This window comes from Topomyia yanbarensis, chromosome 2, assembly GCF_030247195.1.
Source record: "Topomyia yanbarensis strain Yona2022 chromosome 2, ASM3024719v1, whole genome shotgun sequence".
In the NCBI taxonomy this organism is placed as follows: Eukaryota; Metazoa; Arthropoda; class Insecta; order Diptera; family Culicidae; genus Topomyia; species Topomyia yanbarensis.
Window position 1 is genome coordinate 301,750,091 of NC_080671.1, and position 72,089 is coordinate 301,822,179.

At 35.8% G+C, this 72,089-nt stretch overlaps 1 protein-coding gene across 1 annotated transcript; it reads right to left on the reverse strand.

Moving 5' to 3' along the window:
* Window positions 1–20,651: 20,651 nt before the first annotated feature.
* On the reverse strand, window positions 20,652–55,952 carry LOC131683390 (uncharacterized). The gene is made up of 3 exons (XM_058965324.1): window positions 55,128–55,952; window positions 29,867–30,049; window positions 20,652–21,423 (listed from the first exon to the last, which is right to left on the reverse strand). Exons 2-3 carry the CDS (start codon window positions 30,013–30,015, stop codon window positions 20,757–20,759), a joined length of 816 nt encoding a protein of 271 aa, XP_058821307.1. The 5' UTR covers window positions 30,016–30,049; window positions 55,128–55,952; the 3' UTR covers window positions 20,652–20,756.
* Between the last annotated feature and the right edge of the window lie 16,137 nt (window positions 55,953–72,089).

Here is a 72,089-nt window from a genome sequence, read left to right on the forward strand (position 1 = left end):
ATCTAAAACTTCTCATCCCAAAAATATGAATGGTGCCCTGTATCAGGGGATTATAATTTTCAGCTAAAAGATGAGACTTCTCAAGCTCTCAAATTCCGCTGAATTCACTATTGAACTAAACACAACTGGCAAATAAAAAAAGTGCTTGTGAATTGACAAACCACTAGGTCTTCTGTGAAACTAACTTAGACTTAAAATTCGTTAAAATATTAAACTTTTCGGGATAATTTCAAATCGGTTTTGCCAATTAAATAATATATCAGATTCTTTCTTTCAGTGTTGTTCGAATGTCTACAGCACCATCTAGGGGCAGAAATATTAACTAGTTCCATTGTAAAATCTATGTTTTCACGAAAAAAAACTTCAAAAAAAAAGTTGCTCTAGACCCCCCGACGGATTATTTTGATTTTGGTTTCAAATGAAAGGGGAAAGCCCATTCTTTCATATCCAGAAATTTCAGAGATGCTGATTTTTTTTGCATCAAGTTGTTAAAAAAAATACACCGTGACATACGTAATTGTCGAAGCAACACAGATGTCTATACTTCAGATCCATTCTACAAAGGTATGCAGGGTGGTCTGTTCAGCAAAGATACTCACATTGATGGCTGTGTTAAAGAAGTGCTCCAGTGAAAATAATCAGCTCTTCCGCAGAAATTGAACATTTATTTTTCAATAAAATTTCCAATTTTACGGTAATATACAATGAAATCGGTAAAACATCTTTATGTTTAGTGTTTTTGCATCAATTGATGACTTAAAACGATTTTATTTCACATAGCAGCGTGATGTGACATTTCTTATTTATATCGATTGAAAACATTAACAACATGTTGCTTCGTGATGTTTTCAATAACACATACTACATGGGGCAGTGGCAGGTCGCAGAGAAACGCTCAAATCAGCATGGAATGACATCAGTGCGAGAAATCTGAAACGCCAAACCAAATCAATGTTAATGCGAAAAATGGCCTATAAAATAGACAGGACAAACGAATCATTACTAATGCTTTGTTAGTAAAATATTTAGTTGTACACTCAATGCAATATGTAGGGAAAAACTAAAATTTCCTAAAAGGTTTGGTCTACGGGAAAGAATCTCTCGAGGGGTAATAGAGAACCATCGTTCTATACACACCATCCTGTTTCAACCGTTACAGAGTTATTGAACTTTTTCCAGAATTGACCTGTTTATCTTTAAAAACCTCTAACTGAGGATATTCTTGTATTTCAAATCGTTCAGTTTCTTTGGAACTGTGAAAAACTTCTCTGTTGAACAGCCCTTAAATCTTTTAGTTAATGGATTTAAGTAACCTTTTAGTTTGCATTTTTATGAGGTTTTTGTTAGTTTTTATTTCAAAATAATTTATAATGAACATAACAATTCTGATTATCCAAAAGTAGAGTTTCAAGATGATCCACAAGTTATTCTTCAATAGCATTTTTGTATCTCTTCTCATTTCTTTGAAATTCAATTGATAAAATTTTCCTGTGACCGACTTGAAGTGCGTACAAGACTCTAGCCCAAAATATACTTTATCTCCTTCTTCCCAATGTGTTTTTGGATAGCCATATTGGTAGGATTGATGTACCAATAGTCGTATGCATACTTAAGAAACACTTTTGTTAAAAATCGATATGTTGATACGTTAAACGACAGCTTTAAATCCCTATGTCATAGGCAAAATATATAGATTGTTTATTAACCAATTTATGTATTCAAAACACGTGTACCAATAGTGATGCAATTGCTAATTTCGGTTCCTTTTGTTGGAAATTCCATTGTCTTCTCATGGGACATACAACTATAGGAGAATCAATTTTTGTAATTTTATCGCATGATTTTAGTATGAAGAACCAATAACAAAATATTTAGTTATTGTTGGTACCCTAGTTAGGCATATAACCCACTACAGCAACTATTGTTAAACCTTAACTATAGGAGCACCCACCCTATACATGTAAATTAAATATAGATCTATTTAGAGATATTTGGAGAAAAAAATTGTTGGAATAGAAAACCTAAGTCATATTTTATTGCTTGCCTTACACATGCATTTTCAGAGTTCAGAGACTATGTATTTATTTTCATCTGACATCATAATCTGGCCCATACATTGTCTTGTTCGACGAAATGTCCCTTTTCCAGATGTCTGTTGTTCATGATATTTCATCTCGTGCCCTTGTTGTTCTTTTGATTTTTAAACACAACTCTGTCCTCCAAACCGTATTGAAACATCTAATTCCGAATTCTTTACAATGTCAAGTGTACTTTAAGTTCATTATCTAACTGCTCTACGAACGTAGGAACCGACAAGCCATGATACTTAACCGTCTACTATCCAAATTTTTGTTTCCCTCCAAAAAACTTAAATGATGAGAAAACCGAAAAACATATTGCCGGTTTACGAAACTTACGGGTTTTTCAGTTAAGCCTCAAAACATGTAACCCGCCAAAAGTCGGGGCTGGGCAGATGGGCCAACCAAAATATCTCTATATAAAAATGAAATGGTTTCCGTATGTTGTCACATAACTCAAGAACGACATGACGGATTTCATTGATTTTGTTTTGTTGGTTATTTTCTGTGGAAGGTTTGGCATAAAAAATACTGAAATTTTCTTAATCCACCAATCAGTGCAATTGTGCTCTTCTCATATATGTACCTTTTGCTGGATATCTCTATATATAAAAATGAAATGGTTTCCGTGTGTCGCTCAAGAACGACATGACGAGTGGGAATTTTCCGTGGGAAGTTCTTTGGCAGGAACACAAAATATTAAAATTTTCTTAATCCATCTACTTGCGCAATTGGAACTTTTTTAGTCTAAGATTGTTTGCATAGTTTGCCATTGGAGTCACGTATCAAAATGTCATTGGTATGTTATTGGGTTCTACACCCAAAACGTACCAGGTAGGAATCGCTTACATTAATGCAATAAATACGAACGAAAATTGCAAGCGTTCTGATTATGCGCAAAAATTGCAAGAAGCTTCCTTGCATGTAATGCAAAAACAGAAAAAAAGCGATATTTGCCTATGTATTTAGAAGTATGTGTATTGGTGACCAATATGCGTTAGATAAAAAAGACCGCTGGTACTGGAAAATAAGCCCCGCACGGGCTAATTACTAATCAATACTCTATCCATCCAACCAAGATATCAGATAGTTATAAATGGATTGACTTTCATAAACACTTAGATGATTTCACGATTAATGAAAAAAGTATAGAAAGCACCCAGATTTGAAACCATGCCCTTGCGTATCATAGCGCAGACCATTAGCACTGTTCCATTCTTGCACATGAGAACAGAGCGTTAAAACTCGTCCACGTCCGCAATTCGATGCTGTCTCGTGTGTAATGAATAATCCACATTACTGCGTTTGATGGTGTTGGTGAGGAATGCATAAAAAGCAGATGGTAACACATTGTCAATAGATTACTACCACATTCACGTGCCTATGCTGGGTATTATAGTATTATTTCAAATAAACTTGAAAGCAGTTTAAATTTTCACGTGAACTCACTCTTTGCTAGAGTAGTAGTATGTTTCTTTGTATGTTTGCTTTGGATTTGTTCACAAAGTTTAGCGGATAAGCAGAGTTTTGGTGTAGTTTAACATTTTGCTCTTAAAGATCAAACAATAGAATTCTCGACAAACAAATGATTACGGCTTAAAAGCCAACTGTCAAAATTCTCTTTGAAAGAAAATTCCGGACAAACCGTTTCTCGCCAATCACAGATGTTGAAAGTAAACAAAAGAGAAAAGTTTTCTCTTTCATTAACTGCTATGAACTGTGCTTAGCCAGTAACGGTTTGTCTGGTATTTCCACTCAAAGAGAATTTTGGCAGTTGGCTTTTAAGCCGCAATCATATGTTTGTCGAGAATTGTGCAGTTACGATAGAAAACTCCTTTAGACACAACACAGAAATTTATTCTGAATCTATATGTAAACACAATAGCACAATTCTCTTTCCCACAGATGACAAACATTCGGATGGGTGCATTCCTTGTTTAGCAGTCAAAACACACTGATGCTACTCATAACATTAACTCAAGCAGACTTTTCGTTAATTAAATGAAAGAAATAAACCGAAATAAAGTTATAAAAAGACAATCAGGCTAACACTTTTATATTCGTGTAATCGTAACTCATTAACCGTTCGCTCCGATCGCTCCAAAAACAGGATTTCGTTTGGTCTGGTCCGCGAGCGGCGCAGCAGTAAATGACTTAAATCTTGAACTAATCTATGTATTTCGAGGACCATGATTAATGAGACAGGTGCAAAAAGTGCAGACTGTGATTCTAGCTGGATGCGGACTAAGTGTGATCTGTTCAGGGGCAGTCCTGGGGGTACTGCTGAGAAATTAAAAATTAGTTTCAAACTCAAAATCATTCCAAACTCATTTTTTACTGATTTGTATTAAATGACGTTAGTGCGTATCACGTATTGTACAATTTTTATTTCAAAATCAAAGTTTGAGACGGCCCTTCTCGATTTTTTTCTGGTTCCACCCCTGTATCTATTGGAGTGTTTGAACTGAAGTTTATGTGATACAATTTCAGATCTGTCTGGACAGGTTTCTGCGATGATGCTACCTTTGTCTTACTTGCAAAATCGTTTGATTAAATGCACTAATCGTGTTTTTGGCTTTTTGCTGAAATTTTATAGGTGTAGTTATTACCATTGAATTAGCATAATTAAATCTGACATCATTAAATGCAACAAATTACAAAATTGAAACAACAAATTAGGTTGCAGTCGCATTGCCAAGAGCGCTGAAAATCAAAAAGGTGAAATCAACTGATTTACTACTAATCTAATAAGTGTGTTGGGGCCAATGGATAATTCTTTTTATCCCTCGATTAAAAAATGAAAATTCAGGATCGCAGTAGTAGTTGAACAATCCGGTTGTGACTTCGAATCATGATCGAACTAATTTCAGAATTTCCGGTTACTTGATCATGGTCTTCACGCGCGTCTGCCTCGATTGAATAAAGCCAGTGAGTGATAGGTCCAGGATTTCTATTGACCATCACTTCAACTGATCTCTCTTATGCAATTCGTGTTATATGTCCAGCTCATAATATTTTTTCTCATTTTTAGTTTCTGTCGGCCTATAACCGCCTTGATCATGTTACCGACGCCAGAGAGGCGACTTCACCATCTGAAGATATCGGCCCATCAACACATGGGTCTGGACCAAAGGCTTTACTTCTCTTCCGAAGGAAGACGTGACCAGAGAGATCTTTCATCTCAGACAATCTCAACGAACTCGACTGGGATTGAACTCAGAACCACTGTTCCGTATAGCTCATTAAAGTCAGCCATGTTTGAACCGCCTAACACCCTTATTGAATTTAAATTATATCTACATGGATATTAATATTCATGTAAATATTAGTCTAAATCATCGATGGTCATATAAATTCGTTTAACTATAATATGAGATTTTTTGGGTTACAAATTTGTTCGGTTTGATAAAGACAATTACACAGAGTTCTTCTCTAATTGCTTCGAATTGACCCTCTAATGCTCAAATTTTTGTTATGCTTGAACTTCTGGAGATACATGCTCTTAAAATAATATTGATAATTCTGGTAAGTAATGAATATTTCATTTAAATCTTAAAAAGTGTAAGCCGCCTGGAGCCGGTGTTGGGTAGTTGGTCGAATAAAAATCAAGAACTTTTTCCTTCTAACTAATTTGACATTAGCTCCATTAGAATGCCAAGCATTCAATCTATACTAGGGGAGTGCGGAGCCAGTTGGCGAATTTTTCACTTTTTACATTTCTTATAAAAGAAATGTATAGAATTCGCTCAAACTTTCAAGAATTTTTCCGAGGCCCGGAGGGCCGAGTCTTATATACCAATCGACTCAGCTCGACGATTTGGGACAATGTCTGTGTGTGTGTATGTGTGTATGTAACGGACAAACTCTCATTCGTGTTTCTCAGCAATGGCTGAACCGATCTTATCCAAACTAATTTTAAATGAAAGAACTAAAAAACAGTAAGAACGCTATTAATTTGTTTTTGATTCTGATGTTTAGTTTTCAAGATATGAATGTTTGAATGCGTAAAAATGGCGTTTTTTGCAGTTTTTTTGAATTATCTGCCGAAATTGACAATATAGATTAGCATTTATATGTTTTTAGACAGCTTCAACGAATACCTTTCGAACAAGCTATAGATTGTTGAAATCGGACTATTATCAAAAGAGATATTTATAATTGAATGCGGACGAAAGATTTTTATCATTTCCCATTGCCAGAAATATGACCAAAAACATGTAATCTATTATTAACGACAAAAACGGCTTATTTTAGGTCAATAGTATCTTCGGAGAATTTAATGGAGGCAATATGCCCTTTCTTTTGGTATTGTGCTTTTGCTGATTAATCCCCCTATGAGTGAGATATTTTCACAAATTTTCGTGGAAGTGATTATATCGAAATAATGCCTTCAGCAAATTTGTAGCTCTTACTTTTGCGAATAACTTTACTGAAGACTTCAAATACCTATTTTGAATACTTTAAAAGTTATGGCTTGTTGTTTGTGGATTACTCTCTGTCGCCTATTTATTGTTCAATATAGTAATAATCCATTGAAATAAGCCAAACATTATTTCGATAAAACGAATTTTGTATTTCATTTTTCTATCTACAACCGCTAGAAATAATCACCGAACACTTCCAAGTTATCTGGAAGAAACTTGATAACTTATCAGTGCAAAAATGTTCATTTGTATGAACCTTCTGACTACAATTTTTCGAACTTATGACCATCGGATCGATCTGAAACATATCGGAAAATGAAAAGCGAAATAAATAACTCCATGCAACGGCGTAGCCAAGAGAAGGTTTTGGGGTTTAACACCATGCAACACCTCCCCCCCACCCAAAAAAAAATTGGATGAAGTTGAAAATTTATTGATGCAGACTGATTTAATTCAATATTACAATAACAATTATCTGATCCGTAGATTGATAGCCTGTTGTTGTAAACATCATGAGGACTTTTGATAAATTGTCGGAATGGGGTCCTGATATGTAACTGATCTATTGGTCTTGATTTCACAGTTGTCTAATAGCATCAATATCAAATTCCTGCCTGAAAACATTCCAATAGAAAATTCCAGAGTTTTGTAATCAATCATAATCCTCAGATTTATTTTTAAATTGAGCTCGCTTTTGTAGAGATGTAATGTAATAAGGGTCTTTATTTAATAGGAAGCGAAGTTAAAATTGATTTAATGTCTATGAAACATAGAACTGCTCACCAAAAAAATGCATAACTTTCAACATTTGCTAAAAATGTTTTTGCCTTTCTCATTGACTCTAAAATTCATCAATCTAATCCCGACCCGGAGGGCCGAGTGTCATATGCCAATCGACTGAGTTCGTCGAGATCGGAAAATGTCTGTGTGTGTATGTGTGTATGTGGAAAAAAATGTGACCTCTGTTTCTCAGAGATGGCTGGACCGATTTGCACAAAGTTAGTCTCAAATGAAAGAAACAACCTTCCCATCGGCTGCTATTGATTTTTTTATTGATTGGACTTCCGGTTCCGGAGTTACGAGTTGAAGAGTGCAATCACACAGCAAATTCCCATATAAACTGAAATGAAAAATTTTCAAAATCAAATTTGTATTTTTGATGCCAAATGACTTTAAAATGCATGAAACATTGAGATGCTTGACAAAAATTGACTTTTTTGGACTTTGGTACATTTTTGCCTTTCTCATATAGAAAGGTTATGCAATCACTCGAAAAATCGTCAATCATACCGCCCGGAGGGAGTATGCAGTGAGGGGTTGCTACTTTAAAATTAAAACTTGTTTAAAATTTCTTAACAAGTTGAAAATTTTCGGCAGGACCTGGACCTCCCGGATCTTTCTCCATGATCCGCCGCTGGTTTCAAGCGATGTTTCAGTATCACATAGTATCTCAAGATCGTGGCTGTCGATCCATTGTATGTATGTGTAAATCATACTGAACATGTAATATTCATTTCCACCATTGTATTGAACATAACCAGCCATGGAATCGTAGTCTGGACAAATGAGACAAGCACAATTGCTCCACTAGGTGGATTAAAACAGGTTTTTATTTTGGGAATGCCTCGAGTTGAGACGAAAACGTAATATGATTAATAACGAGGATAACACTTTCCGAATGTAGAGAGAAATTTATGAAAAATGACGATTTCCATGCGACTCTAGCAGGTTCTAATCGATTTTGATAAGCATTTGATTTTTGTTTTATGTTTATGTTTTATTTAATTATATGTATAGGTCAAATGTTTAAAAACAGTAATTTAAGGTCAAGATAGCATCATTTTGAAACCGCCAATTTCGGAGGTTTAGTATCTTCGATGTGTTTTACAAACGTTAAACAGCGCATCATTTGATAAAATAATTTTGACATTATATCGTCCAAGAAGTATTTATGGTGAATTTTCTCAGGTTAATATTCATGACTACAATAAAGTCTCAACAAATTCGCTAAAGACACGAACTCTGTTACTATTTTCTGAAAAAATAATTCTGCATAATTTTAAAACTTCAAAAATTACGGTTTCGGAATTATGCCGTTTGGACAGTATGATCGATTTTCACCAAACCTTTCTGGCTACGCCGCACAGTGGCGGCTCTTCAAACAAAAGTCGGACAAAACCTCAAATGTTACCTAATTTGGCTAAAAATCACAATTTAAGCTAATTTTGAGGTGCTCAGCTTATTTTTGATGTCAAAAGTCGTAAAATATTAAATGCATTTTTCCATACAGTGTTGTTGCGACACCACTGGGGATGCTCTAAAGCAACATAAAATCAGTGCATAGAAGTTTGACAGTTAGCGTGTATGGATAGAAAACAAAAAAGATTAGTTACGGTAGAAAGGAAAAGTATAGCTTTTGGATAGTGATAGTTGGAAATATTTAAAGGAGATAATAAAATTAAACTGTGTGTGATTGCGACAGGGAGAACGAAACAGTTCAAGTTGTGAGAATACAAACCTGTAAGTACAGTGAGAAAAGCAGTGTGAGAAAATCGATTAACATACACCTTTGCCTCCCCTTAGCACGGCGACCTGAAATAGCGATTCGGCAGTTAAGGTATCTCACCCTAACTTGACCTAAAATACAACAATATAGCGGTAGATACGACAATTAGGAAGCGTGGAAAATAGGGAGAAACTACTTCTTGTAAGTGTAATTTTGCATAAGTGATCCAAAATACCGCTTATAATAAATGTTATTTACAGTTTGAGCGTTACCGTAAAACCAATCGGTTGCTACAAAAAATTTAGTTCCGTATCCGAACAAGTGTCATTGAACCTTTCTTATAACTATGATCCCGTTTTCATGATAGATTTTCCGTTACTGTTCACCAATGTCAACAATATCATAAAAATGAAGAACACTACTTAAAAACCATTGAATAACGTGTTGGCTTACTGTAGATTGTCTAACTATTTTACACAAAACACCATGCGTCTCCATATCAGCAACAAAGCATCAAAATCACCATAAACCTTTTTGCGCACCTAGGCGCAGAACGAGACCATGATTTTCGAAAAGTAGAGGTAATTTCACATAGAATGTATACTATGTGACCGTTCCAAATGATTCCGAAAATTGTACAGAATACATTAGTGAAAAAATTTTTGATCTGACCACCTTAAACGTATTTAAACTAAAAAGTCATAATTCCAAGCAAATTTACCAAATGTATTTTACTCACTAACCAAGTTCTTTCGTTTCTCTGCACAATGAAACTAGTTGTGTTAAAATCGGACCTAAATCAAAAGAGCAACATGCATTTGAAGTGAACAGAGTAATGGTGGTTTCGGAAATGAAAATCATTAAAAAATCCGGACTTTGGTACGTTCAAACTCGTGTTAAAAATCGTGTTCTTATCCAATGATCATAAAATTTTGAATATACATCATTCAATACATGAGAAATTTATGAAAAATATATTTTGGCCAGCCTCCGGCCACTGTGCGCCGCTGACTTCAAGTAAGTAGAAACAAAGTCGTTCTACACTCGTTCACAAGAAACTTCTTCGAATGCTGAATATCTATTATAATACATTGAAACCCCGATTTTATCAGCCAAATATGACATATGTTTGATGGGTTCCAGCAGACGAACAAGACTGAATTCGAGTAAATCCTTTCTTGAGCATATTTTCCTTATCATGAAGATGGAAATATGCAAAAATAAAAAGTTCATCATAATCAAAAATAGTTATCAGACTACATCAAGGGACGGGAAGAATATTTTAACAGCTTCAGTTTATTATAAAGAAAAAAAATTGCCCGATTTAGTCAATGTCACCATTTTGTCAGCCTAAAATACACCATGAGATTGATAAAAATGGGTCTTTTTTGTATGCATTATTCACTGTGTTTCACATTAATAGGTACATTTCATTTTCGGGGATTTTTTAATGCATCGAACTACAACAATTTTTAGGTAGCTTTCAAGGGGTTATTTTATAGACATCTTTCAAAATTTGGCGAACCTATTCTAATTCGTATACCAATTAATTGGTATACTTAAGGGTTTATATGTTGCAGATAGAGAAAATACTGAAATTTTCAGCTTTTTTCCTACACAATATTACGAAAGCTTATTAAACAATTTTTCCTAAGAAGTTTGTGAAAATTATAAACTATTTGAAATTTTTTAATAGTTTAATTTTTTATTTAACCGTGATTTTTTAATAAATAGTGACCATCGCTTCACAACGTAGTCTATTTTTCATGGCTTGCGGTGAGCACGATATCTCGAATTGCTGAACTGAAAATTATGGAATAGAAATTAATTTTTAGTATTCTTTACAGATTTAACTCGCCGCGCAGATGACTCTGAATTAGACCCGCTGGTGCCCTAAGACGATTTCGCTAGATTTTCAGAGCACTGTGCACCCAGTGCATTTAGGCAATTGACGGAAGGTTATCGAAAAGATTCGTGAAAATGAAAATTCCAGTAATGATGATGATTTTCCCAAACGTTTCGTTTTCGAGAGGTTTTTATTCGTTCTTTGACATTAGGATTGGCGATAATAATTCAAATCAAGGATTCAACTGGGAAGTCACCTTTAGAAAAAGTCGATGTCGAAGTAAAATTTGGAACTATGCACGCATGCACTTCAGAGATAGCGTGATATCAGGAGCTGCGATTTCATTAAATTATTCTTAGTTCTCAGTCGCGTTGGAAATTTGAGTAAAGTATAAATTTCAAATCGATTAAAAAAATTTTCGATATTTTTGGTTCAGTACAATATATAACCCCTTTAGGAAAATTCAGTTTTCCCACCACAATTTAGATATTTTATTAACAGAGCATTAACAATAATTCGTTGGTATGTCTATTTTATGGGCCATTTTTTCGCTTTCCCATTGATTTGGTTTGAGATTTCTAGCACTGATGTTGTCCTATGCTGATTTGAGCGATTCTCTGAGTCCTGCCACTATCCCATATAGTATGTGTTATCAAAAACATCGCGAAATAAATGTTCTCAAACGATATAATATCCGAAGAGAGTGATAAGAGTTATAAGAAATGTGGTCTGGTACAGGTTTTTTATTATCCTTTTAATTCAGGTAGACCGTGTAAAATAAAATACATTTTGACGTGATTGTTTTGACGAGTCTTGTTTTTTCTAATGGTTTTTGGAACGTGTTCAATGAGAAATAGACAGAATTGAACCGGAAACGGTGACAATTCACCTTTCATTGGATACACCAGCAAAAGATATGTCCTCAAGCAGGAATCGAACCTGCGATATCCCAGTCTCTAGATGGGTGCGTTAACCACTCCGCCATCGAGGAACTGTGTTGATGTCATCACAGATTCCCAACAGTATCGCGATCCCCGCCACAGTCCCAATACCTACAGTAGACCGTTCTACCACCCATGTCTCTCATAAGCGAATCGTAGCCGCCCCTTCTCAGGCTGAATTAACTCGTCAGTCTATTTTTAGCTCCTCAAAATGATAAAAATATTTGTGTTTTCAAGAAACTAGTTCACGCAAAATAAAACATGACAGTGAACTCAAACGTTTAATAGGGTTACTGTGGTCGTGTCCGCGTGGCCGCATCTCACTCCAGTGTAACCAACCGAGGTCGCCATTAGTACCGATTCATGAGTAGGTGTGCCGATATCTAGGGTCCAGATGGAGGAGTCAGCTTTCTCGCATGGGTAATAGGCACTCAGTGCAGACAGACAAAAAACTTTATCGTGCTGTATCCATTTTGTTGGCTATTTTCGGCAAATTTGAGACTAAGAGAAACGAAAGCAATGAAATTGAAAGACGGATAGGTATTCTAGAGCGAATCAGTTATAAACTTAGAACGGAAAACTAGAACTAGGCAGGCTCATATGGGCATGATCGAAAGGAAATGTGAAGAATTCTTTGCCTTCTGCAGAGTAGGAGTTGGGCGTTGCACCCAAGTCTACCGCATGGTCTATGGTAGAACATAACTCATCATCATGTTTTACCGCCGACGCTTTCGTTTCTCTTAGTCTCAAATTTTCCGAAAATAGTCAACAAAATCGATACAGTAGAACCTTGCGGCAATTAAAACATAGTAACAAAAAACTTTATCGTTTAAAAAAGCCGAGATTGAACGATACGCTATTTTCGTATATTCTCTTCGCACTATCTTGCTTTTTCATTCACGAATTCATACTTGGTTTTATCGCGTGGAATAACGTGATTCATGTTCATGATTTCTGGAACGTAGTCACGATTTTCGTAATTTCTATGAATGTTATCGCGATATTTTAGTCTTAAGCTTACTTTTGGATTTTTTTACACGGAGTTGTGTTGCCAATATGAAAGTGTATCCGATCAGCCGAATCTTTTAGTGTCGTTAACTATTTCACAAACATGAATTGTGGTTATGTAATGTATTGCAATGTACAGTAATTTATTGATTATTTTTATTAGTTTTGCCTTTTATCTATTAAGAAATACTCGATCTGGAGATTGTTTACCTAATTTCATTGATATATAATTGGGTCATTAAATGAGAGAAAAAAGTCGTTTTTTATTACTTACGTCGATAAAGCTGATTTTCGTGATTGCAACAATGTTTTTTTCCAACTCAGGAAACATGAAAATAATATTAAAATTTAAAATAAAGAAATATGTTGACAGTCTGGATTTGACGCTATACGAAGGATTTGACATATCAAATTTCACGACAAATGATGCCCTGTCAGAAAAAATTAAGGCATGTTTTCTCGGTTTTCCCGCAGGGTTATTTTTATTTGACATAACACCATCCATTGCATATAGTTTTTTCATTTGTCCTGATAGGCCAGATGTAAACAACCGCAGTTTTCCTATGTATGGTTGCTAAGTTTAAATAAGATTTATTTTAAAAACAAAAAAATCGTTTTTACGTATTACAAACGAAATAGCTATATATATACACACACACACACACACACATATATATATATATATATATATATATATATATATATATATATATATATATATATATATATATATATATATATATATATATATATATATATATATATATATATATATATATATATATATATATATATATATATATATATATATATATATATATATATATATATATATATATATATATATATATATATATATATATATATATATATATATATATATATATATATATATATATATATATATATATATATATATATATATATATATATATATATATATATATATATATATATATATATATATATATATATATATATATATATATATATATATATATATATATATATATATATATATATATATATAGCTTAATGACCCAATTGAAATAATGTAAATTTAAAGGAAAAATTATAGTTCATATTACGTTGCAAAATCAAATATTTTCTTTAGAGAACGTGGGTTTACGATCAGTAGGGCGCTGAGTGTATCGATTATTTTTCTTATAGTTGCGAATTGTAACCGATTAGTACCAAGAGATAATTTATTAATTAAAATATTCGATTAGTTTATAGTCATAGTAGAGAGCATGGTGTTGCACTAGGTTTTACAATTTTGCTATTGTCGGACAGCAAATAATAAATTAATTTTTTTTTGTGGCACAGTGTTATTTGTTTATTTATTTATGTATTTTTGATATAGCAATATTTGACGCAAGCAGTGCACTTCACTGCGCGTGGCACATCTCGTTCCATTCATATCTTTAAGACTGAAGACCACTCGGGGCTTCTGGGCACGACTGAGCTAAGGGGGCCCTATAATTGAACAGGTATCAGACGTTGTTTGTGGCTGAAGAGTGCCTTCGTCAATAATGAGGAATGATGGAGTAAGGCGGTGTCGTCGATTCATTCGACAATTTTCCTTACACTATGACAATCTAGGAAAAATATTTAGGAATATGCCACTAAAATTCAACTTATAAATAGATGACGACTACTTGATTTACAAAAGCTTATATTTATTCGTATAATGTTATTCTCAATTTCTTACTGTTCCTGATATGATGTAGCTGGATAAAGTCAATTGTCAGCTTTAAAAAAGCCACATTTTTTCAATCATTATTCAACTACATTTACAGATGACAATATTCAATATTGCAACCATTGAGATCAATCGATATTATATCGAATCTGAATGCGCGATTCGAGATTCATTCACTTTAGGTATTCGCATTTTTCGCTGCAAAAAAATAATCTTGAAATAGTGTCTCTTTATGCACGAATTGTTGATTGGGTAGATGGTTATTATATATTATGACAGAAAATTTGTGCTTTCTTTAATAGTTAACGGTTCGGAGAGGCGAAGATAGCAAACAAGTACATTATAAGTAATATTAATATTTTCATGTTAAAAAAATTGGTATCCTTAAGACGGCGCCGGTTCTTAAGTGGCAAGTCTAGGGTTTGGATGATGGAATGAAGAAAAAAACAGAAGAAAAAAAAATTAAATAATAACAATAATTAGCCTTTTCACTTTTCGAAAGTATAAATGTTCAATTCCTTCATTGTTACGTAAACAAATAAACATAGCCAAACATCGATATTACTCGAACCTATTAATGTGAGCAACACAATTAATTTCAATAATTCTCTACCACAACTATTAGCAGTTCATTCACAATCAGCCACAAGCAGAAATACAACCATCTACCAATGAAGCTCATCAAAGACGAAAACAAACTACTATATCACTTAGACTGCAAGATTATACAAAATGTAAACCCAAACATAAATGAATAAAAATTTAAATTAAAATAAATCATTTCAATACCAGTCATGTAATACAGTCGAAATAGGAAACACATAAAATGCACGCTGCCGTTAGGCACAAATCCTCAACTACCTACGGGATACGTTCCATTCGAGCCAGTATATCCTGATTCCCGATTCGGACGGCCTAAAATATTTTTAATAAGGCGGAGTGTCGTACAAAAATAACATAATGTGTTCTGTACCAGACCACTGCGGCATAGTGGAAAATGCCTAATCTGGCCGCAAAAGTATCGTGAGACCTCAAGAAGTCCAGAAGTCATTTTTAGAGGTTTTAGAGGTCCATTCATAATTCCTGATGTGATGAAGAAATGAAAATTTGCCACATGCGTGGATCGCTTGAAAAAAAAGGATTGTATACCGCATTTTGATATCTTCTTGAACTACTAAGTTTCCTTGTGCAAATTTTGCCACCGTGTTGATTGTCACTCCTGTTTGGCGCCTTTCGAACTTTGTATACGTGTTGTAGAAAACATTTCATTGCTTTTGCTCAAAATGAATTGAAATTTGAAACGAAATGCTGGATTGACGTTTGAATTGGTCCAATATCATCCAGGTCATGCAGTGCCTCGTTTCTTACCACTACCATCACTCCGCTTGGTTGTCTGATGCTCTTTAAACGTCACATGGGATAAGGTGCAATTTGCAAATCCGAGCAACTGAGTCATTGTTACCTATAAAGAGTTGAGGTATAGACAATTAAGTGCTACTATTTTTTGGAACATAACCTTCAGAATGATTCTATATTCATCCTAAGTTGGGGGCCCCTAAAACACGGGGCCCCTGGCCCTGGCCCAGCGTGCACATGTGTAAAGACGGTACTGTCTATACACAATATCTTCACCGTCAGTCGGTCATAACGAAAATGTGATTTTACTATGAATAATAATTAACAGATTTAATATTCAAAACATGTCTTTAAACATTGTGACCAGTCAATCGTACTGATTAAAATAATTCCTTAATGTAATTCTTTACTTTTTCAAAAAAATATTTATATACATCTCCATTTTGTAACCATACTATGAAAATGCGTTATTCTGAATTGAATCCATATGAAGTTAATTCTAATTCCTCCGTTTTACATTTAAGTACACCTTTATATGTGCATGTGCTGTTAATTGGTATGAAAAACAAAACAGAACCTTCGATCATGAAGTGAAGCAAGTGAATGAAAAGCGAAAAGCTTCCTAGCACATAATGGTATTATAACGAATAGGACGGTCAGCTCTTTCAAGCAAAGAATCGTCCGTCGATCGGTCAGGATTTTGTTTTTGAATTAGCCCACCTTCTCCCTTGCTTCTTCTATGTTATTGATACCAAAGTGAGAATGGTCTGACGGCAGATTTGAAACCGATCTCTGTTCCCTTGGCGCCAGTTGTCCTGCGAGCTACGGGGGTTCTTTTTGAAACAGTTAGAATATTTTTCGGCCGCAACCTATAGCCCGATGCAGATTGCATCATCTGGACGGTTTAACACAAAAATCACAGATTCATTCATAAATAGGTAATCGAAATTTAAAATTAGCAGATTTTATTCATTAGGAGCATTGGTCATTCGAGCCATCCTCGCCGAAAGAAAAAAGAAAGACCGAAAATCCGCGTGTGTTCGACTAATATTTTTTCACTATCGAGGTTGTTCTCCTATGGACCTATTTGTGGCTGCATTTCCTTTGTAATTAAGGGCTATAAAAAACGCCCAACTTTCAGAGTAGATTGGTATCATTCCCTCATACATCATGTATCGGGTGTATTATTAAAAGATTTCAACCTATTATAAAATCATGGTCACAAATATTCGAATTATAGTGCTACGCCTTCCAAACGATATTTTCAACTGTGTCATATTTCATAAATTGAATGAAACTTGATTTTTCGTCAAGCTGTTCGAACTGAAAATTTGAAAGAGCAGTAACCGATCTAAACTTAACAAATTGAGTTAACCCATGAAGTATCTGTTTTTTAAGCCAAACTGAAAAAGCTTAGTTGGTAAAGCAGACATATGCTGTTGACGTAGGTATACAGTATGAGAAATAACGACACTCTTGACACAGAGTTTATGTTGCCTATATTTTCATATCATGTTCCTCTTTTAAAAAGTCTTTATAAAGTGTTTCACATCAAAATTCACATTTGGTTTGAATCATGAAGATAACCGAAACAAAAAATTGGCTGATTCCGTTTGTTTGACTAATCTGAAAATAAAAGTATTTAGTGATGAATTATTCTGGAAGCCTGAATTATGTGAATATATTGAATATTTTAAATTAAGCGAATTAAGGGGCCGGGCACAGAGTAGTTGGTGAATCGATTTCCTTGTACGCAACTCAACTGGGTTCGATTCCCATCCTCGCACATAGGGTTTAGAGATTTTGCCAAAAGAGATTTTCTCTAACCCGAACCTCTATAATTAAAATAAAAAAAAACTTTTGAAAGCTATGTCTGATTTTTATGGTTTATTCTACTGTTTAAACTTTCAAACAAGCTATTAGATATAACTATAATTTTAGTTCAGGTCAGAACTTTTGATATCGTAAGAGTCTCTCACACAGTGGACGTTTGCGAGTATAAGCAACCGTGTTTAGTATTGTCGTATTCCAGCATTTCGAGGCGAAATGAAACGTGCTATACGATTAAATTATTTTTTTAACGCGAGCAAAATGCGACTGTTCTCGGCAAATGTCGATAACTGAATGACGCTCAATTGATTTGCGCTCAAAGTCTTTGAGTCTTCCGGTAAATCTTGCGTTAAACACTGCGTTCCGAATTTTACGTTTTTGCCTCATATAAAAAGGTTATGCAATCACTCTAAAAATCGTCAACTTAATCCCGGAGGGCCGAATGTCATATGCCATTCGACTCAGTTCGTCGAGATCGGAAAATGTCTGTGTATGTATGTATGTGCGTGTGTATGTGGAAAAAAATGTATCCTCTGTTTCTCAGAGATGGCTGGACCGATTTGCACAAACTTAGTCTCAAATGAAAGGTACAACCTTCCCATCGGTTGCTATTGAATTTTTTGTTGGTTGGACTTCTGGTTCCGGAATTACGGGTTGAAGAGTGCGACCACACAGCAAATTCCCATATAAACTGAAATGAAAAATTCTTCCGCCTTGAAACTATCTATTATGTATTTACGGTGTAATTCATTTGAAATGTTTCGCCTGGGAAGAAATGGCTGTCAAAGCAAAGTTTGGTTCAGTGGATATTTATCGTTTGTTCCAATACCAAGAGAAACTGGAGGTATTCCGCAGTAAGAAGCGTTTACTGGAACAAACATTCTATTTTAATTGTATACTGTTATTTGTTTCTGTTAGTGTGCCTATTTTCACATCTTTATCGTTTGTTCAGGTTTGTTCTAGTGGCTCGTTTACTACAAGTATCTACTAGTTCCTGTACAATAAGCGCTGCTGATGAAATGAGTAGTGCTCTGATCGACAATGGTTAGAGCACTTACCACAAATTAATCTTCAACATAAACATGCTGAAAACAAGTATCCATCTTGCTTCCATAGGTTTAGTTCAAGAACCGTACTTCCATAAAAAAAACGTCTATGTTGGAATACTACTTAACCCCTTCTTTGTAGCTTTCAACAAAAATGGTGTGGCAAATCCTTGTGCAATGTCTCGTGCATGTGGAATGTCGCATGCACTTGCAAGTTGTTAGGCGTATCTTATATACGACCTCACATTTGCGTTTTAGCGGTCAATATGACTGTTGATAACATAGATAGGAAATACATAAATGCTTCGGTATATTCGCCGCATAACAGATCATCGCCGTCTGATAATTCTAAAGGGGGTGTGGCAGAAAAGAGTTTCCATTCATAATCGGTGGTGTTACAGAATTGTATCACATAATTTGGGGCAGCTCAGATATCAAATTGAAAGTTTCTCAATTGGTGGTATACACATGAAAGTGCAAATGCAGTAAATCTACCATCATTTGCATGATTTGGCAGGGAATGGGTGTTAGATATAACTCTCTGCTCTGTTAGTATTACGCATGAGTTGGCAAACTGTCTCGTACCGACCGAGCTTAAAACGTCGTTATCGGACATTACGTACATAATCCTTGATTATTTAACCGTCTCGTTGGATATCGTTCCTTATCGTAATACCAAATTTGGGATATCTAAAAAGAGGTCTCGTGGATCAGGTTTTTTGGGTTGAAATTTCCAGCGACTTGTATGAGGTCGTAGATAAAACAAACTCACTCATAGTAGCATGCATAAGTTTTGCATGTCAATTTAATTAGAACTACTAAAGAAGATTACTCATTTGGTGAAAATGAGGTACTCAACTTTTTGCCACTTTCCAGCCCCTGAGTTTCTTTTCAGATAGTTCTGATTCTTAGGTATTTGGTCGTAGAATTATAACAATCGAATCGACCAAAAGGGCGCTGGAAAGTTCCGCTCCGTGTAAGTTTCCGGAAATAGGTGAGATAATTCCAGTGTTATTTCAAAAAGGATACGATCACTTCAAACATATTTCTAAGAATGTTCTTACTTGTAGTCTTGCTTCACGAGAAATAATTGAAAGAAGAGCATGTGGGGGAGTTGTAATAGCATGTCGTTCTGAATTCAAATCGCACCTCGTGCCTCTCCCAAACTGTGCCAGTATCCTACAAGTTTGAATTGCTCTCACGCTCTCAAATTCAATACCTCTTGCGTGCTTTTTGAGAAGGGACAATAAGTATACAGTCAAAATTCACGTTGAGAGGAAATTCTGGACAAACCATTATTCGCCGATTATGAATCATAGCAACAGACGTAAGAGAAAACTTTTCTCTTTTTATAATATGTTAACATCCATTCTCGGCGAGTTACGGGTTGTGCGGAATTTTATTTCAAAGTAAATTTTGACAGCATGCTTATTGGCCCTTCTCAAAAAACACGCGAGACTTTACGTATGCGTTCTCAGTTTTCCGCCCGGTCTCGAGGCTGATTGTGGTTTAATCGATCAACATTTGAATTGCTGGCGTCCAAAAGGGGCTAACTCTCATTTTGCATTCTTTAACAGGAAATGGAAAAAAAAACTTCCGCATTTCCAAATTAACATCGATTTTATTGCAAAAATACACGAATTCATTAGTAGTTAATTGATCCATGTTGTCTAGAAAAAATAAGATCGTTACATGAACTACCTTTGAATTCAAGATTACTTGTGCTCATGGGAGTTCGAAAGTCAAAATTTTGTTAACAATTGTTAGCCCTTAGTTATTGGTGTTTAGTAACCAGTATTGATTACTGAAAGACTACCCATACTACTGAAAGACTATCTTCCTTAAATAGTTGCATCTTGCATAAACGTATATACGAAAACATAAAAATAAACAGTGACTCCGTGGAGCCATGTGTTCGAAATAGTTCATTTATTTCAAACTGTATTACTGATTGTTACATGTGCCTTTTTACCATAACTAGCTGAATATCTCATCTGCTAACTTCTGACATCTTCTTGCTCAGAGACTGAAGCGTTCATCGTTGTTCCTTCCTCGGTTCATTGTAACATCAACTCGTATAATTTGCCTTGTATTGGGACTGGGTGTACGATAGCAAAGAGATCTATACCCAAGTGGTATCGGCATAGGCGGCGAATCTTCCCTTCGATCGTCCCGTTTATCAGGTAACTGTCCATAGTCATCCATTTCGTATGAATCCAAGTTCATAAGTGTCACGCGATCTGAAGGTTCACACGTTTTCTTGATTGTTTGAGGAGTAGTTGATGTTCCCAATAGCTTCATATGATGCCTATTGATCATTTCTAGGGATATGTTAGAGATATTATCCAGCAAAATATTGGCGAAACTGTCCTCTTCATTCTCCATTATCGGCCGAATATCACATTCCTGTGTTTCCCTAGGTTTGAGCGATGTGATTTTTTTATCCTGAATTTCAAATCCTTGGATGAAGATCTGGGGTATTGTTGTACTAGGACTCACCGACGTTTCGTCAGTAGCTGCATTAGATTGATAAAGACTAAAGTTTTTGGCCAGATGTTGGTGCTGCACGCAAAAGGGGGGCAATTTACGGGGGCTTTTGAGATTTTTCGGTGCTAAAGTTTTAGTCCCTGGAGGAATATTCAGATTGACAATCATCAGCGGTGTCTTATTAGTCTCGGTCGACTTTCTGAAAAGAAAGATAGAAAAAAAATCATAAATTATAACGCAAGAGCATGGTTGAACTAACATATATCAGAGGCTGCCAGTCGAGATCTCATATATAGCGTGTGAAAGTTGTTTCACGCTGTTTTGTGAATCAACACAAACTGCTAGCGCCTCGTAGATTAAAAATAATTTGGTTGTATCAACGTTTGTCTGCTTCTTCATAGGGTTGTTTTGTTTTTATACGATTCTTGTGAACGCCAATCTAAAAGTGACTCATAATGTCTGCACGTCTTCGCTTTGACCTACAACAAATGCAATGCGATGTGTTTCGGTGCTGGATTTATTTTTTGTAGCACTCTTTCTGGTTCCTGAAAGCTGAGGCTTCTCGCTCTCCGATGCTCGATTTCGTGATCGCCGCCAATAAGCAGCACACTCCGTTTAATGTCTTCTCATTAGTCGACCCTGGCGGCTGCTTCGGGGTTCTTAGAAAAAGAGCGGCGTGAATGCGGCTACAACCGCGTCAAAACCTATTTACATATTTTTTTTTAATTATGTGAATGCGCTATATTGGCTATCAAATATTAGCAATCAAACGAAGCCGCTCTCTGTTCAAAGATTGCCCGTAGCAATGCCGGGCTGTGATTTTGTTCCAAGCACAGAAATGATATATGTGCGGACAAATGAAACTAGATCCAGATAGATATAAGCTAAATCTCGGATCGGGCAAGATATCTTCGTTAAACGGGTGATATGTCTAGGGCACAAACTCCTTAATTTGCTCAATCGTATATTTTCGATAATCGATGACAACTAAATATGCGTTTTCATCCTTTTTACCTTTCTATGTGCAGTAATTACGGAGCAGCTTAGTTTTGTTAGAATCGGTGTCAGGCGCTATCATAAATTGACGACGGTCATAGGAGTGAACGAGCATTTTTAAATCTTTATTTTTTTTATTTTTTACATTTTAACGACATTCAATTAACTACTGGGTAGGGAAAGTTATGAAAATTTGAGCCGTAGTACTCAAGTGAGAGTAAGGATGTGAAGAAAATAGATCGTAAAACTAGAAGTCGCAGGGTCATTAGAACAGGCTTAATATCGTACGGGCTTAACTTTTGTCTTCTGCTAATGAGGGTCGAGCTTAGGCAGCATAACCGCGAATCACCCGAGTTCACTAGCATGTGTCGTGGTATAGACAGACAAGTCCATCTTTACCGTGACAACCGACTAAATACCTATTTTTTTAAATATCACAGGCGGTGTATACAACGTTACTAGTCTTGAATTCATTTTTCGTATAAGAATAGTATTTAACAAATCAAATGTATGAACACAAAATAATCCGCAATAAATGAAAAAGAATTTTAGGTAGAAATAGGGTGGTGATCTTTATTTCACCAATTCAAACATGCGAGAAGCGTCTGTTATTCTGTTCCATTAATAGACAATTGATGTACTCAGGTATTTAACGTACTCCAAACCAGTCTTGTATTTGAAAATTTTATCAACAAGTGAACCGAAGTGATGATACCGGTACCGCGTATAATGGGTTAAAATAGACACATGGTCCACCGAAGCAGTAAGGCTAGGTATGGAAAACATCACATAGTTGTCACATGTTACACAAACAGACACAGTTTGATTTAATTATATGAAATGAGAAGTATTACTTCATAATGCATTCTATCATTTTTGTTATATAAATAAGTAATGTTGCCACCCATTAAACTTTGCACAGCGTTAAAGCTTAACATAAGCTAGTTTTTTAAAGTACTTGCAACCGAAAATATCGATTCGCATTTTCTGTGAAGTGTTGAAAAATCAGTCGCAAAGTGATTTTTAAAATGTTTTTGTTTGATTTTTCTCCTGTTAAGTCAACGCAATACGTTGAGGAAAAACTGCATAAACTAGGTCATAGAGGTTTATTTTATTATTTCGTTTATTTGACACCGCTCATAGTGGTAGCTTAACGGAGCCGTGGATCTTTCATGTGTTTACAATATGTGCAAAATAAAAATAAAAGAGCAAATATTATTGATTACCCGTTGGATCTCGTGCGCGCAACTTTTTATTGCGACCTTTTTTCGCGACTCGCCTACTGCGTCATGGGGATCATTTAATTCTCTTCTATCGTTAAAGGTGTCTTGGTGCTCGCGATCAGATGTTTTTTCCTGCTTATTACCCTTACGGGTGACCAGTGTAAATCCGTCATCATTGTTTTTATCTTCTTCGCCGATATTGCTTACAGTGGTTTTTGAGGCGCTGGATGCTGCTTTTGCAGTTGTCAATATAGACTGAACAGCTGTAACAAATTTTGCAACCGTTTGTGGTTCGGGTATTGGTATTGAAAACTCTTTTTTGGGTTGGTTTTCTGTGGATTCGTTGGCAATCGATTGAGATGCATTCTCCTCTGTATCTTTCGCGCAAGGTTGTCCGTGGTGTGCTGTCTGATTACAATACTTGCACGTAGGAGTTTGCCCCTCATGGGTGCATAACGTAGTTTGATTTTAAGTTTTATAGTCAAGTGGGAGGGAATAGGTCTTTCAATCCGCATCCTCACCACAAGAACATCGTTAGGTGTACCGGGGAAGAAATTTCTCCACGTATCAGGTGTAACGGATTCTACTTCTCCGTATTGCGACATGTATTCTGCAACTAGATCAGGAGGGGTACGTGGTGATAGGTCATGTAGCTTTACATCTACATAGTCTTTTTCTATATACACGGGAATCTTAATTCCAACTTTATCACTTTCAGCCACGTGCTTCAAGTTGTTCTGCGAAACGAAACGTTCAGCTTTGGCTAACGTGTTGAATGATATGAGTAATACATTGCGAAGATGATGATACTGGAGATACATAACCTCCTTGAGCTTAAGCTGCATCTTCACCTTCAGCAGGTATTCCACTTCACTAAAACTCAATCTTATTGAACAGAATTTAAAGTCAACGACCGCTGTGTTGGGTCGGAGCAGAGTTTTTTCGTCAACTTTACTCATGTAGGCAAGAATAAATTCCTTTGTTCTCGAAACAATGCACACTAGATCGAGAGGTTGCTAGTTGTTGTTCACTTGGTTCGATTGTACGTCTGACTTGGGCAGAAGTAGAAAGTAGACTGAGGTCATAGAGGTATAGTTTATCATACAAAAAATATTTTTTGTAATCATTGAGTGGAAGAAACATGTGCATTGGCAAAGTGTCATCATTCCCAAATGTGGGCCACTTTTCGTACCCTGTTATGGACAACAAGCCTTAGATATGGCGTTTGTATCACTGAAATGGACATATTTGTTACATCACTGAAATGGTCATGTCGGCTTGTTACTTGCTTAAAAATTTTATAAAGTTTTTTTATACTGTGAATCCTCATTGGTTTTCTTTCAAAATTTTAGCATGTTTAGTGAAATTTTGTTGGATAGGTGACAAAGAATGTTTTGGTGAACAAACTTTTTTTTTTGAGTGAAAAAGTGAAAAAGTGAGTATTCATCACAGCTTTCAAACGGTAAATAGATCTTTTTCCTCATATTTTAGATGAAAGCTGTAAAAAGTTGAAAAAACTCCCGAAAAGTTCGGATAAAGTTGTGACACGTTCACTAAAAGTTATATGATTTAAAAAAGCGCGACGTTTTGGAAAACGCATTTAACGATAAAATGTAATAAAACTTAAATGAAATGATATAATACAGGAACATACGAACTTAAACCGCAATACTTCCGAAACTCGTGCTCGAAACGGCCCTTAAGGATCAACTGAGAAAGCTACGAAAAGCGGTTAGCTTTGAAAACGAATCAAAGCAATTTTTCCACGCCATTGGCAAAATCTTCGATATATTTAGTAGTAAAGGAAGCACGGCATCAAATTACATCACAAGAAAAAATCCATCAAAATTCACCCATTCAACCGATCGTTTTCATACACTGAAAAAAATTCAAACGTTAATTCTATTTGCTTCAAACCACTTAAAATCCATATGAAGAAGAAATGCTAATGTTATCACGCGCACACATACCTTCTATGTGTCAACTGTATAAACTATGTATGCACACTAGGGTGACAATAAAACGACCATTTTTGAAATCACTAATCTACACCCCCTAGCGTCGTTCCATATCATGAAAAAATGACACTGTCCAAATTTGAGCGAAATCGGTTAACCCTAACCCCTCCTCCAAAGAGCTTAAAGTTTGTATGGGATTTTTGGCCAAAATGTATGGGGAAACACTCGTAGTTCACTAAATCGCCGCTAGAGGTCGCTGTAAACTTCCGATCGCTGACCTAGGAAGGAGTTAAGCTTTTGACGATATGCTGAATAAGTTTGTCGAAGACTGCAAGACAATCCAATCAACCGTTAAAGAGTTATTAACGTTTAAAATTGGATACTGCTGCTTAACATTCGCAAAGGGCGTACTCCGCCTGTTTCATGTATGTGAACCACGAGTGAAGGTGGGACAAAGTTAGGAAAAACTGATATATCTCTGAAACGATGAGAGATAGAAAGCTATGATGTTCCACAAAGTTGTAGAGGAATAAAAGGACTTTTTGGTTCACTAGAAAGTTTCAGGATTTCTCCGCAAGGTGGCGGTAGTGAGCCAAGCAATTTAAAGGGAATACTCCTATCTGTACAACGGTAAGAGATGGAGCATTTGGATGTTCTACAAAGTTGTAGAGCAGCAAAAAATATTTTCTTTCCTCATTTGAAAAATGCCGAATTCTACCACATGGTGGCGCCAGTGATCAAAATTAATTCAAGGTAATACTCCTATCCATACAATGGTAAGAGCTAGTGCAATCTGATGTTCTGCGAAGTTATACAGTATTTCAAAGGCTTTTGTGTCTCGTTATTAAAATTGGAATAAGGACGCATATATACTATGTGTATGAAGCTGAAGGGGTTATATACCTTTTTTTATTTTTCAAAAAATCGATTTTTGCCTTTCTCATATAGAAAGGTTATGCAATCACTCTGAAAAACGTCAACCTAATCCCGGCCCGGAGGGCCGAGTGTCATATCCCATTCGACTCAGTTCGTCGAGATCAGAAAAAGTCTGTATATGTGTGTATGTATGTGTGTGTATGTGTGTATGTGTGTGTATGTGTGTGTATGTGTGTGTGTATGTATGTGCGTATGTGTCAAATAATGTCACTCATTTTTCTCAGAGATGGCTGGACCGATTTGCCCAAACTTAGTCTCAAATGAAAGGTGCAACCTTCCCATCGGCTGTTATTGAATTTTGGATCGATCGGAATTCTGGTTCCGGAATTACAGGTTTCAGAGTGCGGTCACACAGAAATTTCTCATATAAACTATAGGAAAAATTAAAAATAAAATTTTTATTTTTGATGCTAAATGTGTTCAAGGTGCATGAAACGTCAAGATTTGATTCAAACTCGAAAAAAAATTTGACGACAATTCACTTTTTTGGATTTTGGCACATTTTTGCCTTTCTCATATAGAAAGGTTATGCAATCACTCTGAAAAACGTCAACCTAATCCCGGTCAATTTTTTTTTCGACTCGCATAAGGTTTCTGAATTTTAACAGGGACGTAGTTGATGGTTTACGGAGAGGGGTTACACCCCCCCCCTCTACTGTTCACTCCCCTCCTTTAAAAATCTCCTTAAATCACCCCTCAGACCACCACCCCATCCAGTCCTCATTCCCCTCCCTTTCAACCCCATCATCTTTAAACCACCACTATATCACAAAGCATACCAATTTAAGCTGGGGAGTCGTTCGTTCATGGGACTTTCGCCCTCCTCACATACCCACCCCCGCATGACAAAATGAGTTAGCAAGCAGATAACATAGATCTAATGCTGATTAGGCTAATGGAGTACGATATTTTTTTGTTTCAAGTGTTTCACCGTCGACACGTAGCTCATCAAGTTCGTGGCTGGTATGCCATTGTGTAAGTGCAGTGAACTAAGAATGTAATGGACATTTCCACAATTATGTTGAACATAAAAAGCCTCCGTGCCATAGTTTAGAGAAATGAGAAAGGCACAATTGCACCGCTAGGTGGATTAAAACAGGTTTTTTTCAAAAAACTCTTCACCAATCTGAAAGTTTTCACTGTAGCTCAATAAAAAGCAATAGGAAGAGTTGCCAGACTCCTAACAAATAGATTTTATACGACTAGAACACCTATTACTTCATATTCCTGCGTTACGAACGAAACGAATAGGTGGCAATATTGTTGCCACTGCCCTAGAAAGGGTTAACCCATTCCCCGTGCGTTAATATTACTTGTGTAATTTGATCGTAATAAATTGCTTGAACATATACGAACTGGATCTGGCACTTAATGCATAGATTAAGCTGTTTTTAGTTGTATAATACATCACAATTCGTTCAACTGTCATGTCTTAATAATAAAAGTGCTGAGAAAAAAATAAGATTTTTTCGTTTGTCTCTTACGGGAAATGGGTTTTTCCAATTCAATTTTCCCCCCATGTGTTCATCCTAATAAGGACAGTTTAGGGATCATCCATAAATGACGTAGCTTTATATAGGGTCGGGGGAGTTTTGTATTTTGTGATGATGTGTGACGACAGGGGGTAGGGGGTCATGTCATGCTACGTAGCTGTATTAAAGGAGAATAACTAACATCGTTTTTATTTTTTTTTTAAATTTTTCGTGGACAAGGGGGGGGGGGGGGAAATTACCGTCAAGCTACGTAATTACCAGGGGGTATTTAGAGGTTTGTGACGAAATGCTACGATGGGGGAGGGGGGTGTTAAAAATCACTCAAGAAATGCTACGTCATTTATGGATCATCCCACTATATGGGCCATTCCCCGCGAAGTGATCAAGGCACGTGTAATCGACCTTCACGGATTTGAACCAAATTTGGAGGAATTGTTAATAAAAGAAAACACTTATAATCTCAATATAGGGTGGGTGCTCCTATAGTTGAGGTGTACCAATAGATGCAGTAATGAGTTATACGCCTAACTAAGGTACCAACCATCAACAAATATTTTTTTATCGATTCATCGCACTGAAATTATGCGACAATAAAACTGTTATCCTTGAAATTTGCTCAAATAACTATTGGAAAAATGATTTTCTTAGAATTTTGAGCTCCCTCGCACCTATAGTTGATATAATGTACCTATAGTTGCAAATCCCGTAAGAAAGCAATGGGATTTGCAACAATAGGAACCGAAATTAGCGATTGCACCACTATTGGTACATGTGTTCCTATAGTGGTACAAACGGTTTTGAATACATAAATTGGTTATTAAACCACCTTTGTATTTTTCCTATGAAGTAGGGACTGAAAGCTTTCGTTTAATGTATTAACATTGCCCATAGGTTTTTTTTATCAAAAGTTTTCCTTAAGCATGCGACTATTGGTACATCCACCCTAATTTGAGCGCATGCTGAGATACTCTGTTTGAAGCAAAAAAGTCACAATTTCCCATATAAAATCACAAGCGCACAACAATAAACAACTAACTTGAGTATTCTGAGATCACATATAATTTATCGTGAAGTAGACGAGAAATGATGAAAAACTACGATTTTGGTTTGCTTCTAGCAGATCAGGGTCGATTTTTATGACCGTTTGAAGATTTTCTCAATTTTGGCCAAAAAAATTTATATGAGAAAATGCGACTTTTTGCCTTCAAAACGGTGAATCTCAGGATGCGCTCAAATTATATTGAGATTATAGGTGTTTTTTATGTAAAAATGTCTGAGGAACACGATGGCATTGAAATGTTCAAAATTAAAATATATGTAGAAAGAGAAAAATTAACTTTTAATATTTAACTGAAAAAATCGCATAGTTGGCAGCACTGCTGCTAAAAGATAATATTTTTTCTAGACTCGTTGAAAATTTTTCTTTAAAAACCATCATGCGGTTTGATTTTAGAGTAAAAAGAACCGGAGATATAATCAAAAGAAAATCAAGGGTTTTGGTTGGTTCGATTGACACAAAAATATTGTTTTTTTTTAATTATGGCCCTAGATGAAATATTCCTAAAATTTTGGTTCAAATCCGTAAAGGTCGATTTCAGGTTTGCAGCTTTTTTTGGTCACTTGTGATGCAAGTTAACCTATCCTATGAAATAATTCGAAGCTGGTTTCTGAAAATGATAGAACAAGTATCGCTATCCCGAATGTACCTGCTGACGGACCTCAAGCAGATTCTTAGCTTTAATTTTTGTAAAGCAGAAATCGACCGTTTCAAATGCAACTCTTTACAGCAGCCACTGTTACTGGCGGCCAACGCTAGCTATTAAAATGTTAATCAAAATATTTTATTTGCTGTCATAATCATAAAACATTTTCGCTATCAAACGTGTTGGCCACTGACAACGAGTGGCAAGTAGAAACATCAGAGCGCGGGCGTTTCTTCTATACATAAATTAAACATCTATCAACAACACCAGCAGCAACGGGAACACTATAATTCTCTGGTTGGACGGTGGTGACGAGACATTTAATATTCTTACCTCCCATGATGCCCGACCAGGCAAAGCGTGGAATCTCGGTCGGTCCCCTCCAATTTTCGCGCAGTGCAAGGTCGAATGATTGGCCCTTCATTGGGTTCGCGTGGTGGCTGAATATGGCGTTCGGTTAAACGCATTCTACGGCACAGCATGTCCTAGGTGATGTATACTTTGGAGAATATTGACCTGGGAGTAAACGAGGAGGAAAATGGCTTCATTAGCTATAGTTTTTTTTTATAATTGTGCTCGGTGACCAGGAAGTTGAATTGTCCTCAGTCTCTCGAAATCATTTTATTATCAAAGTGTATGTTGAAATATATTTTCCACTATGTCAATCAATCAATTTCCAAACTTCTGGTTCGTCTAACGCCGTGACCTCGTTCGTCTGGATGGAGGTCCACTATATTGAACATGAATGCTCGACAGCTGCGGTGGCACGGTGCAGCGCCGAGTCAAGTTTAATTTTCCGAGGAGAAAAGATTTGAAATCATAATACGTCAACATTATGTGAGACAACAAGCCAGCATTAGTTGGACGGGTTGTGTATCTTGTGTCTTCACATATGTAGTGGACACTGGAGATTTAGCAAATGGATCACCGGAATCGCGTGTTGCCCTGGACCTACGGTATATATACGACAAGAGTCAAGTTTGCGATTGCTTGTAGATAGGGGTGGCCTAATTTGTAAGATTTTGAGAATCGAACTTAGTATTCACTATTGTTGCTTGACTCTGTGCACATGACATTTTTCGATACGGATGGACGCTAAGGCGGCAAGACTCAATTGCGAAGTCACTTTACTACGATATACGATATGATATTTCGAGCTTCGCACCAAAAAATAATGAAATTTAAACGACATGTAAATCAATACGAATGTAAACACACAGAGCTTGAATAAAAAATTTGATTAAAAATTAAATTGAATTCGATGTACTCAATGAAAGCATCAAAAAGCATATGATTTTAAACTTTTGTTAGTGTGATATTAGGGGAACCCGAGGCTAGTTGGCGGGTGGGGTAAGTTGACGGAACCTCCTTTTCGCCGGTTCTATTAGATGTGTTTTTGTTGCGAAACATGTTTTGTAGAAGCTGTGGGCGATATTGTGTTTTTGAGCATACTTTGTAAATTTTCTTAATTTTAAACATTTTGTGTTATTTAACTATTTTTCGATAGTGCGTGAAAAGTGCTTTCAGCATCCGTATAGATATTATACCTATTCATATCCAAAAGTAATTTTTTAAATCCTTTTTGTAAAATATGCGGTTGGAGTAAGTTGGCGGTAACGCACACGGGGCAAGTTGGCGGTACTATTTATAGTGCAAAAATAGTCATCATATATTTTTAGTTCTGGAATTCACTCCAAAGTAAGAGAAACTTTTTCTTGTGTCTCTCGTCAATGCAGGGGCAATTATTTCAGCCAATCGCCTGAAGAATTTCGAAAATTTGCTTTTGAATATGGAGTACGCGTCAAAGTGAAAATGACGGGGTATTGAAACTGAAATATAATGAAAAGTGTCGAATACTATACAGTTTTCCTGAAAAGATAATCAACACATTTCCTATGGACCACTTATGTAATTGAATTTCCATTGGATTGCTTATTTTCTGGCAGTCCGCCAACTTACCCCAAACATACCGCCAACTCACTCCGAGGCTGGGGTAAGTTGGCGGCTTTTCCGCGTCACACATTTTTGTCTATAGAAATGAAGTCAACGTATCAAACATTTTAATAAAATCAATGAACCTGTAATTATCAATCAACGTGTAAAATTATAATAAAATTCGTTAAAGAAAGCACGACAAGTTGTGTGTATTTGTGGTGGAACTTAATTTTACATTTATATTCATACTCCAAATATGTGCATGAAAATGAATTTAAAATTACAGAATATTTTTTCTGTGTGTCCTTCAAAGAATTGCATTACTGGAGATGTAAACCTACAAAAATATTATTAATAATTATGAGGCACCTTTTTGGAAAGCTGATCTATAATTTCAGAGGAAAATGTCATCTTGCGGCGTATCTTCCTGACAATAGGGATCTTTATTTTGGAAAAATTGTGTCAGTTTTTCATATGTAGTAATGGTGGGTGTCCTAACGAGTAGGGTTCGCAGTACCGACCCATTTTGGCGAGAACCGGTACTGCGGTACTGAAGCCCCCTGTACCGGTAGTACCGGTAAAGTACCGGTACTCAAATATTTTTTTCAAAAGATTCGAGAAACGCTTCAGAGTGAAATTGAATGCTCAAACTGATGTCTATTTTTCGAATGCGGTACCTTCTTTTATTTCAAGATCTAGGCCACTTTGAATTCAATAACTGCTAAGCGGTGCGACCTTCGTCGACTTCAACAGATGGTAAATGTAAGAAACTCTATTATCAACAGTAAATCGAAATGGGAATGTAAATCCGTGTACATTGGTCGCATTTCCTATCGACATTATCGTTTTGTTGTAAATTGGTACTGACTTTCATGCAAAATAAGGTTCCTAATTTCCTATTAACTATGGAGTTTTGCCGACTTTTCCGATCACCAAAAATTACGAATCGCGCCATTCGAAGTAGTTCACCAACTCTCAAATTATAAGCTACTGAATAGCTGTTCGTTCTTTTTTAGATATAGATTTAAGCGCAAACCAAATACAGACATGATTTAGGCCACAGTCTTATTACGCGCCACCCAGTAAATAATGGTAACCAATCAGAAGGTCACTAATAAAAAAATCAAAACAAATTTTTACGTCTCTTATGTGAATACTTTGAAATTTAGTAGAAGCTAGTTGAAATTTTATTTTGACCTAATAGTGTAGGAATTTAAACAAATCGTTCAGTATAACGGGAGTTAGTAATGTTTAACTTCTAGAATTATTATAATGATGGCCCCACCTCATTTCCCCACAAAACCGTAAGCTGAACGATTTATGTAGAAGATAATTCAATATAATTAAAAGCCATATTGCAGACCGATATTCGGAAACGGGTCCACCAATAGACTCTACATATATTTCATAAAAATTCTGTATGGTACCGAAAATACCGGTACTGGCTTTTGATCAGTACCGGTATTATGGTACCAATAATGGGTCGGTATTCCCGGGATTTTCGGTACCGGTATTACCGCTACAACAACCCTACTTACGAGTACACTCATATTATTTTTAACCCTTAATTATTCTTTCCTGACTTTCAAATTAAAAAAAACCTGTCTTAATCCATGTTTAACATAATTGTGGGAATGTCGATTACATTTTTATTGGAATTAGCACGTAATTCACGACTACAATGAAAGTCGAACTGACTTACTTTAAACAAAAAAGTATAATATTTAATGAGTGAGAATGTTCTCGTCAAGTTGCAGTCTTTAGATGCGTCCAAGGGAGCGGGACCCGATCATTTACCACCATCGTTCATCCAAAACTGTGCGGACTCTCTCGCATTGCCAGTGTTCGTTATTTTCAATCGATCGTTGACTGACGCTGTTTTTCCTAGTTACTGGAAATCTGCTGCTATCACACTGTGCACAAGAGTGGTAGCGTTCGTGATGTGGAGAACTATCGGGCGATATCGATTCTCAGCTGCCTCCCGAAGGTATTTGAACGATTGATATACGACATTGTTGATCAGTCCGTGCGTCATATAATCGTTGAGGAACAACATGGCTTCGTCAGTAAACGATCTACAACCACAAACCTTATGGCGTATTTATCCACCATCATCGACAAACTTGACAAGCGACAACAACTTGATTCCATTTATGTTGACTTGTCAAAGGCCTTCGACCGTGTTCCGCATCGCCTTGCTGTCGAGAAGCTTAAACGCATTGGATTTCCGGACTGGTTCACGGATTCGATTGCTTTTTATCTCGCAGGACGAAGCGCCTTTGTTCGATTAGGCGATACACTTTCTACGCCTTTTGATATCTGTTCTGGTGTGCCACAAGGCAGTCATCTTGGACCATTGCTCTTCATTTTGTTTATAAATGATCTTGGCACGGTTTTGAAATCTCCGAAATCTATGTTTGCCGATGATTTGAAATTTTACCGACTTATAAAATCTTTGGAGGATTGTAAATTACTTCAGCTAGACATTGACGCTTTGTTAAATTGGTGCACCATTAATGGAATGGAGGCGAATATAGAAAAATGCAGCGTGATTACATTCACTCGAATCCTATCACCGAACAAGTTTAACTATAAAATGTCGTCAGCCAACGTACACCGCAACTTCGTCGTCAAAGATTTGGGAGTTTATTTGGACAGCAAGTTAACAAACACGCCAAGTGGACTTTTTCCGTTTACCGTTGTGCCGTACACAATGCGGACGAAACAACCCGTTAAATGTATGTTGTCGTGTGTTTAATCAAGTTTCATGTTTTTTCGATTTTAATGTTGCAAGATGTACTTTTAGTATTAGGATTAGTTGATAAGCCAGTCTGTGCGATTAATAGTCGAAGACCTATATATAAATTCCAGTGAGACCTTTCTAACCAACCTGAAGAGTGAAGTGGGGCAAAAGTGCGCACCTAACAGTTTTCGTAAAATAACTATTGGAAGAAAAACACTAGAAAATCGGCATGATTACAGATTAATACTCTCATCACACATCTTCAAAACGTAATACTAGATCACGGTGTTCCTAAAACCGTTATTATCAAAAAATGACCATAAATTTGTCATACGGCATTCGAAAGATACAGTATCCAAGCATCTTCTCAGTGAATTTCAAAATGATCCATCGAGAGATTCGAGAGAAATTGCAATTTGAAGTTTTATGACACGTTTCATAAGGCTACCAGCAAACACCCATGGGTTTGGTCCTATCTCTATAAACAAAAAATATTTGTCTACTTATTTAGTACATGGCATTCGAAAGATATAGTAATCAAGTACATCCCCTGCAAGTTTGAAAATATTACATTGACGGAATCGAAATTTGTAACGGTTTGGATGTGGCATCCAGTCATAGATGGGTTTTCTACAAGACTTCAAGCGTGAATCCAAGTTTGTCCATTGACTATTTAGATCGTTTATACGTGTCGGTTTTTAAAGGAAAACCTTACCATTTAATTACATAAATATAATGTACAAAAGGTATTATTTATATGGTGCACTGAAAAAATATGAAAATAGGTTTGTCTACCAAACGTTAAATATAATGTGTAACTTAAAAAAAAATTGATAAAAGTTGGAATGTTTACTTCAAAAGGCTATATCTCAATGGTTTGTTGACCGATTCTAATTATTTTTTCATTTCAAGCCCCCTTAATTTCAAGCCACTATATTCAAACCTTTCATGTTTATATGTGCGATTAGTTGACTTAATGATACACTATATCCATTAGACCTCTCCACATTTTGAAAAAGTTTTGAAATATACATCGGTCAGCTTAAATTTTTGTTGTAGCTGTGATTTTAAGAACTTTCGACAAAAATTGCTTATTTTGGACATGATTTAGAAGTGTCTCCAATCAAAAATTTTGTTTTTGCTATGTTTACATAGGAATATCACTTACACTCTGATTCAATAGGTCTTACATGACCACATATCGTCAAAGGTTGTTCCTTAGACACATCTTAACATGTTTTAACAGGTGAACATAGCTCTAATCGCAATAGAAAATTTATTAACTGGATTTTTATATAGAAAAGAATACCAAAACCAAGAAAAAATACTACTAATTTTCCTTAGTAGTATCTTTTCTTAGTAAACCCTTAAGTGTACCAATTAATTTAAGATGCCCTTTTAACATAAATTATCATGGCAAGTGCATGAATGGGATTCGGTCCGATAAATTTTGGAAGAAGTCGTTAACCCCTTGAAAAAATTATCAAAAAATTTGTGTAGTTCCATGAAAAGTGTAGAAAAAATACCCTCAAAAATTGGGCAGCATCTGCCAAATAAGTTGGGACACAGTGAACCATAAATATTATAATAGAATGTATTCAATGAAGATTCTTGTGGATGAGCTTAGAACTTGTTTCTACTTTCTTGGAGTCAATATCGTAGTCAGAAATTCGGCTTCTTTCCCATGAGATCCTGCTTGTCAGCAGTAGACAATAGATTAGTTCGTAAAATTTTAAGCTCGTTTCTAATGACCCTGTTACTTTCAGTTTTCCGATCTGTTAATTTCACATTCTTGCTCTCATTTTAGTTAATTGAATTTAGTTAAAAAGTAAAAAAGAAAATGTGAGTACATATTAGTAGGAGTAAAAAATGGAAAAAATAATATTTAGCCATTTAAATATTTTGCATGAAAAATAGCAAAAAGGTTACTTTTGTATTGGTCCAAAATCACAAAACATTGCTTACAAAACAGCATGACATAGCATACCGTTGGAAATGTCTATTTTTCCGCTTTACAAAATTATTGGAAAATCGAAAATCAATTAAAAATGCAAATGTTTTGGTACCGAAAGTCCATAACATTGTTTTTTCCAATTAACTATATTTTGAGAGTACATGTTCAATAGTGGTTTAGACATACAAGCCAAACTAGATCACTTGAAAAGTTCCTTCAATTTTTGTTTTTTTTTGTAGCGCCGTTATACAATGGTGAATATTTGCCACTACTTTTTTAAATTTTTTACGTAAAAAACACAAGGAAATTTTAATCGTATATTAAAAATTGATGCAAAGTTTTGATATTTAAATATTTACACCGTGAAATAACAAAAAATTCTATAAGTAAGTTTCATACCTAAAGCAATTCTTGTGAAACAAAATTGAAAATTTTATCATATCATAGTATTATTGAAATAATTATATCAGAATCTGTTGTGCGGCATACAACTCCCAGTCCATTTTCTGTAATAGCAAGATCGCCAATTCTGACGAAACAGCAAGGAAGCACCGTGTTGCTGCAGGAAATTCAGCGAATGTTTTCCAGGCACTTACTCGCGTAAATTCCCTAGTTGCCGGTCCCGATTTTATCGTTTTATTGTTTTATATGGGAGCAGGGAAAAGCCCGCTGGAGCTGAAATCCTTTCAATCTCGCTCCCCAACAGGCATAAAACCTCCTCATCTTTTGCACCAACAGATTACAAACATCCAAATGATACACATAAACAATTCACTATAATTAATACTACGAGTACAATATTCACGCTTACAAACTAACACTGATAATATTATTAACATGAGAGAGTATTATGGAACAATTGCTTTACAACATCTCGGGACAAGTGGAAATGAAAGTCATTAGAACAACGATTGAATAGACGACACATATTAGCAAATGGCTCATTATAATCGTCATCCTGTGGATTTCTATGATAAAAAATGTTTAGCTTACGGGTATGGAATCATTTGAATTTTTTCTAGTCTGAAGAATCTGACAATTAACCGCTAATCTTGCATAAATTCGGTTTTTATCGGTTTTTCGACACGGCTCCATGAGTTAGCTTGATTAAGTCGTTGGTCTTTTATAGTATACAAAATTTTAAAAATAAATCAAACGCAATTCCTGTCTGCTGGATGCAGATATCTTTTCTTATGACGCATTAATTGTATTAGCATTCAATCGATGTGCCTTTTCTCGCGTTATCGTACACGTTCATGTAGCTATCGCTACAGCTTTCTTGGCGCTAATACGTTTATTGGAAATGAGAAAATCAAAAAGGGGTCTTAAAGTACATTTAATTATTTTATACCCATGAAATTGAAGACAAAAATCAACTTTTACATCAAAAAGTGCCTTTAATTGCATCGGAAAAATATTATTTTTAAAATTGTGCCAAAAAATTAGCTGAGCGCTAGATAATGTAATGAGCTTATAAACAATAAAAATTGTAGGGGATAACTTGAACGGTTTATACGATATTCATAGTACCGACTTTGAGGACATTGTTTCGAGAAAAACGCGTGTGAAGTTTTGTGTACGATTTGCTTGCAAATAAAAATCGGTTCCGTTCGTCTCAAATCTCTATAAACAATAGTCCGTCTTACCTGGAATTTTCAGAGAATATTTTAAAATATGCTACTTTTGGAAAATGCAGAATAATCGATTATTTTTATTTTAACTTGGTCCTACGCTTTGGGTTTGACGATTCTACGTTGCGGTTTTGAATAAGTATTCCTAAAATATTATTATTACAAATTATACTAAATGAAAGAAAACGATTTTTTCAAGAAAAAAATCCTATGCCTCCCACAAAAAACTACGTCGCAATACATGACAACAAATCATCACAAGATACTAAACTCCCCTCTCCCCCTATTATATTACGTCATTTATTAATGGACCCTATTGAACAACAAAATACAGAGTGCAACGCTCTGCATCAATCCGTTCTATACCACAAGGTTGCATATTATGATTACGATCAGTCCGGTAAGCAAATATTCGAATTCATGCAACCACAAAAATCTAAATATAAACATGCGGCATCCCTAGGTAGCCATACCATACAGCGACGAAACGGTTGACTAGCACGGTGGTTGAAAACCATTTTATCGTTGTCGCTTGGTCGGCTTGAAAATTAAATTATCAACAATATCATGTTACAGTTTTTTTTCCTGTGCTTGTTGCTCTTATTCTCAGAGCGTACTTTTCTACAAAATATGGCCCGGCCAGTAGATCGTGTGTAAAATTTGATAATAAGCTGTCTAGGGCTCCGCGCTTTGCGAGTTGAAGATTTAAGCAACCAATCGCGGAACACCGGGAATATTCGGTTTTTCTTTCATCGTCTTCTAATATGATCCATATGTTTTCAAGTCAAGGTCCATCAGTGAGTGTTAATGTCACGTAAAAATAAAAGGCCAAATTCAATGGAAATCATCTTGGGACCAATTTGATTATATTAAAATTGACAATTGCCACCAGGCAGCACGATGCTGTGTGGAAGAGAAAGCATTGTAGGTGGTATAGGATGTCTTTCATGTCATCTAAAACAACTTTCGGCTTTGATGCGTTTTTATGCGGTGGCGTAGTATTCGTCTCAAGAAATTTTAAGCTTCTGTAAGTATTTTTAACGCGATATAAAATTTATCTGGTATGCATCTCCTACTTAAAACAGCTTCACATATTGAATATTTGTTGTGTTGTTGATTTCCAATGCCAAGCAAGTATTCAAGAGGTCTATCCAATAAGCCATAAATGTTCACGAACGGCTTAATTACAACTGAAGTAGCTGCGCGAACAGTAATTGGGTGATGCTAGATTCAAGTTAGTGTTACGTCTAGACACCTGCGCAAAAAAACTGTTAAGTGTGCAAACAATTTTTCGTCGGTCGAGCTTTTTCTGTAAATCTTTTTTATGTGTTCACAGCGGTAACTACGGAGAAACCGTGACCAAAAACTAATTCGTTATCCAAATCAGGAAAAAGATTCAGTTTGTGATATGTAATATTTAAAAACAGTTTTGAATGGTACTCACAAGCTTTTACACAGTACTACTGTAACTTCTCTCCCAGCTATTTTCTACTTTCATTACATTTTCATTTCATTTTTAGAATTATCGGATTTTTAGTGCTGCTTCGTAATTGCCCAGCATCTTTCCATTTACGTAAGTTCTGGGCAGTTTGCCGTATTGAAGTATTCGGCCACAAAATTTATTTTGATGGCTCTATATAATTCTAGCACTGACTTTGCATAACGGCACGACGTCAAATCAAGTCAAACACCGGAGAATCACAGTCTTGTCTAAAAGAGGTAGTCGATGTTTGTGAAGGCATTCTTTGTAGTATATGCTCTGGTTCATAATCCCGTTTGTGACATATATCTGACTTCGTTGGCCGCAACTGCAGATTGCTTGCCAGACCAAAAAGCCCTGATCATTATCGAATTAATGCTTGAATTTTTCAACGATAATAAAACTATCTCTAGCGGTGAATATCAGTCACACTCGAAACTGTGGCGTTCACTGTCCCGAGTTGTTTCTAAGTTTGCAATAAAATCATTTAGAATTCATGCGATGCTGAATTTTCTAAAGTTTGCTTGGCTAAATTTTCTGGATATGTAGATTTATTGAAAGATTTTTTAAAATTTACAAAGATATTTCACCAGTCTATCTTCTGATCTCGCACAAAAAAGAAGCAAAAAATCGCTACGCTATAGCAGGCTATAGGCACCAGTTCATTAAGCCAGCTTTTGTTCTATATCAGTGCACAAACAAATTGTATCGTTGCCCACGGCTGCGGAGTGAAATGAGTTTGCCATATGAAACAAAAGTGCTCGTGCTACGGGATAACACGATCTCGATCGACTTCAATAAAACTTGTGTTAGACCCACAGTACAGGAAATGGAACACTTAGTTAAAGTTAACATGGAGCTTAATCTCGCTGAAGTTACGTACATTCAGCTACACCACGTAAAAAAATGTGTTTTGATCACGTTTAAAAGTTTAGCACAGGCAGAAAACTTCATTGCAAAGAACACGAGGTCGAATTTAATAACACCAGAATCAAGATCCCCGTGCATATAGAAAACGACATGGTAGACGTGCGTATCCATGATTTGGCCCCGCGCACTAGGGAAGATTACATCAAACGAATTATGTCGCAATATGAAGAAGTAGAATGTGTTACGAATGACACCTGCAGAAATTTTTTTACCGGCATTCCCAACGGCATTCGTATTGTGAGGATGCGAGTGACTAAACCAATACCTTCTTACATAACTATCGAATGCAAATCACCGAAGGAAGGCGTGGCCTATAAGCAAACAACGCTAATCACATATCCCGTGCAGACCCCAACATGCCAATTCTGTAACCATATAGCCCACTGCGGAAAAACATGCACCGAAGCAACTAGTCAAAACTCATCTGCTACAGCGAACTCTAACAAGCAGCCACCGACACCTTCAGATAAACCAAAAATAACGATCCAATTAACCAATAATGCAGGTACAACGACCACGACAACCGCTCCCAAATCAACAACTAGCATCGCCAATAAAGAAGAAAATACCGATGAAGACGGATTTACAACAGCGACCCGTAAGAACTAGAAACAAATAAGAACCTCTGATCGTGAACAGCAAGAAAGCAGTACCGATGATGACATAGACGGGAACGATAACGCTAGAGAAGGCAGACTGAATGACCAAGGAAAAGATCTCAACACGCAGAAGCAAACTGCATCAACAAGATCTGGCAGACCGACATTCTTAGTTTTTTTTTTATTTTTACTTCCCGTAAAAAAAATTAAAAGACCCACGGCTCAGTTGTGCTAACGCATTGAGCCGTTTCAAATAAATCTTCAGATAAAAAAAAGGTATTTCTCCAAATTTACAAAATATGAACATTACACGATAAACTGTATTTCAACTAAAGATGGTTATTCTGCGTCGTTCTGAGCGACTTGTGGTGCAATATTTTCATGGAGAGCATTAAGGGCGGGAAACTCAAAAAAATCTGATGGTAGTTCAAACCAACAAAAATCTAAATAGATAATTATGCATTTTTCCTGTAATTTGTCAGTATTCAATGTATCAAAAAGTCTTATACTTCAGCAGTAGATGTCTAAGCTACTAATGTTTACCCATCTATCAATGGAGATTGGCATCTATTGACAGATATTGGTATATATAATAGATGTTACAAATTTTACGCAGTTATACATAACCGAGCACATTGTTTACGAAAATAACCTTTAACGCATCATAAAGTTCGAAGTACTATAGGGAACAACTTCATTCATTAGTGCCCAGGGGCCCCTTCGTTCATTATTGCCCAGGGCCCCTTTGTTCATTAGTGCCCAAGGACCCCGAGTGGTCTTAAGACGGCCCTGTGCATAGTTGAATTAAAAGGAAGACATATGTGTGGAAACTTGAGATATTTTAATTAGAAATTACATAGCTGGATTACTCAGTAATTCAGGAATAAGCAAGTTAAACTGTGAATGAAGGAAGTGATACATTTGTCAGTTGCTAACTTTATTCGCTCGTAAGTGCTATTATATCACAGGAATAGATTTTACCGAGAATGAAAGAACGCCAAACGAGACAGTTATCATAGAGTCGTTGAAAGCGCCCAGTTCTGAATCGATCGTTACCACTAACAACTGTGAATGAGTTCAACTTTACGAATATGGTCATTTATACCATACGAACTCTATCTGTCAACTTCTCAACAGACATCCCATCTCTACCGCTACTTACTGCGATAAAGGACATGGTTGGCACGACTGGTAGATGGTTTTTGTGTACAGGTAACGGGCTTTGTCGGGCGATAACGAAATTCTTACACATCTTAAGGCTAGGTTGAAAGGAAAAATGGAGAATAATGAGCGATACAAGATTTCAATCATACTTTCGAAAAGCTGGTTTTCATAAAGAATTACAGAAAGGAATAATGGAGGTGAAGAAAAAGTGTTTAAATTTGCAGCAGAAACAATTACAAAAGATAGGGATTTTTATAACAAACATAGTCGAATTAAAAGGAAGACAAGTGTGGAAACTTGAGAAAATTTGAATAGAAATTACATAGCTAGATTGCTCATTAATTCAGGAATAGATTTTAACGAGAAGGAAATAACGCCAAACCAGACAGATGTCACATAGTCGTTGGAAGCACCCAGTTCTGAATCGATTATTACCACTAACAATGGTCGATATAGGACGATAATGAAATTCTTACACAACTTAAGCCTAGATTTAAAAAAAAGTTCATCTGCATGTAGAATTATACAGGAGTTCAATGTTTCTCAATACATGACCAACAAAGTAAATGTATTGCTGCAAGAGAAAGGAATAATGATGGTGACATATATAGTTGAATTCAAAGGAAAGCGTAAGTGTGGAAACTTGAAATTACATAGCTGAATTACTCAGTAATTCAGGAATAGGAATAATCGCAGTAAGCAAGTTAAACTTTACGAATGTGGCCGTTTATACCATACGAACTTTACCTGTCACCATCTCAGCAGAGACATCCCGTCTCTACCCCTACTTACTCAGATAAAGGACATGGTTGGCACGACTGGTAGATGGTTTTTTGTATAGGTAACGGGCTTTGTAGGACGATAATGAAATTCGTACACAACTTAAGGCAAGGTTGAAAGGAACAATGGAGAATAATGAGCGATAATTACAAGAGATAGGGATTTTTATAACAAACATAGTTGAATTAAAAAGAAGACAGAGTCGTTGGAAGCACCCAGTTCTGAATCGATCGTTACCGGTAATAACGGTCTATATAGGGCGATAATGAAATTCTTAAACAACTTAATGCTAGATTTAAAGAAAAGTTGATCTATATGTAGAATTATACAGGAATTGGTCTACATGTAGAATTATACAGGAGTTCAATCTTTCTCAATACATGACCAACAAAGCAAATGTATTGCAGCAAGAGAAAGGAATAATGATGGTGACATGAGATAGCGATTTTTATAACATATATAGTTGAATTAAAAGGAAAACAGATGTGTGGAAGCATGAGATATTATAAATAGAAATTACATATCTGGATTACTCAGTAATTCAGGAATACGAATAATCGCAGTAAGCAAATTAAACTTTGAGTGAGGTCAACATTACGAATATGGCCATTTATACCATACAAACTTTACCTGTCACCATCTCAGCAGAGACATCCCATCTCTACCCCTACTTACTGAGATAAAGAACATGGTTGGTACGACTGGTAGATGGTTTTTGTGTGTAGGTAACGGGCTTTGTAGGACGATAATGAAATTCTTACACATCTTAAGGCTAGGTTGAAAGGAACAATGGAGAATAATAAGATTTCTATCATACTTTCGAAAGGTTAGTCTACATAAAAAATTATAGAAAGGAATAATGGAGGTGAAGAAAAAGTGTTTAAAGTTTGCTGCAATATGAGAAGAAACAATTACAAAAGATAGGTATTTTTATAATAAACATAGTTGAATTAAAAGGAAGGCATAAGTGCGTAAACTTGAGAAATTTTGAATAGAAGTTACATAGTTAAATTACTCATTAATTCAGCAATAGATTTTAACGAGAAGGAAATAATGTCAAACCAGACAGATGTCACAGAGTAGTGGGAAGCACCCAGTTCTGAATCGATCGTTACCGCTAAAAACGGTCGATATAGGACGACAATGAAATTCTTACACAACTTAAGGTTAGATATAACGAAAAGTTGATCTATATGTAGAATTATACATGAATTGTAGAATTATACAGGAATACAAGAGATAGGGATTTTTATAACAAACATAGTTGAATTTAAAGGAAGACATAAGTGTGGAAACTTGAGAAAATTTGATAAGAAATTACATAGCTAGATTACTCATTAATTCAGGAATAGATTTTAACGAGAAGGAATTAAAGCCAAACCAGACAGATGTCACAGAGTCGTTGGAAGCACCCAGTTCTGAATCGATAGTTACCGCTAACAACGGTCGATATAGGACGATAATGAAATTCTTACACAACTTAAGGCTAGATTTAAAGAAAAGTTGATCTTCATGTAGAATTATACAGAAATTGGTCGACATGTAGAATTATACAGGAGTTCAATGTTTCTCAATACATGACCAACAAAGCAAATGTATTGCAGTAAGAGAAAGGAATAATGATGGTGTCATGAGATAGAGATTTTTATAACATACATAGTTGAATTCAAAGGAAAGCATAAGTGTAGCAGCTTGAAATAATATAAATAGAAATTACATAGCTGGATTACTCAATAATTCAGGAATAGGAATAATCACAGTAAGCAAGCTAAACTGTGAGTGAGTTCAATTTTACGAATATGGCCATTTATACCATACGAACTTTACCTGTCACCATCTCAGCAGAGACATTCCATTTCTGCCCCTACTTACTGAGATTAAGGACACGGTTAGCACGACTGGTATATGGTTTTTGTGTATAGGTAACGGGCTTTGTAGGACGATAATGAAATTCTTACACAACTTAAGGCTAGGTTGAAAGGAACAATGGAAAATAATAAGATTTCAATCATACTTTCGAAAAGCTGGTCTTCATAAAGAATTATAAAAAGGAATAATAGAGGTGGAAAAAATGGTTTAATGTTTGCTGCAGTATGAGCAGGAATAGATTTCAACGAGAAGGAAATAACGCCAAACCAGACAGATGTAACAGGGTCTTCGGAAGCACCCAGTTCTGAATTGATCGTTACCACTAACAACGGACTAGAAAATTTGGTACAGAATGTTTGAATGAAAAATAGTTTTCCTGAGAAAATGGGGTGAACGGATAAATGTTGGACACATTTTTTATTTAAATTGCCATAACAAATGAACAAGAAGTACTAAAGATTCCAAACTTCTAGAAACTTCGTTGATTAAGCTTTGAAACAAACGCCAAATATCTGTTACAGTTTGTATGAATAGAAAACAAGTTATCAAAAAAAAGTAAGGTGAACGTATAAATATGGGACACCATTTTCTCATATAAACTGCCATAACAAAACGTACCAGATTTTCCAAATTTCTCAGAAAATTCAAATAATAGAATTGTGCAAACAAAAACTCACTCGAAATGTTGATACGTGTTATAAAATACACTCACATCGGTGTAATAACTATTTTTATGTGCTTTTGTCTGCAAAGTAATTTCATTCCAGAACATAAAAGTGGGGTGCTTGTCCCTGAAGATTTCTTAATCAGCCAGTTCGAAACTTTTTAACAATCATCTTACAGCACTGTGGCACAGTACAAACATGCTGTCAGATGATTGTTCTGTAGCATATAAGATAATAAAGAATTGTTCCAACTTCTGGAAACATGGGCCTTCGTAACCATATTTACAAAACGACAATTTGCAATTTAAGCAACGTGGGGCACTTGTCCCTTAATTGCCATATCACTAACTACACAGCAAAAAATATGAATTTTATCGATGACGTAATCTCATGCATGACACAATTTAGCAAAAAACCGCAATTCACCAAATGACGAAATATAACTGTGTTCCGTTTAATTTTACATGAAACATATACTTTACATGCGCAATGACATAAAATTACACTTACTGCCATTCAGAACAAACGCTATATGTGGAGTAAAATTACGTGATTTGCGAAATTCAACCTCATGTAAAATTAAAATCAAACGTAAAACTAAGTCATTTTTTATGCTCGTATATGTCAAGACGTAAATTTGCACGGTTTTTTCTAGGTGTGTATAGCATGAACATTTATATGCCGTTGTCTGGAAACTGATTTATACTAGGGACGATCCATAAATGACGTAGCATTTTTGAGTGATTTTTAACACCCCCCTCCCCCATCGTAGCATTTCGTCACAAACCTCTAAATACCCTCCCTGGTAATTACGTAGTTTGACGGTAATTCTCCCCCCCATAGTCCCTGTAAAATTAAAAAAAATTCAAAACGATGTTAGTTATTCCCCTTTAAAAAAGCTACGTAGCAAGACATGACCCCCTACCCCCTGTCGTCACACATCATTACAAAATACAATACTCCCTCCTCCCCAAAATAATGCTACGTCATTTATGGATGATCCCCTACTGTAACCAATATTCAACCCGATCCGAGCAATATGGGCCTGGATAAGTTTTAAATTCATGTTTTTGTATTGTATGTACACACCTAGAAAAAATAGTGTAAATTTACGTCTCCTGACCATGACATATACGAGCATCAAAAATGACTTAGTTTTACGTTTGATTTTAATTTTACATGGCGTTTAATTTCGTAAATCATGTAATTTTACTCCACATACAGCGTTTGTTCTGAATGGTAGGAAGTGTAATTTTATGTCATTGCGCATGTAAAGTATATGTTTCATGTAAAACTAAATGGAACACGGTAATGTTCTGTCATTTCGTAAATTACGGTTTGTTGAATTGTGTCATGTTTGCAATTACGTCAACGATAAAATTCAGATTTTTTTGGTGTGTATGTTTTGTATGATAATCGAGATTCAGACCCCTTTCTCCGGATTTTTTTCTGTATCCGTCACTAGAATTTCTAGCACTAACTGTGAAATAACTACCACATATCTAGCACATTGGCCTGTAATCGCCTATAGCGAAACATGAAAGGTTGATGCATGCCATGACATCCGCTATGCCAGAGATTCGTTTGACATACCAAGTGGCTGCATATTTTTGTCCTTCCAGTCGTTCCTTCTGCGCGGCACTACACCTTGATTTAGGAACTTCTGGTTTTGTCGCATTACAAGTGCAGCAATCTAGAACATCAATTCTTGGCTGAAATATTTAAATCCGCTGGATGCAATATGGCCCCTAGGATGATTTAGGTCGGAACAGGAGAATAGGCTACAGTGTTATCAACCTTCTAGTGAACCACGTCTAGTCCAGATATTAAAATTCGAAGTCGAATATTCAATACTCATTCAATTCAACTGGATTATCGATTAATTTAACACACCCGACGCTAGAGATATGTGCATTGTAAAGCCAAAAATCTTGGCTATGAACATCATCCGAGTTCCAACTGTGGCATGTCTAATCAAAACCATATTTTCTTCCCGAAGCTGCAATTACGACTGTCCTCCTCTTCCCGGTTCTATTATTTTACAATCTCGTAGTTTGCTGGTTCAGGACAAGCGTCTGTAGAAATCTTCTATAAATGAGTTTTTCGATAGTTCGTAGTTGCAGTGCGTGCGTGGGTTCGATCCGTCTGACGATGGAAAGCGCACCTCATGTTAGCCTTCTTCATCAGTCTATTTTTCTAAAATTTCTTTTTTCTTTTCTCATAGGTACACAAGTTTCACAATTTTAGTTGCCGTTCCAGTCCTGTTAATGTGTTTTTTCTCTTTTCGGTTATTCGCATTTTCTCTGTCGCCTTTCGGCACCGCCATTCGTCTGGAGAAGACTAATGCATAAAAACACGAAAGGAGGATAGAATCGGGTGGAAATCATGCACAGTAAAACTTGTAGGAGTTGTTGATGCTGCTACGCTGCTCAGTGCAAGATGGAAAAGGAGAGGTAGCAAAAAAAATAAATAAATGCGCCGATTTTACTTCTTTTTCCTAATGGCGTTCGCTTGGCAGTATGCTTAATATAATGTGAATTTATACTTATCTATTATGTGCGTAATAGAATGGAAACAGGGTTGCATTTGGATAATAAAAACATAAACATTTAAGATATAAGTGAAATTTTCTCAACTCCATTCACTAGTGTTAGCATGAAATTTTAATTCCAGTTGTTAAAATAAAATATAAAATTGAAATAAATTTAGAGTTTTTGCGTAATTACAAATACATCTTTCCAATGTCCGGTTAAAGCTTAAAGCTTTGTATTCAAAAAATGAACTGTAAAAAAATAAATTAGGGCAAATTCGGAAATGCCGTATTGTAAAATACAACATTCTTTGTAACATAAACGACATGTTGATATGTGAAGTTTTTATTGCATATTTTGTTTATGTTCTGAAGAGATTGTTGAAAATTGGTTCTGACTAGGTTATATGATGGAGTCAACGAACTATTTCTACGAACAAGTTGTTTTTCAATTGAATTGAAGAATATGAGACAATATTATTTCTCGAGAAATATGTGTATCCTCTTAAATGAATACTCAGTAATAAAGCATTGGTTACACGTATCCCATAATTATATCCCTAAATTCGGCCCTGTTGCGATGAAAATAATACGCTAGCAGCTGGACGCAAAATTCCTAGAAAAGGACCATATTTTTGAAAAAGACAAAGCACAGAGAGCTATTCCAGAGTGCAGTTGTGAGAAACCAGCAAAGATTATAGCTTTTTTCGTTCGTTTAATTTTCAAAATAGATTATGTTCGGTGAACCATTGTACCAGCAGTGCGTTCACCAGGATCCGATGACGATGATGGAGTGCGAGTGAGAATGAGACACAATCGAAAGCCGTAGTTTGCGAAGGAAACGGCACGAACAAAGTGGGTATGCACACACGCACAAGCGACAAAAAACAACCGAACAAAATTGATTGCTGATTTCGATCATGCACTTTACGATTGCCTGAATATACAAGAGCTTCCTGCCTTCGAGTAGGTGTCACGTTTCTCCCCCACCACACATAGATTTATTTTCCCACGCTGTTTTACGCTGAATTGTCGTGGACATTCGCGCAGGTGAAATCCTTTTCCACTGTCACATTTTTGTTGAATATTTTTCGTTGATGTTGCGGAGGTCATAGCAAGACCATATGTTGAGTTTTTTTTACAATAGAAACCGTACCTAAATTATTATGATTTCGTCGAGTTACAATTAGTTGGTTTAAAACAAGAAGGAAACAAAAATCTACGATGTTATCGAAACCGGCAAGCATAAATTTATATTAAAATGAGAGCCTTTTAAAGATAACGATCGTCAAATAAATTTAAACAATTTTAAACATATGATACTAGATCTTTACTCAATATTGATATAAAATGCTACTGCATCTAGATGGAATTGAACATCGCAAACTTTTTTCTCTACATGACGAGCTGGAGAAAAGTTCATCAAAAATCTTTCATCAGCTAACACAACTTCAGTCCATTTTTTGAGTTTCGAATTCTCCTCGTTAGTAGCTAACAACAGACTGAGGTGCTAGCTAGACACCAAATCCAAAGATGACACGCAACTTTCGTGTACGGTTGAAAAGTAGATACAGGGCACTAGATTAGGATTGTCGCTTGTGTCCCAATTGTTTTCACCTCGGAACATTTTTGTTTTGATTTCGATATATATCTGTCAAGATATCGAAAGTCTCTCTAGCAAAAGTCATTTGTCCGCACTTTTGGTACACGCAGAAAAATATGGCCTGCTTGTAACCACATACCGTTCAGTCCCATTTCAAATTAGTAAAATGTAAAGTTTGCCTTCTTTTCATTTCAGTTTAGTTTATTCTGCTGTGATTTTTATGCATTCAAGACCGAAACCCAATGCATAAAATATACAGCAGAATAAACGAGAGGCAAACAGAAAAATTATGTGATATTTGCTATGAAACAAATTTCTATGTGGCATACTATTAAAATTAGTTTTCACATGATATCTATGCGTTACAGATAATTTTATGTGCTATTACAAATTGTAAAAAAATATGTGTGAAATCAATATAATCAATATATAGATTTTTCTCGAGAAAATGAAATGGAAGAGCTTGTATATACCGTACAAGGAAATGAAAATTTATCAAAATTTAGTACAGGTTTAGACAATTTGTGCATTCTAATTAGTGAAAATACATCAGCCACGAAATGGCCATTGTTTTGCTGACTAAAAGAAACAAAAATCGCTAGTCGCTATGAAACGACGATAGAGGATTATTTATTGCTTTTTTCATTTGTCCCATTTGACAGGTATACCAGGAATCAAAACAATGATGTTCCTACCTCTGATGCCAGCGACAATCCTAATCTAGTGTTCAATATCTACTGTTTGAAGCAACTGGTCGGGACTGATGTCCAAGTTGGTACAAAAGATTTGATTTTTTGCTGATGAGGGCCAAACTGAATCTAAGCTCACGTCGCTTAATTCAAGTAAGAATTTGCTCAATTGAAGGGGTTACACCACTGTAGAAATCGAAAAAATAGGCATATTTCGGGATTTTTTCTAGACGAAATAAAGAGGAATCTTGTAAAATGGGATTTATACTACTAGTTGTAAAGTATAAAAAATATTTTTTTCAAGTGATTTTGTCACAAGATGGCGGCTGTGTAGCATTTTCCCGTAGAAACCTCTTTTTGGAAAGGGTCCACGGTCGGAAACATATCGCCCGTAATTTTTAACATAGAGCTTAAAACTGATTTTTTTCAAAAATCAGTTGGTGTAACCTCTTAACCTCACTAGTAAGAATTACCAAACAAAACTTCCTACACAAAAGAATCTGCTCGTAAATTCAAGAAAAAATCACGATATCATGAGTTAAACCGTATATGAAAATCATGACCAAGTTCCCAAAACCGTGAATATTGATCTTCGTGTACATAAATCTATTTGTATTTTCAGTTCACGCCAAAAATATATATGGCGATACCTTCGAACGTTTGGTTGGGTTACTGTGCTATTTGCTGGATATGTTAAGTTTTTCTTTATAATTCTTGCTCATGATTTAGGAATAAACTGTTTGTAGTAACCATATCGACAAAAATAGTCGACAGCAAAACAATGTTCATGATTTTAGGAGCTCAGTCATGATTTTCAAAATTTGTATGCATGTTATCGTGATGTTATATTCTTGAGCTTACTGTCGAATTTGACACGCGAAATAATATTGCTCGTGATTATGACATAAACACTTTTAACCTGACAATCGTTATTCATCTTAGCGATATCGTTATGTGTGCACGGAAAAAAAACCCGTTCATAACATCATGAACACAACGAATGAACGATTTACGAAAACCGTGACCAAGTTCCTAAAGCTCTGAATAATAAACCTCGTATTCATTTAGTTTACGAATACTACGATAAAAATGCTGATATCATGGTCACGTGACTCGTGTCCATGATATCAGCAGTTTTCGCGAATACAGTAAAGACCCGTTTTTATCAGCCCCTTGGCGAATTTTAAGCTGATAAAACAGGGACATTGATAAAATCGGGACATATATTTTTCTGTCTTTTTAATAAACCGAAGCTCTTAAAATATTCTTCTTTGTTTCTTAGATATATCCTTGCAACCTTTTTCAGATTATTTACATTAAGTTCCCCTTAAGGGGGTCTGACAGCGCAAAATTTAAAAAATAATATTTTTATTTTTGAATTTTTCGGATCTCTAAGATAAGAAATATATGCCCAAGAAAGAATTAAAATGTCTGATTTTAGTGCTAATTCGATCATTGCAGTCAATAAATTTTTTTCGGGGGGTCTAGGGTAAACCTCACAAATTTTGGCGTACCTCAAAAAAGCTTATATATGGGTTATTCCGCGCAAAGTGGCAAAAAAAACAAAACTTGGAATCGACCTTCACGAATTGGAACCAGTTTTGAATAAATTGTTCCTCTAAAGCCAATATATAATATCCTAAATTATTGTGTCATTTTGAACCACCCCTCGGTACATGGGAACACTCCTAAAATTAACAAATTAAAAAAAATCAGTGTTTCAAATAAACCACACATTTCACACCAAGGAGCCTGTTTCCAAAGGAGCGGTGGAAACCAATCATTGTTATGTACGTTTCTGGGAGTGAATGAAAAAATCAAAGCAAACCAAGTAGGTTTTGACTCTCAGGTTTTCACTCCTGGTTTTGGCTCCTCCTATCCACTCCGGTTTGCGATTTTTGTTCTGTCGCCGCTTATAGACCGAATTTGATTTCAAACTTTGCTAACAGTTCTTCAAGATTTGCACGTTTAATTTCTCAATTATCCCAGCAGTATGTATATATTGAAGCAAGTCATTTGCTTTCATTTTAATTTTCTTTAACAAATATCACGGAAATCACGGAGAAACATACCTCAAATCTGGTGTAAAAATATTCCTGCTGGAGTGATGAAATCCAAAAGTTCATATGCATTGTGGAAGGATGCAAAACAGGTGTACTATTTATTATTGTAATAGCCGTGTACGCTAATCATTGAGTGTTGACCTTCGAGGTCTATCGAAAAAGTAGATGTCGTCATGAACTATACCAAGGTTCTGATTTGCTTTTGTGCTTAATAAAACGAAAATTGAAAATCTCAATTGAGCTCGGGCTTTTAAATTGTATGCTGGCATTATAATCTAGTAACCTGTTTTCACTCCTCGGCGGTTTTCACTTCTTAGGAGCTAAAAAACCATGAGTGATGAAATAATGGTTTTTAAGGTGAAGATATGTAGAAGCCACGTTGCTAGGCACCGACTCGCTTGTTTACATTAGCAAAAACTGAAATCTGAAATGAAAATTCAAACGCACAAATGAGAGTTTCCGAACATTTTCCTTTGGTCATCTGTACATTGGCAGAAAATTTGAAGTTTTGTTAGTAAACGATTAAAGTTTCGTGAGTGTTTTTGCAGCGGTTTGTGAAAAAAGTGCATTTGAAAAAGTGCAAGGAAAACGAGAAGAAGAGTGTTTCGAAAAGAAACCCCAAGTGAAGAGGGGTGATATTTTCGCACAAAATAGGAGCTACAGATTGCATTCCGTCAAAAACTCGGATTGATTGCATAGGAAAATATTCTAGCTTCCTTATGTAGCAGTTTCGTGGCACACCAGCAAGGTTAGTGTGTTGAAAAACGTATTTTTATATTTGCTCATGTCAGATACATGGTTAGGCAGGGGAGAAGGGTGTGTGGCGTAGGAGCTATGTTGTGGCTCGCATGTATAATGTCCTTAATGATTTGTCACACTGTGGTTTTTTCAACGCATGCTGATTGGAGTGATTTTTGAAACACTGAAAAAAAGTTTTTCTTCGGATTATATCTTTGTACTAGAAGCAATCAGAGATGAATTTTGAAGTATTTGTTTAATGAATTTGGAAAAAATGTTAGTTTTTACGGCAGTGTTGCCAAATATGCAACTTTTTAGTTTTAAACTAAAAATACATTTTTCTTGTAATACACATAACGGTTACTGCAGGCCTTTTTTACACATAAAATGTCATTATACTTACTCGGTCGGTTTCTGACACTCTCTTGGGATAATGATGATATGCTGTTCAGGATTTTGTTTGGATACTTTCTAGGATTCTGATCGAAGTTTTCTTAGTATTCCGATGGAATCTATTTCAAAATTTCCATTGAATAAAAAATATATAATTATATAAGATTCAGATGAATATCCTGCTTTGAGTTCCAGTGGACTCTTCTTCCATTATCCCCATCAACAATTGATTCCTGCTAAGAATTCCAATGGAATCTTTAACCCATTCGTGCCAATGTTGTTGATATATAACAACGTTTTTAAACGACTATAACTTTTGGTTTACACAACAACTTTTGGTATGTTTACAACGATAAGTAAGGCTAATAACTGGGACTAATATCTTTCATTCGAGCAGTAACAGTTATAAATATGATGAATAGAAAAAAAGTTATCACAATTAATCTGATTGGGTTCCGCTGAAACAGTGCTGCCAGGGATAGTTTACGTTAACGGTGAAAGTGAAATTTTGGAATATTTTCGTAGCCAATATGTAAATATTATTGGAAACTGATAGAACTTTCTAATTTAGACTACCTTCAATTACCTTTTTCATGAAATTGGACTTGATCGGAAGGTAAATATTGAGCAGCTTCTAGCACTGCGAAAGAAGCACCTATCTTTATTAAACCAGGTTTTTCGTGTTTCATGTTGCCAACAGTTAAGAAAAAAAAAGTTTTGGAACCCTACACGCGGTAGAAAAAAGTTGGTCGAGAAATGGTCAACAAGATTCTGATAAGACATCCGGCAGTCACTGGGGGCAATTTCAATGCTTGGGTAGCTCAAGCAAAAATGGATGTTAGGCTATGTAAATAGGGTGCCAGCAGTACTTCTCACTGAGGCCACCGGGAACCCATTATCTACGTAACCTTCTGTAGTTCTTCGCTGGTGACAAACATGAGTGGGAGAGTTTGCGAAGACTACATACGAAGTGATCACCTGACAATGCGGTACGACATTGGTCAACTAAATGATGTTACAAAGACAAGGATCTCTTTTTGGATACACAATGCGCCCTCTAACTAAAATGAGTGTTAAAAAAACGTTAGCTGTTATATGTGACACCACTACGTAAATTATATTGGAGACAAGAAACAGACGACTCCCCGTTTACTTACTTTATTTTTTTCTAGTCTATGAGTAATCGAATTATTTACCCCGGAAAATCGAAGCCCCAGGAAATCGAGTTTGCCCTGTATTACTAAAGACACGCCTTATTCTATTGTCATAGAATTCTTGCGCAAATAGCTATAAACAACTAATACTACTGTTAACTCGTTACGAATAAAAAACGCCTTGAAATTCTGAGAAATCGACTAGGGTCAAAATAGATACATTTACATTTACCATTATAGGAAAAAATTTAACCAAACCATTTTATTTCCAATTTCTTCGCGTATAAAGCTTATATTCATAAAATAACACAAAAAAGTTTGATTCGATTATCCGGGGTGAGATTTTTTTGAAATCCCCGGATAATCGAGTCCGACCTGTAACGTAATTACAAAACGTGCAATATCAGATGATTAACATTTTGGATGATCAGAAATAGTTTCTAAACTGCAATAAGCTTCGGCGATGAGCAGAGGTTCTACAAAAATTGGTCACTTACTACGAAGGAACGCGTCTGTAAACCCTTTCTTCCAAAAGTATCAAATTTGGTCCGATAACAATGCATTAAATATTCATTCACACCCAATTACGTCTCGCAGCAAAAATCTCGGGAAAATAATTTTCTCTAATGATCGCTGTGCGTATTTCGGTCTGCCGGGATGCTGTAGGTACTTACAATCAAAGCGAGCAACCGTATCGCGACGCTCCTTTCTTTCCTTCGCGTTGAACTCGTAGGCTTACACAATGTGCCGCTGAGCAGAAACCGAATCACTCCTCGCGGTGGGTGGACCAGGGCAGGTTATCTGGCTTCTATAAACACATTTCTCTCGGTCCACCGGATTTTTAAACTGTTTTACTTTCCCCTAAAAAGTATGCCACACGGTACAACCAGTTGCGTCTTATCCTGCGGCGAAGTGTCGAAAGGATGGCAAGCGTTACATCGTGGTATAAACTCAAGTGTAGCATTACTCTTTAAAATAAACATTTCTTTCAAGACTTTTCTCTCACACTTTCAAGAATGGTTTTTGCCACAGCAGCTATCCATTGGAAATGACTGCGAAATTACGCTATAAAAGCTCACATTTTTCTTCGGCTTTATATGCAATCGTTCGGGAAGTTTGAATCATTTGTAAACCGCTGTTGAAAATTTCATCTCACATTAATATTTCATGATAATTACACCGAGGCTTTCAAGTTTCAATTTTACTGATTATTTCATTTAAATTTGGGGAATTCTTTTAGAAATATCTATTGATGTTCTGATTAAATATTGATTACATCCTATAAGCATAATGACCGTAGCGTCGAGGAATTTGTTTGATTTAGTCCGAATTAAGAACGTTAACTTAATTAAGTTGCGGAATTTTCCTCCGAGTTTAATATTTTTAGTACGTGGGCTCTGAATAATACAGAAGGCAGTTGCAGAAACACTCGCACATTTCACGATTCAGACTCGCGCTTCAACCGAAACCAACTGCTCCAGAACACCGTTCGACCTCGCGCTTCAGCAACGGAATGCAATGGAGTTATTTTTACGCCGATTTTCCCACCCAGTTTTCGCCTACTTCTACTCGAAAATTATCCTTTCATGCATAATCAATTGTGCTTTTAATAGTCTCCCGACTAATGCGGAATGCCAAACAGAGTATATGGTAATTAACATTGGTGAAAGATTGATTGTGCGATATTATGGACTTACATGTTTGATTGATATAAGAAAATTGAGCATACGTCAACATAGTACGGTGAAACTGTTTCTTAAAGCAATAAAATTCAAAACAACTGTTTTCATTTCAAACTAGGCTGAATATTTAAAGGTTTAAAAGGCGACGTAGTAGAGAAAGAATGTGTACCGGAAAATGAGAGCAGATCGAATATATTCATTGTGACCATTGAAGATCATACGATGTAGGGTAGCGAGCCTATTTTAACTATTATACCACGAACCGTACTATATTTTGAATAACTTCTGACTGTAGGTATTTCAACAATTACTGGTCACCGAATAATGAATCGATAATTCCTAGCATTCTGAGATAGTGTCACATATTGAATAAATAAAGCAAATCCCCAAGCCATTCGAATTTTGTAACTTGCCTCAATTATTACAACAATATAACCGACTGTGATGTACATTATGACTCAGACTAGCGGTGAAAACTAGTAAACATAATAACACTTGCTCACTTCGCTGTTTGCGCTAGTGCTAGTTTATAGGCACGAACACTGCGAAGCTGATGTCTATCGTGTTGCTGTACATATTTATGCGAAAAAAAATCCAATGAAATGTAACGATTAGGCGAAAGGATAGGCAAACAAAAGTGCATGAGCACGCCAAGGTATTCAAAACGCTAAGCGTGCACTATCATCACCTCTTTGCAAACCTCGGCCTAGGAATTTCAACCGACTACGAGGGTGGCTGAAAATAATCGATATGTTCGAAAATAGGTAACCCGTCACTTATCAGAAAGTATAGATTTAAAAACAAAAAGATGAAATGGGCACAATAATGGAAGGCCTAGTTTCATTACAAGTTATTCAATTTGAAGTGCAACAATGAATTAAACAGATCAATAATTCGTTCGAGTTTTTTATGTTCTATGCCACTAGGGCATGGAAATAATTGATACCACAGACACTCCGTCAAACTATTTTATGAATATATTTTTTATATATTTCGTATATGAGATGCTGAACACTACATACATCGTGTAGGGGTTGTCCATAAATGATATAGCATTTTTGAGCGATTTTGAACCCCCCCCCCTCCCGTTGCATTTCGTCACAAAGTTCTAAGCCCCGCCCCCCAGATAATGACGTAGCTTGATAACAACCCCCCACCCCCTTATTTTTAAAAAAAATTTAATGCAGAAGACATGTTACGTATTGCTGGCAATGAAGACATATTATAAAATTCAAAAGAAGTAAAGCATTTGAAAACTCATATTCAACTGATCTGAGCTCCAAAATTGAATGCGATATGATATTTATTTAATATGCTTTACCAAAATTTGAAAACATTTACCTAGATAATTAGTGAAATGAATATTATTGTAGTATATTCAACTGAATGAATAACATGGATATTAAATGAATATTTTTTCTGTTCACCGCGAGTCGAATCAGGTTTATTTTCAGCCATCTAAAGAGCTTCGAATGCGGCCCATTTTAAATGTTGAAAGATAGGTACTTGAAAGCTATTGAAATTCAACATTAATAGAAATAAAAGACGCTGGAAAACACTCAATCCGAGGAAAATCTCTTCAAATCATTCTCGAACGAGAGCCATTGACAAATGTCGTGCTCGATTAAAAGGACTCTGATCGATAAATGGTAAGTAAACAGTGATAGTGATTCTTTGTATCAGAAATTCAGCGTCTTTAGTAAACAGTAGCCATTGTCTACATGTTAGTTCAGGCGAATGACCAAATGGTTAAAGTCCTACTAAACAAAAAATACATCTTAGTATTTGTTTTTAAAATAAAGCGTCACGGTCGGATCTCTGAAGCTTAAATATTCATATCATAAATCAACTGAAATGAAGCTTGATGCAACGAGTTTTTATCCTCGTAACTTTAATTTAGTCTAAAAAATGACAATTGCACGCCAGCGCTGACAAATTTTTCAAAAAAGTTCCACCCGATTTAACCTCACTCTCGCTCAAATCCAACTGCACATAGATTAGTCCATGTACCAGCACGGGGATACCATCGCGGAAAAAAATTGTTCTCAAAATCGTGAAAAAAGTGCCATGAGTTCTGGAACAACCACGTTTTTACGTTACGAAAACAGGACCATGAACAAAAATCATGGCTTTTATGATTATATGTAATTTCCTTTCAGTAACGCCAAAGTAACGCTTTTATAAGTGAAAATATTTGTTTTTGTTTTGTGAACTTAATTCATGTTTTCCGCCATACCAAACCGATTTTCTATACGTGAACTAGTACACAACTTTAAGAAGATTAATCATAAAACCAAACCCAAGTAGCAATTCAAACATATGAAGAAATTAAAATAAGCGAAAGATGTTTTGTAGAAGGCTTATGCGGTTTTTATGTTTAATAAGTTCTAATTGTTTCAGACAAATAAGATACAACATGTATTTGTCATACTGCGGTATTTGTTAAGGAATCTGAAACAAATCAACATTATGTTCCACAGTGATATCACAAAAATCTTAAAAAAAAAGTTGCGCTGGTACTATTTTTTCATTTGATTCCTAAGTTTTTTTGAGTTTATTTTACTGCTTGCAGAACGTACGGATCAAGTGATTTCGTTCAACATAAGAACATATTGAACATATTACAACCAAGTAATCTGTAACTTGTGATTAAAAATTGTTGCGATTTCGTTTCATATGCGAGAAATTCACATTTACCAGATCAGTTTTATTTATTTCATTTGCCATTTATTGGCTCTCAAACGTAGAACTTTTTCGCTCGATGCGCCAACTGGATTTCATTTTCGGTACTAGTCAAATGATGATGAAAACATTTTCTTGCATTGATGATATAGAATGGTTGTTCTATTTTAATTGTTTTAAAATAAATATCACATAGTTTCACAAAAAGCTTGATTACAGGTGATAATAAAACACTCGTTCTTTCGTTTGACACCAAAACATTCAGTTGAACTGAATATTTTATTACGAATTATTGAGATCCGGAATTATTTTTGTATTGTTGAGGTTAGGTTGGTTGTTTTAGATATGGAAAATGTTTATCTAGAAATTGGACTTATTAGTGGATAACCTCGACTACCAACAACAACACTCTTTAATCCAGTGATTTTTGCCCACCTTCGTGTTTTCTATCGAAATTTCAATCTCTGAATTTCATTTTAGTATAAATTGAAACCGGAAGAACAAATGTGAGTGAAGTAACAAGAAATTTACCATTTGGATATTTTTCAGAGGTAGGAAACATATTTTCTTCACCAATATTACTTTTCATTAGAAGAAATAACGTTTAATTATAATATTGATTGAATTTAAAAAATTCAGAATTTACTTTCCAATGCGTTTTGACAGATGAAAATAAAAACATCATCATTGAACTTCCGTGCCCACTGGTGGTCGACATCTAGCGTTAGATCACGAATTGCGCTGGTAATCGACTGGAGGCTAGGGATGCCAGGTGTACAGATTTTCAATACGCTGCATAGATTTCTAAAACTGCAGAGACTTTCACAGTTTTCAATTTAATGCACAAATTTCCAGTTTTCTGTTATAATGCATAGGTATTTCTCAACTCTTACATCGCGCAAAAAATTAAAAAAAAGTCGCCACTTCTTGTTTTAAGACAAACTCGTACGCTTTTCTTAACACAGATTTGCACAGATTTTTACACAGGCGGAGCCAGATTTCACAAAATATTACCTGGCATCCCAGCTGGAGGCCGAGCAATAAACAAAATAGTGCATCGTTCTTTCAGGTTCCAACGATGTTCTACTGCGATCTTAGAAAAATTTTACTTCTGCCTAGGAACATATTGAACATCATAAGAACAACCACATGTTTTACATAAGAAATAAAAAACTTGTTATAGAAACAGTAGCGCTCGATTTGAAACTCTGCTTTGCTTAAATGCGAGTATTTTTTTGTTTTTCGCCCTAGTTTTTTTATTGCATTGCTTAACAAGGATAGAGCAAAACTTTTAATACCATTTGTTACACTGGTAACCAATTGTATGGTAAGTAATAAACAAAATAATATAGTGCATCGCTTTTGCAAGTCTCTACGACGGTTTACAGCGATATCACAATCAGGCATTTCGCGAGCAGGGTGTTTGACATTTCTCAGAGGGGTTTGACAACCTATTTGTTTCGCTCTACTGTTTTTCCCTATTTTGTTAGATTATGCAAACAGAAAAATATATCCACCGAATGTCGTTGATCCTATTCATTTGATGTTAGGTCGAAACGCCAATTTGGTCGGACGCCGACCTGGAACAAGTCCAACTGATCATGGGCCCATATTATTGGCTCGAATCAAAACTTGTCGAAACGTCAATTGACGATAGGTTCATCCGGAGTGTTCATTTGTGTTTACATTTTGCTAGCGTTGCCAATTTTATTTTGTGTTCAGCACCCAATGTGGCTACGCCACATCGTTTTTGCGCGTGCTGTCCGACTTCGCTACCGCTCAGTCGGACTTAAACTAAGGATAGCCCCTATGTTTGAGTAAGCCGGGCAAACGAGTGGATCACATGCTCGCTTGCTTCAGATGGCGGGTCGGTGGCCACCTCGCCTAGGCCTCGGTTATGCGGCTAAACCGCATCGAAATGGTACCCCTTAAACATTCTAACTTGAATCGGTTGTGTCACCGGAGCCGGAATACGAATTAGAACCAGCCAGCATTCCGGCTGAGTTAAACTGGGAAGTTTAGTAAAATTTAATCTGGAAATAAAAATTTTTTGGCAACGCTCCAGCACCCCGTTGATTTCACCACCTGGGCGCCAGATTGACGATATGAAATGAACTTTGTTTACTTTCGACAAGTTTTGATTCGAGCCATCAACATCCAGCCACTGATCATCGTCAGAAGAGGTAAACAAAAATATTAGCTAATCAGAAACGTTTCATAGAATGCCCAATAAGATCGACATAAGAACTACTAATGTTCCACATAAGTAATCTAAAACTTGTGTATGAAAACCATACCGATCGATTCAATATTTCGCTTCGCTCAACTGCGCATATTTTTTCGTTTTCAGCCGATTTCTATTATGAAATTGCATCACAAGGAATTAGCAAAACTCTTGATGTAGTGATAATTAACTGTACATTGAGTAATAAACAAAATAGTGCGTCAAGTCCCTACGATGTTCTACAGTGATACATACACAACAAGTGCCATTTGTACAAATGCTTCCCAGGCCATGTTCAAAATTTAGAAAAAAAGAGCTATCAAAGCATTTATTATTGTTTTCAATTCATTACATAGAATTTTTAGCATGAATTTCTGCTGAGTGTTTAAGGAATAGTAATTTCAACACGTTTTTCACATTTTGGTGCATTCACGGGTGCGTAGTAAAGGTTTTCTCTCAATACATATATTTTCATTTTGAAAGTTCTAATGCCATCGTATTCCTCAGACATGTTAATATAAGAAACACTTATAATCTCAATATAATTTGAGCACATCCTGAGATACACCGTTTTGAAGGGAAAAACTCGCATTTTCTCTTATAAAAATTCATTTTTATTGGCCGAAATTGAGAAAATCTTCAAACGGTCATAAAAATTGACCTTGATCTGCTAGAAACAAACCAAAAACGTAGTTTTTCATCATTTCTCGTCTACTTCACAAAAAATCATGTTTGAACTCAGAATACCCAAGTTGGTTTTTTAGTGTTGTGCGCTTGCGATTTTATATGGGAAATTGCGATTTTTTCCATTCAAAACGGTTTATCTCATGATCCGCTCAAATTATATTGAGATTATAAGTGTTTCTTATGTAAAAATGTCTGAGGAACACGATAGCATTAGAATTTTCGAAATTAAAATATACGTATTGGGAGAATTTTTTTTAATATTTAATTGAAAAAATCGTATAGTTGGCAGCACTGCCGCCAAAAATTAATATTTTTTCTAGACTCCTTGAATAATTTTCTTCAAAATCCATCTTGCGGTTTGATTCTAGAGTAAATAGAATCAGAAATATGATCAAAAGAAAATCAAGAGTTTTGGCAATTTTTAAAAACGGGGGGTGCTCTCACGACCCGAGAAGTGGTTAAATTGACACAAAAATTTGGGTTTATTGTATGTATTGGCCCTAGATGAACAATTCCATCAAATTTGGTTCAAATCCGTGAAGTTCGATTACACGTGCCTTGATCACTTCGCGTGGAATTACCCATATTCAATATTGATTCGATGGCGGTATAAATCTTTTTTTTTAATTCGACTATCATTTGAAAATAAAATTAGCTAGAACATGTTTCTATGAAATCGTGTTCAATTTGTTTTTGCAGTAAACTTTCTGCCGTTGCTGTGTTAACATGTTCTATTCCGCAACTTTTGGATTGTAAATAATACTGCTTGTCAAACATCCTGGTCGAGTATAATATTACTGCATGAGAATATATTAAAAAGAAAACTTGTTCTGTATCGCACCTCAGCGTGCGCTTTTTAGGTCATACAGTAGGTAGTGAATTAGGTATTCAAAATAAAAGTCTTGATTTCGCATCAAGATTAGAATGCTTCATACCAACAAAGTGTGCTACTTGGGAAAGTTGACTTATGATGTTATTCATAGATTTAGTTCACACAATCGAAACAGTCTGGATACTTTCTCGTGAACTATTTTACGAAACTCAGAATTTTATTCATGAATCCATACAATCACCGTGAACTAATTCATGTTAAGCACGATCCAATATCCGTGCTCATCAAATATTATTCATGTATTCGTGAAATGGTTCATGATTCCAAGTATAATAGTTCCGACTTACCATTCGTGATCGTGAAATAGTTCACGAAATCATGAAATTTCATTCATATATTCGTGAACTGGATCATGATCCCTAGTATACTAGTCACGATTTACATGTATTCGTGAACTAGTTCATGATCCCTAGTATACTAGTCACTATTTATCGTTCGCTCCCGTGAAATATTTCATGATATCATACAATATTACTCATGTATTCGTGAACTGGTTCAAGATTCCTAGCACAATAGTCACGCCTGACCATTCGTGCGCGTGAAATATGTCACACAATCTTGAAATATTATTCATGGGCAGGCATGGGAAAAATCATTTCACGAAACGATCAATTTGAAATCATCCACCAACATGCTCTTACTGTGAAACCCGATCTCGGCAACCCTTCTCGCGTAGAGTTACGCGTTCATCCAAAAGCGAGAAGCAAAACACAAAACTGAAAAAAGTAACAGCGCACGGCAATGTTAGTGTTCACCCAATGATTCATTCTCCATCACATATATAGTGTTTTGAATGAAAGCAGAAAGGATCGCAAATAAATGCGTTCTTTCATTTACAAAGATTCATTTAAAACCATTCACCGGATCGTTTCTATAAAAAAAACTTGACGTTCTTGTTTATAGACCTATGAAATTATTTTGATCTCTTATTGTTAAGTAAGTAATTTGCAATGTGCTGGCGAAAAAAAAACATTTTTTTAGAATGAAACGACGCTGTACTCAAAAAAAGATCCTGTTGCAAGTTATCCAGGAACAGGGTAGAAAATTCCACTTCAAAGCAGATGAGAATTGCAAATATAAGCAAGCACCGCTGATGCTCGAAAATTTCAAAAATAACATTTTTAAAATGCACCCTGCTGTCCACGCAGTAATGAATTTACCTGCACCGCCAAACGAGAAAACCGAACCGCGAAGCCGTGACATGGATTGTTTGAAAAATACGAAATTGTTAATTGAACAATTTTTATGTGTGCCATGTCAAGCATGCATTTTTTTCTACTTCCCAATATTGATTATAGTTTACATTTGCACTATAAAGTTGACCTAACCAACCGGAGAATACTCAATAAATTTCTATAGTATTTGTTTAGTAATTATTCAAGTTTAAGGAATCGCGATAAAAATCAAGAGCAGGTGAAACGATTGAATTTATATCATTTTGGCGACTATTGACGATTAAAAAGGTTGAAGATCGGGATGATGGATGCGATAGAACAAAACTATATACATATTGCAAGATAGTAGTGGCAGTATGCAGACTGTTTGTTTTTGTTTGTTGGGATTAAACCAGGTTGCTTTGTCCGTGGTTAAAAATCTCTCTAGGGGTGATAGAGGATCATATTTGGAGAAAAAATCATTCTAGCTTGAGCTTGAGCTTATGCGACCACCCCTGGCTGCTACTCCGTTATCGATCTGGACTAGCTGAAGTTACACAGAGAATAAGTTTGTGAACTAAAAGTTGATTCACTTGTGAATGTATACAGTACAATCTTCCGATTCAATCCGCCAATAAAGAACACCATCTTCTTCATTCAACATAGTACGTGTCATTCTTTTACCTGGCTCACATCTTCAGAAGTTCATCTCTACCTACGTTCAGTTGTGTTTATTTGGAGAGTTTTAGTCGGATCGTGAATGAACGACTGGCTGCTGTCAAAGCAATGAACGGATTCGCCAAGAATCATGCGAATGAATGATAATTCCCATCCCTGTTCATAGGTTCGTGTACTAGCTGATGTTTCCTAGTACTTGACCTACGATCTATCTTACGTGCTTGTGATATTCAGAAGATATCTTTAATCATTTTCAATTTCATACAACATGGTCATGAAATTTTTTCATGTATTCAAGATTCCTAGTATAATTGTCCCAACTTACCATTCGTGGCCGTGAAATAGTTCACGAACTCATGAAATATTATTCATATATTCGTGAACTGGTTCATGATCCCTAGTATACTAGTCACGATTTACTATTAGTGTTCGTAAAATATTTTACGAAATCAAGCGGATTCATGTATTCGTGAACCAGTTCGTGATCCCTAGCATACTAGTCACGATTTCGCTCTCGTGGTATATTTCACGAAATCATACAATAATACTCATGAATTAGCAAACTGGTTCATGATTTCTAGTATAATAGTCACGACATACCATTTGTGCTCGTGAAATAGTTCACGAAATCATCCAATAATATTCATATATACGTGAACTGGTTCATGGTCCTAGCACAATAGTCACGACTGACCATTCGTGCGAGTAAAATATCTCACAAAATCACGAAATATTATTCATGGGCTCGTGAACTAGTTCATGATTCCTAGTACTTGACCTACGACCTATCCTATGTGCTTGTGATATTTAGAAGATATCCCTAATCATTTTCAAGTTCATACAACATGGTCATGAATTTTTTACAAAAATATCACGAAACTATGAAAATCGTGACAAAGACCCTGAAATCATGAATATAAATCACATTACTAACACAAATATCATGACTATCTCCTGAAATCATGAGCATATTCATGACTAAAACTACGAAATAGAAATTACGAAAATGATGACTAAGATCCTGCAATCATGAACATAAATCACTCTGACAGAAAAATCCGACAGAACACTCATGAATAAAATAACACGGTAACTTGATAAGAAATCACATAAATCGCGAATAAGCTCCTGCAATCATGAACATCGTTTAACTACCAGCTGTGTATTCCAAAAATAATGAACTAGGATCATAACAAAAACTAAACATGTCCAGGGAACAACCATAGTAACCCTATCATACATTCGAGGGTAACGCCAGGTATATATTCAACGTGAACTAGTTTTTTGGAAACACAAATAGTTGCATTAATACGAGGTTTATTATTCATAACTTCAAGAACTTGGTAACGGTTTTCGTGAATCCTTCAGTTCACGAAATCGTGGTCTTGTTTCATGAATTAGTTACCGGATTTTTTTACGTATATATATATATATATATATATATATATATATATATATATATATATATATATATATATATATATATATATATATATATATATATATATATATATATATATATATATATATATATATATATATATATATATATATATATATATATATATATATATTTATATATATATATATATATATATATATATATATATATATATACAGGGTGTTTGGTTCATGGTTAAGAATCTCTCGGGGGGTGATAGACTGCCATATTTGGAGAAAAAAATTGTTCTACACATACCATCAAATCTCAACCGTTACAGAGTTATTGAACTTTTTGTGTAAAAAACTTATTTGTCTTAAAATACCTCTAACTTTAAAAGTATTCTTTGTATTTTAAATGTTTCAGTTCCATTCGAAAGGTGAGAAAATTTCCTATTGAATGGTGTTCTCATATCTTTTAAGTAGTTAGTTTTAATTACCTTTTAGCTGTAAAGTAGTTAAAAGTTAATGTTTTTGAGGAGGTTTTTGCTAATTTTCTCGAAATAATGAAGTATGATTATAGCAATATCTATTATCCAAAAGTTGGATTTTTAGACGATTCATAATTTGTTCTTGGAAGTCATATTTCTATCTCTTCTCATTTCTTTGTAATTTCATTACTATACTTTTCCTGTAACCGACTTGCAAGTGCTTAAAAGACTCTAATTTAAAAAATATGCTTTATATCGTTATTTACAAGATTTCATTGGAAAGCTGAGAAAATTTCCTATCAGTGTATGTACAAATATCTTTTAGTTAAGTGTACTAAATGATTTTTTACTAACGAAATAACTCAAAATTTGTGTTTTTGGAGAGTTTTTTAATTATTCTAATTATTAATCAACCAAATTTTGTTGTTACTATTGTTTATTTGATGCCCCTTAATGTTCTCTATAACTTTTTATTTGACACTTTGTCTATATCTCTTTTAATTTTGCTGCTATTTAATAGTTAACACAGCATGAGCTCGCCACAAATGTAGTGGGTTCGAATTCGTTATTTTTGCATATGAAACGATGTGATAAAAACGATTTTGCGTCGAAACCAAAAGAGATAATTGAATGGAGTCAAAGAAAGAACTGTAGAACTTGCTGAGATGCATTATTTCCATGATAATAATGGTGATGTTTATTATTTACTATTTTAAGAAAATTAACGAAAATGCTAATAATAGCACTAACTTTAAACTAATTTACTTTTAAAAGAATACTAAATTCACTTAACTGAAAGGTATTAATACTTTTTCCACTGTAAAATTTTCCTGGCTTTCGAATAAAAATGAAAAAAGTACAATAAGTGCCATAATTTTTCAATTAGAGCTGGTACTAGTGGAAATGAGATAAAAATATCCATGTTGAATAACCCAAAATCATGAAAATAAGAAAAGGTAAGTGTATCATGTCAAAGAATGAATTAAGCAGCACACCAAGACTAACAATCTGAATTATTAAAAGGATGAGGTTAACTATTAGGATTTTCAAGAAATGAACGAAAAATCGTTCAAAATTGTTTAATTTTCAATTAATTACTTTGAAAAGGCTACTTAAACCCATTAGCTGAAACTTGTGAGAGCATCACTCAATGCGAAATTTTCTCACCTTTTGAATGGAACTAAAACATTTAAAATACAAAGTATACTTTTAAAGTTAGAGGTATTTTAAGACAAATAAGTTTTTTACACAAAAAGTTCAATAACTCTGTAACGGTTGAGATTTTATGGTATGTGTAGAACAATTTTTTTCTCCAAATATGGCAGTCTATCACCCCCCGAGAGATTCTTAACCATGAACCAAACACCCTGTATATATATATATATATATATATATATATATATATATATATATATATATATATATATATATATATATATATATATATATATATATATATATATATATATATATATATATATATATATATATATATATATATATATATATATATATATATATATATATATATATATATATATATATATATATATATATATATATATATATATATATATATATATATATATATATATATATTCTAATGTCTCCACATGCTTCCTATTCAACAATAAATGATTTCATTTGTCTTCAAGGAACAGAACTCGGAATTGGTGTTGCTTTTGAGCAAGAGTTCTGTCCGAATTTCAAATATTCTGGATGGTTTTGACTGGATATGTGATTTCAGGTTACACTAAAACCCAAATTCTTCCAAAGCTTCACTGATCAATAAATGTCTTCAAAATATACAAATTTTCATCACTCTTTCAATGTCTTCAAAATGAAGGCATGTCTTATTATCTAGCATCCAACTAAAGCAGGAAAAGACTGACGTAATTAGGTATTCTATATGACGATTCTGCTCAGTTGATTATTTCTAGTTAGTCTCTATTGACTTTACTCGGGTGGGAGGGACGTCCGACAAAATCATCCATTCGATCCAATTTCAAACGAATCGGAGCACTGAACAATGTTTGTCGGACGAGTTTTCCTGTTCGCAGAAGTAGAGCAAAACGAACGTTTTGACAAAATCTACTGCTGAATTGTCAAACAAACTTGTGGAATGCCTAATACAAAGCAATTGATTTAACTCTGCATGGCAAAGCTGGTAGATTAATGATCAAGTGTTGGTGCAATATATTTTGCGTGTGTGTTACAAAAACTAGCTATATATATATATATATATATATATATATATATATATATATATATATATATATATATATATATATATATATATATATATATATATATATATATATATATATATATATATATATATATATATATATATATATATATATATATATATATATATATATATATATATATATATATATATATATATAACCAAACTCAAATAAATGCAAGGTTTTCTATTATCATGTACTGATTTTTAGGACTGTGGACAACCGAATTTACATTTTTCTAATTCGTTACTATGTTTTAGTAGCCGCAAGGTTCTATTGTATCGATTTTGTTGGCTATTTTCGGCAAATTTGAGACTAAGAGAAACGAAAGCAATGAAATTGAAAGACGGATAGGTATTCTAAAGCGAATCTGTTATATACCTTGAACGGAAAACTAGGACTAGGCAGGCTCATATGGGCATGATCGGAAGGAAATGTGAAGAATTCTTTGCCTTCTGCTAAGTAGAAGTTGGGCATTGCACCCAAGTCTACCGCATGGTCTATGGTAGAACATAATTCATCATCATGTTTTATCGTTTTGGCCGGCGTCGGCGGTAAACCATGGTGATGAGTTATGTTCTAACATAGACCATGCGGTAGACTTGGGTGCAACGCCCAACTCCTACTTAGCAGAAGGCAAAGAAATCTTTTTTTCACACTCTATAGCGACAAATAGTGTTAATCCGCGTTCAAGGTTATTTGCACACTCTACGCCTAGTTGAGGTTTCAGTATTTTTTCCCTTCTTTTGTTTTTCTGTTTCTGTACCGTTAGCTGGTCAGTGAAGTGAAGCAGTGTTCTTCTAGTAAGCCGTCTGGATACCGTTACCTACACAAGCTAAGTATTAGTTTTCGTTTCCCCTTCTTGGTTGTCTTAATAACGTGCACTGGACAATAGGCCCGTGCAAAAATGACTTCCCCTGACGGCGGTTCGTCTCAAGGTGAGATGGACGTCGAAACAAAATCGGCTCCTCGGCTCAAAGTATATCCGAGCTCGGCCACCGGGCCATTTGTGATCTTCTTTCGGACCAAAGAAAAAAAGTGTTTGAATCTGTTGCAGATTTCTCGCGTTCTGACAGACCGGTATTCGGCCGTGACAGAAATATCGAAAATTCGCCCTGATAAGCTTTGGGTGGTTGTTAACAGTTTAACTCAGGCAAATGATATTGCTGGCTACGGGCCCTTTACGAGGGAGTACAGGGTATATATTCCAGCTAGCAGGGTTGAAGTCAGTGGGGTCGTTTCCGATTCGAGTCTGAATTGCGAGGACCTGCTAAAATATGGGACTGGCTGTTTCAAAGACCCCATGCTTAAGCCAGTGAAGATACTGGAATGCAAACGTTTGCATTCAGCATCAGTCGCAGCTGACGGGAAGAAAACATACGTCAACTCAGACTCTTATCGTGTGACCTTCGCCGGCTCTGCCCTGCCCAATTACCTGCTCTTTGACAAGGTTCGTCTACCTGTTCGCCTCTTTGTGCCGCGGGTCATGAACTGTACTAATTGCAAACAATTGGGACACACAGCCTCCCATTGTAGCAATAAAGCCCGCTGTGGGAAATGCGGTGGGAATCATGCGGATGATTCCTGTGGTAGAGATGTCGAAAAGTGTCTCTACTGTGGGGGAAACCCACATGATCTCCCTTCATGTCCCGCGTACAAACAGCGCGAGGAAAATCTTAAGCGTTCCCTTCAGGGACGCTCTAAGCGATCTTTTGCAGAAATGCTTAAGATAGCTACGCCACCTGTCTCTACGAGCATCTTTACCAACTTGTCTACTGACGAAGGCGACTGTGATGAACCCCAGGAGGGAACATCTTCTGCTGTGCCTAGAAGTAGTAGAAAAAGGAAGAACATTTCCTCTTCCAAGCTTCGTCGTAAAGGCCAGAAGGTGTCTCTTCATGGTCCCCCTAAAATAACTACTCAAGGAAGTACTGGTGCAAAACCGAAGCAAGTCGCTTCCGCTCTCAGTAACCTGAGCTCAGAAAAGGAGTTCCCAGCACTTCCAGGAACATCAAAAACCCCAAGTGTTCCCATATTTCAGCCAGAGAAAGAAAACAGTGCTGGCTTAATAAATTTCTCTGACATTGTGGACCGGATTCTTGCAGCTTTAAATATTTCTGACCCCCTTAAAAGCATCTTGATAAGCTTTCTCCCCGCAGTAAAAACATTCTTGATGCAGTTCACTGCGAAATGGCCCCTTCTTTCAGCGATTGTATCCTTCGATGGCTAATTCATCGAACGAGGTCAAGGATTTAATCACTGTTCTACAGTGGAATTGCAGAAGCATTATCCCGAAAATCGATTAAAATCTTACTAAATAATTTGAAATGCGATGCATTTGCCCTATGCGAGACATGGCTCACTTCAGAAATAACCCTTCCACGATTTTAATATTATTCGCTTGGATCGAGAAGACTCTTACGGAGGAGTACTTTTGGGGATCAAAAAGTGCTATTCTTTCAATCGGATCGACCTCCCCTCGACACCAGGCATTGAAGTTGTCGCTTGCCAAACCAGAATTAAAGGCAAAGACCTTTGCATTGCTTCCACCTACATCCCCCCTAGAGCCTCAGTTAGCCACCGACGGCTTTGCGATATTGCGGAACTCCTCCCCGCACCGAGGCTAGTTTTAGGTGACTTCAACTCCCACGGCACGGCATGGGGTTGCCTTCATGACGATAATCGATCTACCCTACTCCATGAGCTTTGCGACAACTTCAATATGACCATTTTGAATACGGGTGAAATGACACGGATTCCTGCCCCTCCAGCGCGTCCGAGCGCCTTAGACCTGTCCCTCTGCTCGACATCGCTGCGGTTAGATTGCATGTGGAAGGTAGTCTCTGATCCCCACGGCAGCGACCATCTGCCAATCGTAATTAATATTACTAACGGTTCAGGGCCACCGAATACAATCAATGTTTCGTATGACCTCACACGAAATATTGATTGGAAGAGCTACGCGTCCGCGATATCCGAAAAAGTAGAATCGACACAAGAGCTTCCTCCGGAGGAAGAGTACGGGTTCCTGGCTGGCTTGATTCTCGATACCGCGATTCAAGCTCAGACTAAACGCGTACCAGACGCGAATTCACGCGGGCGTCCTCCCAATCCATGGTGGGACAAAGAGTGCTCAGACGTGTACGCGGAGAAGGCCGCTGCGTATAAGACCTTCCGGGACGACGGGCTGCCAGCTAGCTACCGACAATACGCGATGGCGGAAACGCGCATGAAGAGTTTGATAAAAGCCAAAAAACGTAGGTACTGGCGCCGGTTCGTCGACGGACTAACGAGAGAAACATCGATGAGCACTCTTTGGAGTACGGCCCGGCGCTTACGAAACCGAAACAGTACCAATGAGAGCGTGGAATATTCAAACCGTTGGATATTCGATTTTGCCAAGAAGGTTTGTCCGGATTCCGCCCCGGCACAGAAGATCTACCGCGCCGCGTCCCCTCACAATAACGCGAACGAAACACCGTTTTCGATGGTGGAGTTCTCACTTGCTCTCTTATCA

Coding starts and splice junctions, on each gene's coding strand:
- LOC131683390 (XM_058965324.1), bottom strand. CDS start 30,015: ATGCTGTGCCGTAGAATGCGTTTAACCGAACGCCATATTCAGCCACCA. Junction 21,424..29,866: donor CTGGTCGGGCATCATGGGAG/GTAAGAATATTA, acceptor CTTTCTTTTCAG/AAAGTCGACCGAGACTAATA.